Below are 60,948 nucleotides of genomic sequence, written 5' to 3'. Positions count from 1 at the left end.
GTTTTGTGAAAAATAAAAGATTTCTTAGGCCTCCTTTCCACGGACTGTTGAGCTGTGTGCTTAGCAAGCAGTTACCAGGCAGAAGTAAACAGTTATCATGCAGTTACCAGGCAGAAGTAAACAGTTATCATGCAGTTACCAGGCAGCAGTGAGCAGTTGAGAGTTTGAGAGGCATTTCACTGCCTATCAACAGTTTGTGGAAAGGAGGCCTTATGGGAAAGTGGGTATCCGCTACTGATTGGGATGAAGTTTAATTCTTGGTTAGTTTCTCTTTAAAGGGAACCTTAACTGAGAGAGATATGGATGTTTGCTTTTAAACCATTCCAGTTGCCTGGCATCCTTGATGATTTCTTTGGCTGCAGTAGTGGCTGAATCTCACACCTGAAACAAGCATGCAGCTAATCCAGTCAGACTTCAGTCAGAGCACCTGATATGCATGCTTGGTGAGGGGATGTGGTTAAAAGTATTAGACACAGGATCAGCAGGAGAGTCGGGCAACTGGTATTTTTAAAAGAAAAAATTCATATGCTTCTCAGTTTAGGTTCCCTTTAAAGAAAACCTGTGCTGAAAAGGTTCCCTGGGGGGTTACTCACCTCAGTAGTGGGAAGTCTCTGGACCCTATCGAGGCTTCCCCCGTCCTCCTGTGTTCCACGGCGGTCTCGCTGCAGCCCCTGGAATGCACAGGCAACAATTGTTGGGCTGTGCAATATTTACCTTTTCTAGCTCCAGTGGGGGCGCTGTTGCGGCTCTTCCCACAGCGATAGGCGATCTCCATTGGGTCAGCTCTACTGCACAGACGCAGGAGACTTGTGCCTGCGCAGTAGAGCGGCCCGACGGAGAGTGGCTATTTTCGCCTATCTCTGTGCAGAGAGTGGATACTGTGCCTCCGCTGGAGCCAAGAGGTAACTATTTACATCGCTGCCGCCGCCGTGGGACAGAGGAGGTCGGGGGAAGCCTTAATAGGATCCGCAGGCTTCCCCCACCCGAGGTGAGTACCCCCCCCCTAAATATCTGCACCATAAATTGTGATGGGGACATCATTTGAATGGTGTAATAACCGGGATAAATAAAATACATGAGTTTTAATTACAGTAGCATATATTAATTTTAAACTATAATGGCCAAAACTGAGAATTTTTTTTTTTCCATTTCTTTTAATCTTCCTGTTAAAATAGAATTAGAAAAAAATTCTTAGCAAAATGTACCACCCAAGAAAGCCTAATTAGTGGTAGAAAAAACGAGATGTAGATCAATTCATTGTGCTGAAGTTACTGGCGAATCAATAGGAGGTGAACATTGCTCGGATGCATGAGGTTTTCAACACTGGGGCTGAAGTGGTTAAGGGAATTTTGTCACGTTTTAGCTCAGTGTCAACTTTCTGCTTGGAATATCTTGTAAGTTGATGCAAATGTTACTGCAAATCTGTAAAGCTGGAAATGGATCAAATTATTTCATTGTAAGATTTGATCGTTCAATTTACAGTTTAGATTTTCATAATTGGCAAGAGCCTCAGCCCTTGAGGACTACAGCTAAGCATCACTTGGTTCAAGTAATAACCTAAATTATTTATTGATGAAAATATAGTCATGGATCCAACTGGGCTCTGCTGAGAGCTGACAAGCCCCTGTAGTCAGATGAGAATACAGCTATGAGCTCACTAGTATGCCTGTAAGTGCTTCTCCCATCTAACCACTGCCTGGAATCAGCATTTGGTGCAGAGACCAACCAAGGTAAAGGCTGTGACTTGCCATGTTGTAGAACGGCCCTGTTAAAGTGTACCTGAACTCTTGCACAGGACAGAAAGAAAACTGAGAGGAATGCACCCTGTATGTATTTAGAGGGCTTAGCCTGTCTAATCCCCCCCCCCCCCCCCCCCCAAATCTGTGGCTAATCACAAGTTGTACTTTGATGTCAGCTGGCTGCCTCTGCAGAGCATTTGATTTGTAAACTCAGGAAGTTAACGCTTTGTCTGCTTTGTGAAAGCAGGAAGTAGATGCACTGCAGATTTATTGCAGGATTTGTATCAGCTGTAACAGTAATGATTTTTTTTCAGGTTATGTTATCTTTTTAGAGCAGAGAGGAAGTTTGGAGTACAGGGCTGCTTTAATGGTAACAGCCTGCTGTCACTCGCCTGTCCAGGCAGTTGGCACATATGCACATAATGGGCTCTATTCTCAAAGACTTCCCGCATGCGGTAAAGTACATGCGGGAAGTTTGTGACCAAAACACCGTCAAGTTCACATTCTCAAAATGTTCCACATGTTTTTTCCGCATGCGGGATTCATGCAGAAAAAATTCCAGCAAAAGTCGGGATTTTCCGCCATCTCAAAACTGTTCAGGCGCATCATTTCGTTGTTATTTACCGAATATTTGTTTTTTTTTTATCACCTACAAGTAGTAGGTGATATATTCCGAATCCCATTGACTTTAATGAAGTGTGGAGGCTTAAAGAGAACCCGAGGTGGGTTTGAAGAATATTATCTGCATACAGAGGCTGGATCTGCCTATACAGCCCAGCCTCTGTTGCTATCCCAAACCCCCCTAAGGTCCCCCTGCACTCTGCAATCCCTCATAAATCACAGCCACGCTGCTGACAAACAGCTTGTCAGAGCTGGTTGTGTTTATGTCTATAGTGTCAGTCTGCTGCTCTCCCCGCCTCCTGCAGAACTCCAGTCCCCGCCTGCATCCCTTCCCTCCCTGCTGATTGGAGGGAAGGGGCGGGGCAGGGACCGGAGCTATGCAGGAGGCCGGGGAGCAGCAGAGACTGACACTACAGATGTAAACACAGCCTCACAGCACGGCTGTGATTTTACGAGGGATTGCAGAGTGCAGAGGGACCTTAGTGGGGTTTGGGATAGCAACAGAGGCAGGGCTGTATAGACAGATCCAGCCTCTGTATGCAGATAACATTCTTTAAACACACCTCGGGTTCTCTTTAAGGGCTGTGCTTGCTGGACTTTAACTTTTTTATTTTTAAACACTTTTTCATGCGACCTTTTTGCCGCATGATTACCGCATGAATAATGGCTGTTTCCGCATCTTTTTTCCTGCATGCGGAAAATATTAGTGAATGTGGAAAAAATGCGGAGTTTACCGCTGGCGTAAATTTAGAGGTAAAATTTTGCGGAGTTTTTGCCTCTTAGTGAATGTGGGTGCTGAAGTCATGGAAAGGGTAGTGAAATGCCGGGTTCACATATTGGAGGTGCACCGAAAAGCAGGTGGCAAATTACAAGGGTTATAGTAGGATGCAAGCTGTGGTCAAAATGTTGCAAAGAATTCCCCCTTGAATGCAAATATGTATGCAGCTGAGGACTGGACCAATCAAAAGAACTTTCTGCTGCTTTTGATTAACCTTATTTCAAGTTGCATGAAATTTCCATGCATTGGAGAGGTTATGCATAGCTGGGTCTGGGGGGGGGGGGGGGGGGGGGGGGGAAGGAAGGAATAGTAGTACTGGGGATGGGAAGCATTGGTGAGGTTATGCATAGCTAGGTCTTGGGGAGTAAGGAATAGTAGTACTGGGGATGGGAAGCATTGGTGAGGTTATGCATAGCTAGGTCTTGGTGGTGGTATTAGTACTGGGGCTGGGATGTGTTGGAGAGATTCTGCATAGCTGGGTCTTGGTTTGGAGGTGCACTATTAATCCAAGATTTACATTTGGAGGGATACACTAGATGGACACATCCCAGAAGCATGGCAGAATGCTGGGACGAGCGATGGGAGGGGTGACTGAAAGCAGAGGAATGTTGTACAGCTGATAGGTTAGTGAGAGATTACATTGAGGGACCGAGCATGTGCAGAAGAGCCACCTGGCGCGACTGAGCCAGATCACCGGGACTGATTGCAGCTGAACAGAGGCACGTGGGATGACGGCGAGGGACTCGGCGGTGCTTATGGGGCTGGATGAAACCTCGAGTGAGTATCAAATCTTTCTTTCTTCTCAGGTTTATGTTAAAGAGACTCCGTAACAAAAATTGCATCCTGTTTTTTATCATCCTACAAGTTCCAAAAGCTATTCTAATGTGTTCTGGCTTACTGCAGCACTTTGTACTATCACAGTCTCTGTAATAAATCAACTTATCTCTCTCTTGTCAGACTTGTCAGGCCTGTGTCTGGAAGGCTGCCAAGTTCTTCAGTGTTGTGGTTCTGCTATGAACTCACCCTTCCAGGCCCTTCTCTGCACACTGCCTGTGTATTATTTAGATTAGAGCAGCTTCTCTCTTCTCTCTTATCTTTTACAAGCTGGATAAATCGTCCTCTGAGCTGGCTGGGCTTTCACATAGTGAGGAATTACAGACAAGGGAAAAGCTGTTTGCAGGAAGAAAAGAGCAGCCTGAAACTTCAGTGCATGAGAGATGCAGGGGGAAAGAAACACACAAATGATCTCTTGAGATTCAAAAGGAAGTCTGTATACAGCCTGCTTGTGTATGGATGTATTTTCTATGTGTGGACATACTGTACATCAACCTACTTCCTGTTTTGGTGGCCATTTTGTTTGTTTATAAACAAACTTTTTAAAACTGTTTTTAACCACTTTTAATGCGGCGAGGAGCGGTGAAATTGTGACAGAGGGTAATAGGAGATGTCCCCTAACGCACTGGTATGTTTACTTTTGTGTGATTTTAACAATACAGATTCTCTTTAATACTCAAAGTGGAACAAGTGCAGAAAGAATATTTACAAAAGTAAAAATGGCGCGCAAAATATTTGCTGATCAAAATAAAAGGGGATAAAACAGAAATCGAACTTTACCCAGCATAAGGTCTAATTCCTGGTGCGGGAGAATGCAATTCTGGCGATAGATCCGGGTATTGCCTGCCTATTGCAATCTACAGAGAAAATACACTTAGGACAAGGTCACACTTAGCAGAATCGCCTGAGTTTTCCAATATGTTCTATGGGGAAAACTCGTGTGATTTCTGGTAAGTGTGATCCTGGCCTTACTGAATCTGAGAGCTGGTTCTTATCTGAGAGAATGTACCCTGGGGCTACCCAAAGTTCTATCCAATGTCCTCCTTGTCTATAAGAAAGGGTGAGATCTTCCTTGCTGGGTGCCAGACGGAATGTCCAGCACTCTCCAAAGGAAATTAAATACAATGCATACTGTTAAAGATGGTATGATATACACACACCATAAGGCACTGTAGGCACGTGCCTACAGGCGCCTGATGATGGAAAGGCGGCTCACTCCTCTCCCAGAGCGCCTTCCTCGCTTCCTATACAGAGTCCTGATGAGAGTGTAAATGAGGTCACTCACCCAGCTCTCTTCTTTCCACTGAGAGCTTACTTCAGTCAGGGGCACCTCTAGCTACATAATACTGAGGTTATTCTATTTACCTAATACTTGGGGGCACCTCTAGCTACTTAATATTGAGAGTACTTCTGGATACCTAATGCTAAGGGGCATCTGTAACTACCTATGACTGGTAAGGGAGAAGTGACAAATGGGACAACCGGCACAGTGTGGCGAGGTTTGTAGGTACATGGAGGTCAAAGGCTAAGATGCCAGGACATCTGTGCCTATAGGCACATGTGAGGTAAATCCAAGCCTGCACACACACAAAATATGGATAAAATGGATGCCGCATAAGGTTTACTACTAGTTAAGATTGCTACCGTCCTGAATATCCCACACTTACTTCTGGAGGGGGAAGCTGCTGGACCCTAAAGAGATTTCCCTTGCCCTCCCGTTCATCCTTGTTCCTGTGCTGGGACCCACAAACTCTACAGAATCAAACAAGCCTGTGATGTGCCTCATGCAGCCGCACTAGCAGCTTACAGATTGGGCTCTGGCAGAAATAGCCGAGCCTGTTTGGACTGCTCTACTGCATAGGTGCAGATGGCTTGCACAGTAGAGTGGACCTGACTGAGCTCAGATCTTTCCCCCGGCCCGAACGGTAAGCCTGGCTTCAGGAGCCAATGACTACTGCACCTGCGTGTAGACGAGCCCTTGTCGGCATACTTTGTGGGTCCCAGCGTGGGAATTGGCTGAATGGGAGGACGGGGGAAGCTTCTTTAGGATCCAGAGGCTTCCCCCTCCCGAGTTAAAGAGAAACTGTGACCAAGAATTGAACTTCATCCCAATCAGTAGCTGATACCCTCTTTTACATGAGAAATCTATTCCTTTTCACAAATGGATCATCAGGGGGCTCTGTATGGCTGATATGTGGTGAAACCCCTCCCACAAGAAACTCTGAGGACCATGGAACTGGCAGTTTTCTGTCTGTGAACCTTGTTGCATTGTGGGAAATAGCAGTTTACAGCTGTTTCCAACTGCCAAAAAAACAAACAGCAGCTACATCACCTGCCAGCAGTAAAAATGTCACCATGTGATAAATGTCAGAATGTAAATCCGGGAGGAAAGATTTTACAATGGGCAAACGCTGACTAAATCATTTATGCAAAATTATTGTAAAAATGAAGCACTTTTTTTTATTACATTATAATTTTCACTGGAGTTCCTCTTTAAGTACTCCCTACAACTACAGGTTCACTGTAAGCCTCATTTGCGCTTATGCTTTCCAAACAATACTTGGATAATGGGTTGTCGATTGGCCGTTTCCAACAATTTCATCTTTCCGTGTGTATGTAGTTTTAGTCCAGGCACCTGCTGGGACTGGGAACAGTGTTAGTGCTTCCTAAAATGCAAGAGATTTGTGCAGCGGTTTTGGCTGCGATTTTGCGGCAAGATATTCCCCCATTACCAAGTGCTGTACATGGCTTGTGATTTGTGTTCTGTCCTTCAGGTTTTAACTACATGCCAGGTTTGTGCGCCAGCTTCCAGACATTGCATAGCCCCCTTTCACGTAATGTCATTGCTTCTTTGCAAGGGGTGGGGCTGCAGACCGGAAGCCGGCGCATGGACCAGGCATGAAGGTAAAATTTTATTCCAAACACACATGCAACACAAAAGCTGCTCATTCACTTTTGAAAAATGCTTCTATACTTTGTATTGGAGCTCTATCACTCCAAAAATACTACAGGGTCCGTGACTGTGATTTCCCTAATCACAATCGCTCCTGTAGGTTTGCAGTTATTGACTTTAATTAGAATAGCACTTTTGGAATCACTGGCGATATAGGGCTGTGGAGTCGGAGGTTTGGAGTCGGGTAATTTTGGGTGCCTGGAGTCGGAGTCGGGAAAAAATGCACCGACTCCTAATGAATTTGTAACTGTAATTAAAATAGAAAATATGATAAAATGTTCTATTTCTCAGATAATAGTCATTAAAAATAATGTATATATACAGTATCTATACAGTAATAGCTGTGCTTAGTCCACAAAAATGAAATAAACCAATCAAAATTAGTTACTTGTGCTGCTTCAATAAAGCAGTCCCCGTATTTTTAAGGTCAGATATACATATCTGATTGTGACTGTATATATGATGTGTACACAGGAATCTCTTATATATGTTACGGCCAGAACCCGAAATTTGGCCACTTCTAGTTCTGGCTGGCCACTTCGGGTTCTGGCCGGCCAATGTGCGAACTGGCCGCTGCGCTGCGGCCAATGTGAGAAATGGATTTATACCTGTGACATTAATGTATCTTCTGGCCGCAGCGCAGCGGCCAAATGTATAACAACTTCGTTAATTTATTGCAATTCAGCCGGCGGCAATGTAACAATTTAAAGCCGCCGGCTTTTTCTCTGCCTCCTTCTCCCCCCGCCTCTCTCGCTCTCCTATGGGCAGCCGGCGGGGACAGGAGTGTCCCCCCCCCCCAGGAGTCGTCCGTCGCGGCAGGGGAATCCTGCCGTTCTTGCAAAGCGGGTGCTGGCAGAAGCAATGTCTGCAGCCTCCCCGCTCTGCTTTCCTGGTGCGACGAACGACTCTCAGGGACACGCGCCGGCTGCCCATAAGAGGAGAGAGAGGCGCAGAGAAAAAGCCGGCTGAATTGCAATACATGAACGAAGTTGTTATACATTTGGCCGCTGCGCTGCGGCCAGAAGATACATTAATGTCACAGGAATAAATCCATTTCTAACATTGGCCGCAGCGCAGCGGCCACTTCGCACATTGGCCGGCCAGAACCCGAAGTGGCCGGCCAGAACTAGAAGTGGCCAAACTTCGGGTTCTGGCCGTAACATATATATTAAATAACATCTATGCTGTAAGAATAAAGCCTGATGTGTAGCTGTGTCACTAATAGAGATGGTCAACGAGATGGAAATAATTCTGCATTGATTCTGAAATGTATGCACTCCCTTTGCTGATGAAATCAAATAATTTGATATGTTGTTAAAATTTGGTTTGGTGACTACAAATTAAAGGGTAACTGAGATGGATGAAAAGTAAAGTTTTATACATACCTGGGGCTTCCTCCAGCCCCCTTCAGGCTAATCAGTCCCTCGCTGTCCTCCACCACCCGGATCTTCTGCTATGAGTCCTGGTAATTCAGCCAGTCAGCGCTGTCCGGCCGCATGCTGCTCCCACAGCCAGGAACATTCTGCACCTGCGCAATAGTGCTGCACAGGTGTAGTATGCTCCTGGCGGTGGAGTGTGTGCATGCGCACTATGCCCGACTGGCTCAAGTACCTGGACTCAAAGCAGAAGATTCACTTGGAGGAGGAGGACAACGAGGGACTGATTATCCTGAAGGCGGCTGGAGGAAGCCCCAGGTATGTATAAAACTTTAATTTCATCTGTCTCAGGTTTACTTTGTTACACAGTAGTATTATACTCTACATATGCACTCCCCACAGAGCTGCAGGGAATCCACTGAGAATGCTGTGCACATTGAACACAGAGGGCCTGATTCACAAAGCGGTGCTAACAGTTAGCACGCTAGTGAAAAGCCCTTTATCATGCCTAAACTCTGTTTAGGCATGATAAGTTTAGGTGTGATAAGTTTAGGTGTGATAACTTTAGGCATAATAAGTTTAGGTGTGATAAGTTTTTAGGCGTGATAAGTTTAAGCACCAACTGGGTTAGCACCGCAGTGCACAGCTGATCAAAAGTTTTGCGCTAGCAAAGTCTGGTGCACTTTGCATAGAGTTTAATGGCGCTGCTTTGCGTGCGGGACTTTGCGCGCGTTCTAAACTTATCTAAACTTATCATGCCTAAACTCATCATGCCTAAACTTATCATGCCTAAACTGAGTTTAGGCATGATAAAAATGGTTATCACGCCTAAAGTCTTTAACTGGGTTATCACCGCTTTGTGAATCGAGCCCAGAGGTGTTGTCTGTTGACAATCTCCTCATTCCCCTGCAGAGTACCTGCACATCATTCTTACATGTACCCACACTTACATTGCCTAGGGCCTGATAGATGTTCTTTGTTCCGGTTTGTACCTTTTACAAGTACTCTTACCAAGGACTAGTTTTAGTCTAAAGGGAATAAATATGGCAGTCCCCATATCCTTCTCACTTCAGTTGTCTTGTAAAATTCCTAAGCGTTGGCAGGTAAGAGACGAATTTCATGTTACATACTTTTAATCAACAAAATTGTAATATGCAAATTAGAGGAGTCGGAGTCGAGGAGTCTGAGTCGGTGGAATCCTAAACTGAGGAGTCGGAGTCGGTGGATTTTTGGACCGACTCCACAGCCCGCATAGCCCTTTTAACCTTCCAGGCGGTAAGCCGCGCAGGAGGTTTTCTCAGGCCCTGATGAGCCGATCTGCGTAATTTTTTTTTGCTGAACGCAGCTACCACTTTGCTAGCTGCGTCAGCACACCGATCGCCGCCGCCCCGATTCGCCGCTATCCGCGCCGCCGTATAGCCCCCCCCCCCCTTTAGACCCCTGCGCTGCCTGGCCTATCAGCGCCAGGCAGCGCTAAGTAAGGGGTGGATCGGGACTCCCTTAGACGTCACGACGTTCATGACGTCGGTGATGTCATCCCGCTCCGTCTCCATGGCGACGGGGGGAAGCCCTCCAGGAAATCCCGTTCTTTGAACGGGTTTTCCTGATCGCCTATCGCCGGAGGCGATCAGAGGGGCTGGGGGGATGCCGCTGAGCAGCGGCTATCATGTAGCGAGCCCTGGGCTCTCTACATGATTTAAAAATTTTAATAGACCGCCAGGGAGGTTAAAGGACAACTGAATTGAGAAGAATATGGAAGCTGCCATATTTATTTCCTTTTAAACGGTACCAGTTGCCTGGCAGCCCTGTTGATTTATTTGGCTGCAGTAGTGTCTGAATCACACATCTGCAACAAGCATGCAGCTAATCTTGTCAGATACAATACAATAACAATACAATAACATTTGTAAAGCGCTTTTCTCCCATAGGACTCAAAGCGCATAGCTGTGTCTCAGATTAATACAGGGTTTCAGGCTGGGTTGTGTTACAGAGGAGATAGTCAGATGTTCATGAATGCCAGACTGAAAAGGTAGGTTTTCAGTTTAGACTTAAATGCTTCCAGGGATGGGGCTGTCCTGATTGGGTGTGGCAGGGAGTTCCAAAGTGTAGGGGCAGCATGACAAAAGGCTCTGTCTCCAAAGGTTTTGAGGTGGACTCTGGGGGTGACCAAGGTGTTACGTCCTTTTGATCTAAGATTGTGGGGGGTGTGATGTAGTTGCAACAAGTCCTTCAGGTATCCAGGGCCCAGATTGTGCAAGGATTTGAATGTCAGTAAGCCAATCTTAAACAGAATTCTCCATTTTATCGGTAGCCAGTGGAGTGAGCTCAGGGTTGGTGTTATGTGGCAATGGCGGGGTTGGCTCGTTAACAGCCTTGCGGCGGTATTCTGTACTAATTGCAGGCGGCGTAAGTCTTTCTTATGCAGGCCTGTGTAGAGGATGTTGCAGTAGTCTAACCTTGATGTGACGAAGGCATGAACTAAGGTTGGAAGATCCTCTGAAGGAATTAGGTGTTTAATCCTTGCAATATTCCTTAGGTGAAAGAAGGAATGTTTCACAACAGCTGAGATTTGATTCCTGAAGCTTAATTTCCCATCAATCAGTACTCCCAGGCTGCGCACACAGTCTGAGTTGTTCAGGTCTGAGCTCCCTATCCTTAGCGGTGTTGGTTGAGACTGGAGCTGCTTTGCTGTTGAGCCCTGGCCCTCGATAACAAGAACCTCAGTTTTGTCAGCATTAAGTTTTAGCCAATTATTATTCATCCACTCCTGAAGCTCAGCTAAGCATGCGTTTATTTGTGGAGTAGGGTCTGTGACATCAGGTTTGAATGACAAATATAGCTGGGTGCCATCAGCATAGCAATGATATGTCAGGCCATGTTTTTGTATGATTTCTCCAAGTGGCAGCATGTATATGGTGAACAGTAAAGATCTGACACTAATGTCACAAACACCCGATCTGCTGCATGCTTGTTCAGGGTCTAGGGCTTAAGGTGGGTACACACATCAGATAAGTCTTTGGAAAATGAAATTTTACCTCGTTCCATGTAGTATGGCTGTGTAAAACTTAAAGCTAATTCCAACAGAGAAAGAACATGTGTGCATCAACCAAGTGAACCTGACAAATCTGGCTTTGCAAATTTGGCCTATTCGCTAATCACGAGACATTGCTCATGCAAATAAGCATTTGCTTTCACATGCCTAAATATGCAGGGTCAAAAACCAAAAACCGCAAAACAATCGCCCTGCGGGAATTAGTTCATGCTATACAGCACTATCCAGGGGCGCCACGAGGAGGGTGTGGAAGGGAGCAGGGCAGTGGAAGGAGAGTGCAGCGCAGTGGGTAGCGGTGAAGAAGGGGAGACATTCCCCCCCCCCCCCTTTTCCCTCACCTTGGGGCTTTCCATCCTTCGCTCTCCCCTCCAGAACTAAAATTTGCGGTGGCGGGCAGCAGGCGGGACTTACCTCTTCCTCGATCCAAGCGCCGGGTAAGATCTGCGTGCCGCTGCTCTGGTCTAGACCAGACCAGACTGGCGGCAGTGGAGTGCTCCCTCTTGTGATGGAACGAGGAGAAGGTAAGTCCTGCCAGCCGCCCGCACATTTTCGTTCTGGAGGAGAGAGCAAGGGATAGAGAGCCTGAAGGTGAGGGAAGGGGGGGGGGGGACGTCCCCCCTTCTCCACCGCTGCCCACTACTCTCCTTCCACTACGCTGCTCCCCTCCTACTGGGGGGACACCTGACTACCTATTCTGGGGACATATACCTCTGCCTACATATACTGGGCACATATACCCCTGGCTACATATACTAGGCAACTATACCTCTGGTTACATATACTGGGGACAACTATACTCATGGATACTTATACTGGGGACACCTATAGACCTGGCTACCTATGCTGGGGGTACCTATTTTGGGGGAACTGCTGTCAGATTATCTGCATTTTTGTGGAACTGCTGTTAACTAAGTGTGTTTTGGGGAACAGCTGCCAGATTATGTGTATGTTAGGGGAACGGCTGCTGCCAGATTATATGTATTTTGGGTGTTACGTGTATTTTGGGTGATCCGCTATCAGGTTTCACGTATTTTGCGGATTTGTGTTTATGTTGGGGGAACTGCTGTTGCCAGATTGTCTATTTTGGGGGAACCACTGCCATATTATCTGTATTTTGGAGGAACTTCTACCAGATTAAGTGTCTTTTTGGTGAAATTATGTCAGATTTAGAGTGGCCATCCGTTCGGATTTAGGCCGGACAGTCCGGATTTTGGAGTGCTTGTCCTCCATCCGGCGCAAGGCAAGGAAGGACAGCCAGATGTCCTCCTTTTTGGATGCTGGGCTGTGTGGAGGAGGGAGAGAGCGCAGAGAAGAGGAAGCGGTGGGCACAGTGGGAAAGGGGGGACATATCCCCCCCCCTCTCCTCACCTTTGGGCTCCCCCTTCCTCACTCTCCCCTCTAAAACTAAAGTTTTGGGGTGACTGGCAGCGGGCGGGACTTACCTCTGCCTCGCTCCAAGCGCTGCGTAGTGATGTCCGGTTTATGAGTCATTTGATCCTGTTCTTTCCTGTGAGTTTAATGATCCGACTCATCCACCGAACCGAATCAGTTCAGTGGATGAAACAGGAACTGCAGCTAAACACTGTGTGCAGCTGCAGTTCCTGTCTCATCCACTGAACTGATTCAGTTCAGTGGATGAGTCGGATCATTAAGCTCACAGGAAAGAACAGGCTCAAATGACTCATGAGCCGGACATCACTACTGCTTCCCTGTGGAAGGAGGCAGAGGTAAGTCCCGCCCGCTGCCAGCCACCCCAAAACTTTAGTTCTAGAGGGTAGACCGCTCTCCCTTCACTGAGCTCACCCCTCCTGCCGGGGGACACCTGGCTAACTATCCTGGGGACACCTACAGACCTGGCTACATATACTTGGGACACTCATAGACTTGGCTATATATACTGGGGACACTATACACCTGGCTATCTGTACTGGAGACACCTATACACTTGGCTAACTATTCTGGGGGAAGCTAAAGACCTGGCTACATACACTGGGGACACCTATAGACCTGCCTAACTATTCTGGGGACACCTACAAACCTGGCCATCTGTACCGGAGACATCTATAGACTTGGCTAACTACTCTGGGGACACCCAAAGACCTGGCTACCTATTCTGGGGACATTATACACCTGGCTACCTATTCTGGGGACAACTATACTCATGGCTACCTATACTGGGGACACCTATAGACCTGGCTACCTATGCTGGGGGTACCTATTTAGGGGTAACTGCTGTCAGATTATCTGTATTTATGGGGAACCGCTGTTAACAGATTAAGTGTATTTGGGGGAACCGCTGTCAGATTATGTATGTATGTATGTATGTTATGGGCACGGCTGCTGCCAGATTTTGCGTATTTTGGGGAACTGCTGCCAGATTGTGTATGTTTGGGGGACCACTGCTGCCAGATTACATGTATTTTGGGTGTTACGTGTATTTTGGGTGATCCACTACCAGGTTTCGCGTATTTTGGGGAACTGGTTCCAGATTATGTGTATGTTGGGGGGAACTGCTGCTGCCACATTGTCTATTTTGGGGGAACCACTTCCATATTATCTGTATTTTGGAGGAACTTCTACCAGATTACGCGTATTTTTGGTGAAATGCTGTCAGATTACATCTATTTTTGGGGGATACACTACGGCAGAGCTCAAACTTCCTCGGCAGACCATTTACACCACTGCTAAGGTCATGTATATTTGGCCCCACCCATGACTACGCCCACTTTATGCTTGGCCACGCCCACTTTTGGCATGCTCAGTATGATGTCCACCTTTTCAGGGTGCGATGTCCTCCTTTTTGGGGTTCTGCAAGTGGCCACCCTAGTCAGATTACATCTATTTTTGGGGGATACACTACGGCAGAGCTCAAATTTTCCAGGCAGACCTTTTACATCACTGCTAAGGTCAGGCTCGGACTGAGCCACCGATGGTCCCATCGGTGGGCCCCGACTCCTGGGGGCCCCAGAGCTAAGAGGGAGGGGGGCACAGCTTGGAAGGGGGGTAATTGGGCGCAGAGAAGCGTCCCCCCCTCACCTAGGCCCCCCCCTTCCGCGCACCCCCCTCCTTCAGAAGTGCAGCGAGCGGAGAATAGCTTACCGAGCTTCAGATGATGCTAGCTCCGTTCCGCATGCCGCTGCCCTGCTGCTCACTGTCTGCTGTAGTGACGCTGTCCAATCACGCTCTCGCAGTACTTCCTGATTGGACACCGTCACTACAGGAGACAGAGACCAGCAGCCCCCCTTCCAAGCTGGGGGGGACTTGCATTGTGTGGGGGTATCTGCCACCAACATGATTGCATTGTGTGGGGGTATCTGCAGCCAACCTGATTACATTTTGTGGGGGTATCTGCAGCCAACTTGTTTGCATTTTGTGGGGGTATCTGCAGCCAACCTGTTTGCATTTTGTGGGAGGAGAGGGGGGGGGGGGCAGGCTGAAACTTCCTTGGTGGGCCCTTGGTGTCCCAGTCCGACCCTGGCTAAGGTCATGTATATTTGGCCCCACCCATGACCACGCCCATTTTTGGCACCCCGCAGGTGTTTTAAGGGTACGTCCACTCACCTCTTTTCCCAGGACTAGACCCCTGCAAGACCCTAACCAAGCATGCAGATCAGATGTTTTTGACTGAAGTATGACTGGATTAGCTGGATGCTTGTTTCAGGCGAGTTAATCAGACAGTACTACAGTCAGAGAGATCTATAGGATGACAGGCAACTGGTATTGTTTAAAAAGGAAATAAATATGGCAGCCTCCAGTCCATATCCCTCTGACTTGTACAGACGCTTTTCATACGGCCTCACGCTCCAGGCCACCCCTGACAACCAGCCGCGTGTAGCAACCTCAGGGCTTCATTCAGACAAGCATTGTTCGCCCTAACCTCATTGACACGCCCACGCCACCTCCCTCCCCCTCCCTTCCTGAGTGGAGCGATGACGCGGACGATGACGTACTTCCTTTAGCTCAATGGCGTAGGCGGGGTTTCTGGCGCAGTTGTGCGCTGGTTGGTTGACGCCAGTGTCCGACACCGGAAGTTTCGTCGGAGTGGCGGTTTCCGGGCTTAGTGAGCGGCGAACAACGTAGCGAGGTGGAAGTAGCGCTGCTGACCGGCGGATAGCGGGACAATAAGGTGAATGGCGAGCTCCTGTCTGTCCATATAGGGCGGCAGTGCTGGGTAGAGCAGGTGCTGTGGCGGGACGGTGCCTCCCGTGGCTGGTGACGCCTCTTTGCGGTCCCTCCCCCCCCCCTTCCTGCTGCTGCTGGGCCTCGGCTGCCGACCCTGGGGAGGCTTCCCTGCATCCTCTGTGCTGTATACAATGCCTCTGCTGGGACTCATGCAAGAAGCCGCATGGGGGAAGCCAATTACAGTGGTATCTCCTTATAGTAAACTCTGATATAGTAAAGGAATACTGTAGGGGGCTCAGGGGAAAATGAATTGAACTTACCCGGGGCTTCTAATGGTCCCCCGCAGACATCCTGTGCCCGCGCAACCAGTCACCGATGGTCCGGCACCGCCTCTGGTTCACTTATGGAATTTCAGACTTTAAAGTTTGAAAACCAGTGCGCCTGCGTTGCTGTGTCCTCGCTTCCCCTGATGTCACCAGAAGTGTACGGCGCAGGCCCAGTATGGTCTGTGCCTGCATAGTACGCTCCTGGTGACATCAGCGGGAGCGAGGACACAGCAATGCGGCGCGCTGGTTTTCAAGCTTTAAAGTCTGAAATTCCAGAAGTGAACCGGAGGCGCGGGCACCGAATGTCTGCGGGGGACCATTAGAAGCCCTGGGTAAGTTCAACTCATTTTCCCCCGACCCCCTGCAGTATTCCTTAAAGGGAAAGATGAAAAAATAAAGATCTTATACATACCTGGGGCTTCCTCCAGCCCCATAAGCGCTGATGGGTCCCACGCCGCCATCCTCCTTTGCCTGCAGCTATGAGAACCGACTCCCCGCTGGTCCATCAGTCTGAGCCAGTCTAAGCGTAGCAGAGGTGCCCTCTTTGCGTATCTCTGCAGCAATGTATGGAGAGATACGTAGAGGGCACACTTCTCCTGCGTAACTGGCTCCGATAACTTCAGCGATGGGAGCCGGTTCCCGTAGATGCAGACAGCGGAGGACTGCGGCGTGGGATCGATCAGCGCATATGGCGCTGGAGGAAGCCCCAGGTATGTATAACATCTCTGGTTCCCTTTAACTTCTGTCCTCAGGTCCCAGCAAATGCGCCTATATAAATGTACACTGTATGTCCAATGCTGATAGTAAACTACTTTTCCGTTCCTTTGGAGGTTACTATAATACGATTCTACTGTATCTACAATGTTTATATGTGTACCCCACCAAACCACATTGTTCTTATTGTGATGACCTCATGGATCCTACTTTAGAGGCAAATGTCACTTTAGTTGTGAAAGGCTTTGTGCTGTTTTCCACTAAAATGCGGTTGCTGTTTCCTCTATATTCCACAGTGTTATTGTTATTCCACAGTAGAGATGGCCCAAACTTTTTCTATAGCGAACAGCTATGGGGAATGACCTCATTACTGGGGCTGATCGCGGGTGGCCGGCAGACCGCGGGAGGATGGCGACGGCCTTGAATGTATTTGTGGGGTGGGAGAAAGCCTCGGGTTAGTATCGCTTCTGATTAAACGTTGATCTCTGTTTTCCTTTAAAGGACCACTCCAACGAAAAAAGTAAGCAGTTCAAATCTGACAGATGTGATGAGTTTTGGACTAGTACATCTCCTCATGGGGGATTATCAGGGTTTTTTTTGTTTTCAAAAGCATGTACTGAACGGCAGTTGCTAAGTCTAATTGCCAAAATATTGTGCTAGGTTTCAGATAAGTTGTTGTAAACTACTCTTGATGCTATTCAGCCAATTACAACGCTTGCAATAATGGTTGTCCAAAAAGATGTCTTAACATTTTTAGATGGCTGATACACTCCCCCATATGCTATATGGGGGAACGCACCCGCCTGGCCTGGGATTATCGCGGACAGCACAGAAGTGCGGCCCACTTACTGCAACGGACATATCCCGTGGATCCCTTGCAGTGTGACAAGTGGGAAGGGCTTCTATGTATAACCTAAGTGCAGTCTTTTCACGTACATGCGTGCTATTAAGTCTCTGCTGGTCAACATACTCTTCTCAAGTAATGGCAGTAGCTGAAAATAAACTTCAGATACATATCACTAGCATGCCCAGTGTTCTCCCCAGAATTTTTATTCCAGCCGGGTGGCATGAAATAGTAGCCGGGTGGCATGAAAAAGTAGCCCGGTGGGTCGAGATGAAAATGCAGGGCAACTCTGCTTACAGCATAGGAGGAGGTGAAGAGGTGAGCCGATGACAGCCGGGTGGTCACCAAATCTAGCCGGGTGGAGCACCCGGCTAAAAGAGCCTGGGGAGAACACTGATGCCAAATTCAGCTTATGAAATGAAGTACATTCTTACAGTTGATATATATATATTTGGCTGGTGAGCACATGCTGTTTTCATGCAGTGACCACTTGTGTTTATTTGCTAGTGATGTGCAGGCGAGTACTTTTACTTCAGTCTTTGTATATTTGCAGTGGAATTAGGTGTCCAGATCTTGTAAAGCAAAGCTATAATAAATGCGCCCATACATCTAGCAATGTATAGGAAAATCGACCAACAGACGGATCAAATCTGATCAGAGAGAGATCTGTTGGCTTCCAGGCTGCCCATATACCGCGGGCAGATTCCCGATTCAGCATAACACCTTGGTGGGAATCAGCCTTGTGACGCCACCCCCGTCCCCCCAAATGTTGTGTGCCCCCTGGTGTCCATGATTTGAATTGCTTTACCTGTTCGCCAAGTGTCCACTGCAATTCTGCATTGGCACCCCACATGGCTTCCGCCGTTATAGCCCGCAGGTGACATCACAAACTTCCCACCTGCCAGTAGTCACCTGGGGTGGCGTGGTAGATAAAGCATTTTAATTCAAGTACCCTGGGGGCAAGTATAACATTTGAGGCACGAGGGTGGGGGTCGCATTAGTCGCTTGCAATATTGCCTGCCATTACCACTGATCACCGCATTGGCCCAATATTTCCCAGTGTGTCCAATTAATACAGTCAACCAATTTCGGCCCAAAATCAGTTGAATCGGCAATTGGGCATGTTTGTTGCTGCATCCATTTTCATCCGATTCAATAATTATTGAATCGGATGTTCAATCGTTTGTCAAATTGCGAGATTTATGGCCACCTTATGATCCTGCACAACTTGTATTTTATGTTAACCTTTTACAGCTTTTTCCTAATAAAATTGCAACCAGTGTCTTTCTCATTCAGGGCAAACGTTTGAGGGGAACAAACAGCATTTCACACTGACACTGAGGGAGGCAAATACAGAGCACCATTATTCTTATTCCCCAGTAAATTATAAGATCTACAGACCACAAATAAGAAAAGGAATAATTGACCCATTTTGAATCTGCATGCAATTTGCATCTCACTGATTCCCTTATGCTTCATACACACTTGAGATAAAAGTCTTTGGAAAATGGCAGATCACAGACCAATTGTACCCCCTTCCATGTAGTATGAGAGCCATACCTACACAGTCTATTCTATGGAGCTGCACTCCCCATCAGATAAAATATTTGCAAGATGCTGCACACACAGATGCTGTACACATTCAAAATATCATTATCTGCAAAAGATCTGTTCCTGCAAAAGATCCATTCCTGCAAAATGCATTCATAGTCTATATCTGCAGATCCTCATACACACCTAGTTTAACAGACAATCATCTGCAGATCAGATCCACCAGGATGGATTTTCAGATCTGCAGATGATTGCCAGATATGCAGATGAAGTCTGTTAAACAAGGTGTGTATGATTATCTGCAGATCTCATAGATTATGAATGCATTTTGCAGGAATGGATATTTTGCAGGAACAGATCTTTTGGAACTCCTTACCTCAACAGATCAGGACAGCTCCATCCCTGGCCGTGTTTAAATCCACCTGTTCAGTTTGGCATTTGCAGGAATATAACTTTTGTTGTGTGAATACTTCATCCTACTAATTACTGAATCTGAGAGAGCCTAAGCGCTTTGAGTCCTATGGGAGAAAAGCGCTATAGAAATGTTATTGTATTATTGTATTTTGCAGATAATGATCTTTTGAGTGTGTACGGGCATCTTTGTGTGCAGCATCTTGCAAAGATTTTATCTGATGGGAAGTTCAGCTCCATAGAATAGACTGTAGAGTATGGCTCTCATACTACATGTAATGGGGTAAAATTGGTCTGTGATCTTGCCTTTTCCAAAGACTTTTATCTCAAGTGTGTATGAAGCATTAGTCCTCATTCCCACTTACTTCTGCATCATGTGCAGCCGGCGAGAGTGGACAGTATCATGTCCGCACTGATCAGGCTGAATCCCGGGGCAGATACATTCCCCCATAGGCTATATGGCGGAACGCATCCACCTGGCCTGGGATTATCGAGGACAGCACAGTCCACTTACTGCAACGGACATTTCTGTCCGCGGGTCCCTTTCAGTGTGACAAGTGGGAAGGGCTCCTATGTATAACATAAGCACCATTCACTCCGCTTAGCAATGAGCGGAAAACGGACAACAAAATGTCCGTTCTCTGCTCTAGGGAACAGAGCCTAATAATGATCGGTGTATTGAATGGACCTTTGCTCAGAAGGGTAGGATCCACTCTGCCCTCATTTGCATGGCTTTGTCCCACCCATCTCCTCCCAGCATAAGGGTGCGTACACACATTTAATTTTGATTGGCCAATCAATGACCACTTTTACCACCTCCATGTAGTATGGGAGCTTTCTTACACAATCTATTCATAGTCAGGGATGGGCTCACGAGTAATTCTTAATTAAAATGAGCCTTAATTGCCGCAGCTGTGCGGCTGGATGATGAGGGGTTATTTACCCATAATTCCGCTGTCCTGCCTGCGCTCCAAACAGCTTGCACACATCCTATTGGACGCGTTGCAAGCCTCACTACGCGCACGTCCTCCTTCAAGCCAGAAGTGTGCATAGTGAGGCTTGCAAAGCGTCCAATAGGACATGTGCAAGCTGTGTGGAGCGCAGGCAGAACGGTGGAATTATGGGTAAATAACCCCTTCTCATCCAAGGCTCATTTTAATTATGAATTGGAGTCCTTACGGACTCGTGATTACTCGTGAGCCCATCCCTGTTCATAGTATTCAGAATATGTTGCCTCCCATACTACATGGAAGTGGTAAAATTGTCCAATCAAAATTGAGTGTGTCAAAATTGGGATGTGTGTGCACCCCAAGGATGACTGGTAATCACAGCTCTGGTAAGATGATAGACTGGAATTGTTTATTGACATATGTGGGGGAAGGTCATATCTGCCAGAGTGATAACCTAGGAACTAGTTTGCTTTAAAGAAACTCTGAAGCCAAATAAAATCAATGCTTTTAACTTTTATTAGTGTTAAGCACTATAGCTGGTGCTAAAACGCAGCATCTCGTGGCAAAACGAGGGGTTTATACCCCCAAATCCCCTGTGCAATAGCCATGACTTTCTTGGTCATGGATTTTGCTGCCCATGGAGGGAGAGCTTTGAGCTGCAGCTCTTCTCCATTCCTGTCAATCTGCCCGCAGATCTCTGCCTCTCCCCCGCCCCTCTCAGTGAAGGAAGATTGAGAGGGGCGGCGATCAGCGGGGATTGATGCGCGAAGAGGCAGAGCTACAGGCCTAAGCTCTGCCTCAATCAGGGAGCGTTTCTCGCAGCTAGCACATGGGATTTGGGGGGTATAAATCCCTCGTTTTCCCGCGGGGCGCAGCGTTTTAGCACCAGCTATAGTGCTTAACATTAATAAAAGTTAAACGCATTGATTTTTATTTGGCTTCAGAGTCTCTTTAAATGCATACTGTATCAGAATTCTGGTTTTGCTGTAACATAGGAGTCACACGACTGTCAGGTTGAACCATTGTCATTAGCACAGTGTACATACACCAGCAATAGGCAAACTTTGTCTAAAGTCCCGCAATGCATTTGCCTTTATGAATCACGACTGTGGCTGTCAGACTCCTGCAATGCATTGTGGGCCTTGTAGTTTCTTAACAGCTGGAGAGCCAAGTTTGCCTAATGCCTGGTACACACCATGCAATTTCCCATCAGGTAGATGGGTTGATAGATAATTTCCGACAGATCCGATCAGATTTCCGATCGGTTTTCTCATAACGGACCTGTCGGAAATTATCTATCAACCCATCTATCTGATGGGAGATTGCATGGCGTGTACCAGGCTTAACACTGACATACACAGTGATGATGTGTATTCTAGAGTTTCAGACACTGTCACTTACTGTTTCTTATCTGTGCAGATGGCAGAGGAATTGGCAAAGCAGCTGGCCAGCTACAAGGCCCAGCTCCAGCAGGTGGAGACAGCCCTGACCACTGATGCAGATAATGAGGATTTATTAAAGCTAAAGAAGGATTTAACGGTAAGTGCGTCCGAACGGGGGTCCTCTTGGTTTCTGACAATAGTGTCTCCTATAGCAAACAGCGGACCTTCTATTTCTGCTAGAAATGATTGGATGACAAAAGCGAGCATACAGGACTGGTCTGGATTAAAGGAAATCTGAAGTGAGGGGTATGGAGGCTGGCCTATTGATTTCCTTTTAAACAATACCAGTTGCCTGGCAGTCCTGCTGATCTCTTTGGCTGCAGTAATGTCTGAATCACACACCTGAAACAAGCATGGGGCTGATCCAGTCAACCACCTGATCTGCATGCTTGTTCAGGGTCTATGGCTAAAAGTATTGGGGCGTGTTCACTGATCCAATTTCGTTTTGCCATTCGTTCGCCAGTTTTAACACTCCAGTGTATTATGAGGGCTTAACTACACAATCCATTGGCCTCGTAATACACTGAAGTGGTAAAATTGGATTTGTGTAAGCACCCTTAGAGCGGATCCGAGATGAAAAACTAACTAGAACAAGTAATTTGTCTATATAGCTTATCTAACGTTTCGATAGTTTACACAGCAAATCTAGCTGTAAACAGCTTTAATAGAATATGATTATTTCTTCCTGTGATACAATGACAGCAGCCATGTTGTTTGTAAACATTACACAGAGGCAGGCTTATCTGCATCTTGAGCAAAGAAAACCTAATCCCCCTGGTCCCCTCTGACTCTGAAATCTCTGGTTAGTAATACCTCCTCCTGCCCAGACTGAGCTCCCATGAGCCCTTAAGGTGGCCATACACTGGTCGATTTTGCCATCAGATTCGACCAACAGATAGATCCCTCTCTGATCGAATCTGATCAGAGAGGGATCGTATGGCTACCTTTACTGCAAACAGATTGTGAACCGATTTCAGCCTGAAACTGTTCACAATCTGTTGTGGTGGTGCTGCTGCTGCTGCCCCCGCCCTCCCGCATACATTACCTGCTCCGCCAGCGCGACTCCAATCCCCCGGTCACCGCTGCTCTGTCTGCGCTCTGGTCTCCAGGTCCGGCATGCCTCACTTCTTCTAGCCCGGCAGGAAGTTTAAACAGTAGAGGGCGCTCTCTACTGTTTAAACTTCCTGCCGGGCTAGAAGAAGTGAGGCATGCCGGACCTGGAGACCAGAGCGCAGACAGAGCAGCGGTGACCGGGAGACTGGAGTCGCGCCGGCGGAGCAGGTAATGTATGCGGGCTCTATTGCGTCGGTCGTCGGGCACTCGGAACGCCGCTAGCGATGCGCTCTTTACCCGCGGGCGTTCGACGGTTATTTTCCGCACGGCGCGATCGACGGGATCGGACGAAATGGATCGAAATTCGGCGTGTAGCGTGAACGATTGGCAGCAGATTCGATCCCAGTGATCGAATCTGCTGTCGAAACGGGCGCAAATCGGGCCAGTGTATGGCCAGCTTTACTGTCTGAAAGTACCTTGGCTCTCTGAAAACCGATGGGCGTGGCTTGTTTAGTTTATAGGTAGATTTAGAGTATTAAAACAAAAACAAAAAACTATTTGGCTTGAGGAATGCCCTATATATAGGAAAGGAACACAATTATGCAATGAGAAAAAATTCATCTCAGATCCACTTTAAAGTGAACCTAAAGCAAAAAAAAAATCAAAACAGTTTAACTTATCTGGGGCTTCCACTAGCCCCCTGCAGCCGCCCTGTGCCAGTGATTTTACAATGTTCTTACGCAGCCCCCCTCTTTTGGCTAGGCAAATCGACAGCCACTCTGCATGTTCAACCCTGGTCATGCACCTCCTTGAATGCGCTTTTGTGACCAGGTGCATTTTGCGCATGCCCAGTAGAGATTTTTCCATACTGCGCAAAGTGCTCCCGTCTATGGGAGCGCCCATCCGATTGAAAGAGGGGCATTTTGGGCACAGGGCGTGTTTTGCTTTTTTTTTGCTTTAGGTTTTCTGTAAGCCTGATCCACATTTTCAATAATGATTGTCCAACCACTGAACACATTTTTTACCTCCATGCAGTATGAGGGTCCACCGATATTGAATACTAGCAGATTGCATGGGTAAACCATCATACTATATGGATGTGGAAAAATTGCTCAATGATTGGCCAACAAAATTGAAGGTGTGTGTACCAGACTTTAGGGAGGGCTCACACTGGTAAACGCCATGCAATTTCCCATCAGATTGAATGGTCAAATCCATTTCCGTCATGTCTGATCTGCTTCCAATCAAGAATGGGATCGATTTTGTGCAATAATGATCTAAAGATCCCGTTCTTGATGGGGAGCAGATCGGACATGTCGGGGGTTATTGAGGGTTTATCAGTTTGGCATTTGCTACATACCGAAATAAAACCACATGGAGTGGGAAATGTCCAACTCTTTAAAGAACATTTGTACAGGTAGTTCCTGACTTAAGAACGTCTGACTTGCGAACAACCCACCGATACGAACGCCTGCCGATCCTGCCGCGATGATGTCATCGTTGGATGCGTCTCCTCTCTTTGTAAGTCGGACTCCTTGTAAGACGGAGCAGCTGAGAAAAACAAGTGTGCGGAGGAGGACAGAGTGGGGGGGTGACATCTGGAGAGGAGGAGGCGGTCAGATTAGAGGGGGATGTGACATCTGGAGAGGAGGAGGCGGTCAGGTCAGAGGGAGATGTGACATCTGGAGAGGAGGAAGCGGTCAGGTCAGAGGGGGGCGTGACATCTGGAGAGGAGGAGGCGGTCAGGTCACAGGGGGATGTGACATCTGGAGAGGAGGAGGCGGTCAGGTCAGAGGGGGATGTGACATCTGGAGAGGAGGAGGCGGTCAGGTCAGAGGGAGATGTGACATCTGGAGAGGAGGAGGCGGTCAGGTCAGAGGGGGGTGTGACATCTGGAGAGGAGGAGGCGGTCAGGTCAGAGGGGGGTGTGACATCTGAAGAGTAGGAGGCTGTCAGGTCAGAGGGGGATGTGACATCTGGAGAGGAGGAGGCGGTCAGGTCAGAGGGGGATGTGACATCTGGAGAGGAGGAGGCGGTCAGGTCAGAGGGGGATGTGACATCTGGAGAGGAGGAGGCGGTCAGGTCAGAGGGGGATATGATGCACTGGACTAATTATGATCCACGCTTCCTTGTTGAGCAGTTGCTGCTGCCGCTGCTAAGTGTTCGTTTTGACTTATCAGACGGAGGCAATAAGAATATGAAAAAGAATTCTGTCTATCAGACGTGCCTAGACATAAGTTGTACAGGGGTACTGGAGAGCAGGGGTGCTCTCCGAGCTTAATCACGAGTGATTAGTCATGATTCAAATGAGGTGTAATTACAGCAGGTGTGCTGCGGGGAATGCAAGGGTTATTTACCCATAATCCCGCCGTCCACCCTGAGTCCTGAGAGTCCATGCTGTTAGACGGCTCGTGTTCCAACCCTCGCTGCCGTCACTTCCTTCTTCAAGCCGGAAGGAGGAAGTGAGGGGCGAGACTTGGAACACAAGCCATCTAACAGCACAAACTCTCAGGACGCAGGGCGGACGGTGGAATTATGGGTAAATAGCCCTTTCATTCTCCGCCGCACACCTGCTGTAGTTGCACCTCATTTGGATCAGAGAGTAATCACTCATGATTAAGCTCGGAGAACACCCCTGCTGGAGAGTTGTTTAAAGGAGAACTGTAGTGAGAGGGATATGAAGGCTGCCATATTTATTTCCTTTAAACGAAATACCAGTTGCCTGGCAGCCCTGATGGTCTATTTGCCTAAAGAAGTGTCTGAATCACACCAGAAACAAGCATGCAGCTAATCTTGTCATATCTGTCTAAATTTGTCAGGAACACCTGATCTGCTGCATGCTTGTTCAGGGCCTATGGCTGAAAGTATTAGAGGCAGAGGATTAGCTGAATAGCCAGGCAACTGGTATTGCTTAAAAGGAAATAAATATGACAGCCTCCATATACCTCTCACTACAGTTCTCCTTTAAGCATTGTCCTGTGCAGAGCAAAAGGGTAGATAAAAGAGACATGCAGCCAGACAGGACCAGAAGCAGGCACGATGATAGTACGCAGGCTGATCTCTTGGTCTGTTTGCAGATCTGTGTATTATATCTTGTCAATATTACTGTCTGCTCTCTGATATTCAACTGTTTGGCTACCTTCAGTGCCACTGCAGATGCACTGCGTTTGTTAACCGGGGACTACCTATTTTTTTACAGATTGTATTTGTTGCAGAGCTGACTGGACATGTGGGGTGTATGTTTGTTTTCCCTAGAGAAATTCATCTGGAAATCTGATGCTTGTCCGTGTTTGCCTAGGCATTGTAAAGCCGCATGCCTTGTTCTCTGCTTCTCTTCTAGGAAGTCATTGAACTGACTAAAGACCTCCTGGCCTCACAACCCTCAGAAACTGCTGAGAATTCCGATAGCTTCACCTCCACCAGCAGTGGCCATCAGTGGTCGGTGGGGGACCGGTGTATGTCCGTGTGGACAGAAGATGGACAGTAAGTGAACGGCTGCATTGTAATTGCTTTTGCCATGTGACAATCTGAGCTGGTAAGAGATGATGGCAAAGTGTTCACGGGTGAAAAAATGTTTGTTTGCTGTTTCAGTGTGATTGTGTTGTGTCCACTGCATATTCCATAAGAAGGGGTTGGGAGGGAAGGAGCACTGATTAGGAGTTCTATGGACTACAGGAAAGAGAACTTTTTTTAAAGGATACTTTAAAGCATCCCTCAACCGAACGGTTGTGGTAAAATTGATTGCAGTACTGTGTAGGGTGTAATGAGCACATACCGGCCATTCCTCCAGCCCGCCTCTTTCTGCCGCCGTTCTTAGTTTATACATGCCGGTGTCCGGCGACTTTCCTGAACTTTACCCCGGACATACTGCGCCCTGTGTGCGCAGTATGTCCTTCCCCCATTCGCTTCTGGCCGCCGCATAGTGCGAGGCTCAGAAGCACGCTGTCCCCTTTGTGCTGCGTGTGCGCTCCATTACACCGAGCGCCACATGATTAGCATGTGAGGCTCTGTGTAATGGAGCGCACACGCAGCATGCTTCTGAGCCTCGCACTATGCGCCGGCCAGAAGTGAAGGGGGAAGGACATACTGCGCACACAGGGCGCAGTATGTCCGGGGTGAAGTTCAGGAAAGTCGCCGGACACCGGCATGTATAAACTAAGAACGGCGGCAGAAGAAGGGGGGCTGGAGGAACAGCAGGTATGTGCTCATTACACCCTACACAGTGCTGCAATCAATTTTACCACAACCGTTCGGTTGTGGTATCCTCTACAGTGTTCTCCCCAGAACTATTTTCCAGCCGGGTGGCATGAAATTGTAGCCGGGTGGCATGAAATTGTAGCCGGGTGGCATGAAAAAACAGCCGGGTGGGGAGAGATGAAAATGCAGGGCAACTCTGCTTACAGCATAAGAGGCGGTGAGAACGTGAGCCAATGACAGCCGGGTGGTCACCAAATCTAGCCGGGTGGAGCACCCGGCTAAAAGAGCCTGGGGAGAACACTGCCTCTAAGTGCAGAAAACAGCAGTAGCTCCCTGCAGTCCACTTGTGCCCTCGCAGTAATTCCACGATCCTCCAGTCCGCCGCAGTGCCCCTATGTCAGGCGACTCGCCAGCCGCACATGTCTTTCTTTCCACTCTGCGCATTTGCTGCAGAAATTTTTGCGCGTGTGCCGAATGCTCCAGTTCTAAGGATCACTATCAAGAGGCGGCCCGAGGCTGCGCATACAGATGGCGGCGAGGTGCTTTGGTTGACTGGAGGGTCATTGAATGACAGCGAGGGCACGGGACTGCAGGGGGCTGGAAGACGCCTCTGGTACTTTTAAACTGATGGTTTTTTTTTTTGTTTTTTTTTAACTTTAGGTTCCCTGTTAAGCAGACAGGTCTCCATTGTAGTAATTGGAAACTGTTGTCATGCTCTAAGCGAGCACTGTAATCACAGCGCAGGAGATTTGGGCGCACGCTGAGTAACTTCGGCGCCATTAGAAGACGGAGCAGAAGTTACATTTTAAAACACTATAATTCAGCCTATAAAACTGAATTGTATTATTCCCCACCATTCACGTGGACCTAGAGGGGGAATAGTAATTACCGTCGCCGGGACTTGTGCAGCAGCAGGATAAGCCATGCCGGCTGTATCCTGCGTCCAAGTCTCCCGGCGGCGATTACATATGTACGCTGCTCTAAGTAGCGGTATTTGTTTTTATCCATTTAAAGGAGGATTGCAGGATGTTAAGTATTTATCAGCTATCGCCACTATTTTTGAAAGGTCGTTTTTTCTTTTGTTTTTTCTTGTGAAAGCTCTGCACAGTTAATTACTTGAGCATGAATATGGTGATTACAGTAGTTTTGGGGCAGAGTGTACTTTAGAGAGTGCAACTAAATGTACTGATTTCATAGTTGCAAAAATGCTGTTACAGCATTACCTCATTCTTTTTAGATGTGTATCAATTGTCATGTTTTTCTGTTTATTTATTTATTTTTTTTATTTACTGTATTCCATCCAATTTTGTTTTCACTCATATGCGAATTGGATTGCAGCCGGTTGAATTTAATAGGCTGCATTTCCCAGTCGGAAATTGCATGTGAGGAAAACGCAGGGAGTAGCCACTAGACCAGGCATGGGCAAACTTGGCCCTCCAGCGGTTAAGGAACTACAAGTCCCACAATGCATTGCAGAAGTCTGACAGCCCCAGTCATGACTCATAAAGGCAAATGCATTGTGGGACTTGTAGTTCCGTAACAGCTGGAGGGCCAATTTTGCCCATGCATGCACTAGACTAAGGACCATTGTGTGTCCCAATCATGTCGGCAGTCAGGGTCATGTTTTTTTACCTGGTAAAATATTTTTTTCACACCATCAGACATTTGTGCAGGGGCCATCTTCTTTTGCAACCCAAGTCTAATACATGCAAACAATTCTTTGGGGGGGGGGGGGGGGGGGGCTCTGCATAATGGCTGCTTCTCTAACTGAACTAGAGTATAGCCGTATAGACCATGAGCACAGCTAGGCACAGTGCAGTCACGTGACATCTGGGTTCTCTCACATTGCAGCAGTTGGGTTCATGCATTGCAGTGTATCATGTTGGCGTCGTGCTGTGTTGCAGGCCTCTACTCACATGCTTACAGCCCTGATCTCTTTACAGGTTGTACGAGGCTGAGATCGAGGAGATAGACGAGGAGAACGGAACTGCGGCCATCACCTTCTTGGGCTATGGAAATGCCGAAGTGACGTCGCTGCTGAACCTGAAATTTGTGGAGGAAGGGAGGAAATCGAAAGAGGACAGCGGCAGCCTACCCATGTCCAAGTGCGTATCTCGTCCAGCCTGGCACCAAGCTTTATTATAGTTATTACTGGGCATACAGATGATTCTCTGAGTAGACATGAGTACAGAGAATGAGAGTCTCAAGTTATGACTTCCCCTTCCACTAAACTGCTCTCATTGGCCAGTTCTCACCATGTGTAGTCATGTGATATTAGTGACCGCATTGGTGGGCAGTAATCTTCAGTTAGCCTAATATAGCTCTTATAGTGATAGAGAACATTTTGATTTATGAACTGCCAACTTATTCCGTGGCGCTATACTCCGAGTAAGAACAAAACGTGTACATAGTAATATAGACACGATATAGAATTGGTAGACCTAGTAATTACAGTGACAAATGTAGCTTGATGAACAAAATATGTAGCAAATTCCAATACACAAAGGGGTGAGAGAGCCAGGGCTGTGGAGTCGGGGCAATTTTGGGTGCCTGGAGTCGGGGAAAAAATGCACCGACTCCGACTGAATTTAAACTGTAATTAAAATAGAAAATATAAAATGTTCTATTTCTCAGATAATAGTCATCATAAATTTATACATACAGTAATAGATGTGCTTAGTCCACAAAAATGAAATAAACCAATCAAAATGAGTTACTTGTGCTGCTTCAATAAAGCAGTCCCCGTATTTTTAAAGTCAGATATACAGATCTGATTGTGACTGTATATATGATGTGTACACAGGAATCTCATATATACTAAATAACATCTATGCTGTAAGTATAAAGCCTGATGTGTAGCCGTGTCACTAATAGAGATGGTCAATGAGATGGAAATAATTCTGCATTGATGCTGATTTATGCAAATGTACGCACTCTTTGCTCATGAAATCACATAATTTGATAGGTTGTTAAAATTTGGTTTGGTGACTACGAATTAAAGGGTACCTGAGACTAATGAAAATACGTTTTATACATACCTGGGGCTTTCTCCAGCCCCCTTCAGGCTAATCAGTCCTTTGCTGTCCTCCGCCACCACCTGGATCTTCTGCTATGAGTCCCGGTAATTCAGTCAGTCAGCGCAGTCCGGCGCAGGTGTAGTATGCTCCCAGCTGCGGAGTGTGTGCATGCGCACTACACCCGACTGGCTCAAGTACCTGGACCCATAGCAGAAGATCCAGGTGGTGGAGGAGGACATCGAGGGACTGGTTAGCCTGGAGGGGGCTGGAGGAAGCCCCAGGTATGTATAAAACTTTAATTTCATCTGTCTCAGGTTTACTTTGTTACACAGTAGTACTATACTCTACATATGCACTCCCCACAGAGCTGCAGGGAATCCACTGAGAATGTTGTGCACATTGAACACAGAGGTGTTGTCTATCACCCATAAACCTCGTTCAGATTGTGCATGAAGAATGTGTAATAGAGGAAGAATCTCCTTATTCCCCTGCAGAGTACCTGCACATCACTCTTACATGTACCCACAGTTACATTGCCTAGGGCCTGATAGATGTTTTTTGATCCGGTCTGTACCTTTTTCAAGTACTCTTACCAAGGACTAGTCTTAGTCTAAAGGGAATAAATATGGCAGTCTACATAGCCTTCTCACTTCAGTTGTCTTTTAAAATTCCTAAGCGTTGGCAGTTAAGAGATGCATTTTATGTTACATACTTTCAATCAACAAGATTGTAATATGCAAATTGGAGGAGTCTGGGTCGGTGGAATCCTAAACTAAGGAGTCGGTGGATTTTTGTACCGCCCTGGAGAGAGCCCTGCCCTTGTGAGCTTACAATCTAATAGAATAGGGAGGTGGGGTAGTAAACAATATGTAGTATACACTATTTATAGCTAGAGGCAGTGTGTTTTTGATTTATATTTAGTAAGGAGTACAACTTAGACAGAGGTTGAAGGGTAATGACCTAAGTTAGTGCATGCTTGTTTGAAAAAGTGAGTTTTGAGGGAGCACTTAAAGAGTTCAAAGGTTGGAGAGTGACGTGTTTTGGAAGGAAATTCTAGAGGTGGAGTGAAGCGCGTGAGAAATCTTGTATTTGTGATTGTTAGGAGGTGATTCTAGAGGAGGACAGAAGAAGGTTATGTGCAGATCTGAGATTGCGGCTGGGTTGGTATCTGGAAACTAGTGAGATGTACGGGAGGAGCTTTGTAAGTTAGAGTTAAGAGTGAGAAATGGATCCTTTGGTTAATTGGCAGCCAATGAAGAGCTTGACAGAGAGGAGCAGTAAGAAGGATGGAGTTGAGCAGTCGAATTCAGTACAAAGTGAAGGGGTACCAGTCTGTTGGTAGTCTCCAAAGTAGCATATTACAAAAGAGAAACCTTTAACCAGGGGCCTTGTTTGTTAGGATTTACACATTTGCCTGCTAGAAAGCCATTTCACTTGCAAACCAGCACTGGTTTTAGAATGGGCTCAACACTGGCAGCTTTATTATCTCAGCACAGAACTTTGTGAGCGCTCGTTCACACTAGGGGCGTTTTCGGACTTTTTTTAAGAGCAGTTGATTTTTAAAATCGCCCACAAAACGCTTGTGTAATGAATCTCTAAGGTTCATATCAGCGCGGTCTGTGTGCTGTGCGTTCAGCACAGCGGTGCCTGTAGCATTTTTGGGGCGTTTTTGCTATAACGGATGGTATAGGAAAAATGCAAACTCTTACAAAACCGCTTTGTGCAGCGATTGCTTTCGTGTTAAGAATAAATACATTGTATTTATTCTTTTCCGGGTCAAAGAGTTCACTTCCTGATTTGCGTCAGGGAGTGAATTACAAAACCGCTCAGGAAAAGCGCTTAGAAAAAAGCTTTTACCAGAAACGCAGCGTGCAGTTGAGCGCCGGGAGGGGGAATAACTGTCTCCCAAAATTGCAAAATGTTTGCGATTACGATTTTAGATGTGAACGAGGCCTCAAGGTGCTGTCTGGTCAGCTTGTATTGTCTGCTTATTGTTTCCAGTGTGACCTGGCAGAAGTCTAACCTCCTGCACTGTGTTCTCTTCCAGGAAAGAGCTGATCGCAGCGCAGAGGGAATACAAGAAGAAGAAGGCTCTGAAGAAAGCTCAGAGGATAAAGGAGTTGGAGCAGGAACGGGAGGACCAGAAAGTCAAATGGCAGCAGTTTAATAACAAAGCCTATTCCAAGAACAAGAAAGGACAGGTACTCTTCTTTTCCCTCTCGCACTGAAAGATAAACCTATTTTGTACAAGGAAAGAGACTGCAGGAGCTGTAACGGTTCTGACTGAATGCAATAGAAAGGTTAGAGGCAGTCATGGTTTTTATTGCTGGTGAGTTCCCTTTAGGGAGCAGTAGATCTTTCTGAGAACAGGAAGTTAGGAAACTTCCGGAATGGCGCGGACGGCGTCCTCCATGCCTTCAAATATGATGCAGGTATTTAAGTTTTTTTTTTTTTTTTTATTGGCCTCGGAAGTCCTTTAAAGAAAATGAAAAAAAAAAAAAGTAGGCTAATCCGTGGGGCTGAGCGTGTGGGGAGGCGGGGGTGCGGCAGGAGGCGTGGCCAGGGAGAGAGCTGCCCTATGGCAGCTCAGGAAACCCTGCAGAAACACCCCTGGTAGGAGTTTTGAACAGGGAATACCTGGAGGAGAGAGAGGCCACCCACAGCCCCCCATAGAAGGGGACGTCAGCCTGAATAGAAGGGGAGTACGGGGGTCGGGGGCTTATATACCTAGCCAAACATCTGGCTCCCTATATACCTAGCCAAACATCTGGCTCCCTATATACCTAGCCAAACATCTGGCTCCCTATATACCTAGCCAAACATCTGGCTCCCTATATACCTAGCCAAACATCTGGCTCCCTATATACCTAGCCAAACATCTGGCTCCCTATATACCTAGCCAAACATCTGGCGCCCTATACCTGGCTAATACATCTGGCTATACATCTGGGTCTTGTACTCACCATTGGCGTGCTGATCCCTCGTCGCGTACCTCTGATAGCTTCCCCAGTACCTTCTTCCATGTCCCTTGGTGGATTTTGCTTCTCCCTCGGCGATCACATGTCCCCCACCGATCGGCGTTGACACCAGGGTCACACAGCGTCATCAACATCTTGCAGCAAACACTTTTTTTAATTGAATTCAATACAATACCTGTTTTTAATTCAATATAAAAAAAAAAAAGGTTGAAAATGATTGGAAATTAATTGAACCGCTTTTTGCACGGAAATCCTGGGGAAATTGAATGCCAGGATGGTTAAAGGTAACAGCACCTGTATGTGAAAATGTATAAAATGAACTTCCCCATAAGGGAGTCTCATAATGGAGTGGCCATTGGGGTTATCATCGTTACTTACGGGGTCTGTTCCGCTGGCCCCTCCCGGTCTTTATGAGATCCACCATCTTCCCTAAAGGTGCGTACACACACACTACCAGTGGCAACGACGGATCTGCTGGACCCTCCCGCTGGGAGGTCTTTAGCCAACAGTAGTGCGTGCAGATCAGGTGTTTGTGACTGAAGTCTGAGTGGATTTAGCCACAGGTGTGTGTTTCAGGTGTGTGAATCGGACACTACTGCAGCCAAAGTGATCACCAGTGCATCGGCAGTCTAACCTACAAAGGTCAGGTGGAAAATGTGATTTTCTTCTGTGTATCTACTGCCAGGGAACTGGTATTGTTTAACCTCTTCAGGACCATAGGGTTACACCCCCCTAGTGACCAGACAATTTTTACAATTAGGGTTTCTGCCCCTTTAAAAGCTTGCTGCAGAGCCGTACCACGCAGCCCACAAATGAATTTCCCCACCCCCTCCACCTATGGAGCTTTCTCTTGGTGGGCTCTGATCGCTCCCCCAATGTTTTTGTGTATTTTAACCACTTCACCACTGAGGGGTTTTACCCCTTGAGCACCGGAGCAATTTTCACCTTTCAGCGCTCCTTCCATTCATTTGTCTATAACTACATTATTACTTATCGCAATGAAATGAAGTATATCTTGTTTTTTCACCACCAATTAGGCTTTCTTTAGGTGGGACATTATGCCAAGAATTATTTTAATTTAAATGTGTTTTAATGGGAAAATAGGAAAAAAAATTCAGAAAAACATTATTTTTCAGTTTTCGGCCATTATAGTTTTTAAATAATGCATGCTACTGTAATTAAAACCCATGACATTTATTTGCCCATTTGTCCCAGTTACTACACCGTTTAAATTATGTCCCTATCACGACGTTTGTCGCCAATATTTTATTTGGAAATAAAGGTGCATTTTTCAGTTTTGTGTCATCCCTAATTACAAGCCCATAGTTTATAAAGTAACAGCGTTATACCCTCTTGACATAAATATTTAAAGAGTTCAGTCCCTAAGGTAACTATGTATTTTTTTTTTATTGTAATTTCTATTTATTATTATTATTACAAAAAAAATCTAATTTGGGGAGTGTGGGAGGTAATGAGTTAATTTATAATGTAAAACTATGTATTTGTATATGAAAATGCTTTTGGGTGTAGTTTTACTATTTGGCCACAAGATGGCCACAGTAACTTTTTGTGCATGCGACCTGTAAGCGTAGGAAGTACGCTTACAGGAAGTACGAGGCTGTGAAACTATTTTTTTTTTTTTCCCATAATGATCGCGCTGCTTCTCATAGAAGCAGCCGGTCATTGCTGGGGGGCTGAGATCAATGAACAGGAACATTTTTTCCCGTTCATTGATCTCCGGGGGCGAGCGGCCGTCGGCATGCACGAGCGCGGACAGTGGCAGTAGCGGCGGGGGTGCGTATATCTACGCTCCTGGTGGGGAAAGGGTGTTAAAAGGAGCGTAGATATATGCACCTGTGGTGGTAAAGTGGTTAAATAAATTTACCTATTTTTTTTTTTTTTTTTTTTTTTGTAGTTTTTTTCCCCTCCCTCCCCCCGCTAGCCTATCACCACGATCAGCTGTCATAGGCATTAGCCTATGAGAGCCGATCGTTCCTGAGCCTCCCAGGGGCACAGCCTAGTGACACGGCTGTCCCCAGTACAGCGCTGCCATAGATCGCAACGCTGTACAGTGTAAATAAACAATCCAGTATATCGTTACGTCATTAAATAATTCACGCTCTTTATTGAGCCTAATCCACAAAGTTAGCCGCCAATTGTTTCGGGGGCTGCGCAGGGTCCCCCTTTATCAAGTTGTCTGGTTACCATGCTTTACCATTGTTTCCTGCTTTGGGGCATAGCCTATTATTATTATTATTATTATTATTATTATTATTATTTAGTATTTATATAGCGCCGACATATTACGCAGCGCTGTACAGTGTATAGCCTATGCCACAACCTCAAGCACCCGACCTTGTCATACTGGTGTGCCCACTCACAATCTTCTTGATCTGTACAGTGTAAATAGACGGCGGTTTCTGCTAGCGGCGATCGCTGCTGGGAGACTGATGACGGAGCAGAGCTCCATCATTCAAGCAGAGATGCGCACAATCTCCTACAAAACACATCCTGGGGGGAGCCGCCACGTTCACGCCAATTTGTGTGACACAGTCATATAGTGGTTAAAAGGAAATAAATATGGCAGCCCAGTGTTCTCCCTCAGAATTTTTTTTCCAGCTGGGTAGCATGAACAAGTAGCCGGGTGGGTACATTGGGAGAATGCAGGGCCACATAGGTGGAGGATGAGGCGGTGAGCCGATGACAGCTGGGTGCTCAACAAAATTAGCCGGGTGGAGCACCCGACTAAATGAGCCTGGGGAGAACACTGCAGCCGCCATATCTCTCTCCGCTCAGGTTTTCATTAAGTAATCTGGCTTGATAATTATTTTTTTAATATATAAATTGTATGTGTATTTAAAGTATCAATAAGATATAGCCTGATGATTTCTGACTTTCCCCTTTTAGGTGAAAAGAAGCATTTTTGCCTCCCCGGAGAGCGTCACCGGCAAGGTCGGCGTCGGCACCTGCGGCATCGCAGACAAACCAATGACACAGTACCAGGATACTTCCAAATACAACGTCAGGCATTTGATGCCCCAATAGCAGTGGGATGCAGCACAATCACCTTTTTATTCTTCTATTTTTCTAAAACTAAGTTATTTGTTGTCATATAAGGAACAGCATGGCTCTCTGGTCATTCTTTGGTTCGAAAGCGCAAGGACTTGGCCAACTAACCAATAGATGGATTTTGTGTTTGGTGAATAGTGCATTTAAGTAGAATGGCATCGGCGGCTACAGCGAGATATTCTGCCCCTCGCTGACGGAATGCAGTGAACTACACTAAAGTGCAGCTGTTGGGATACAGGCGTCTTGGCAAAGCATGCTGGGAAGTGTAGTCCCCCTACAGCACAGCTGATTCAGTGGAGCTGCGTGGTGGAGAATTCCTTTGTAAATGATCCTGATCTTCTCAGCTATTCATTTCTGCTGACTGAGTGACTTCCAGACTGGGATTTGAAGACCTGTTCCATTCAAAAGATTTGTGTCTACTTGCAAGTTAAAGCCTGTGTTTTGTCTTGGTGGAGTCAGGCTTAGGAGTCTCGCTGCCACTAGGTGGCATGTTCCTGTCTTCTCATGGACTGTCATAATGTAGAATACAATTAAAGCAGGAACCGCACATTTACAGAATTGTGCAAACCATGTTTGATGAAAATTGTATATATCTCCCTGACTTGGCTGGCTGCTGTTATCCAGCATCTCCTTTTCTTGCAGAAAACAGTATGGCCATAGAAGGGCGAGCCTATTCCCCCACTGATGGCTTTGACTCTGCAGGGTGCTCGGGATGGAGGGATATTCTACAGCTTGTGGCTCCACCCTCTAGAGGGGGGTGGGAGGGGGGGAAACCAGGCATTAGAGAGACTGCAGACAGTGCCTGTTAAAGGGACTCCAAGCACCTCTCATGGGTATGCCTAGAGACTCCGACCAGCATTGCAAAGTACTTAAAGACTTACCTTTCTGTAGCTTGTTCTCTCCTGTCATTTGATGCCTGAGTCACCGTTCTACACCAAAAAGTTTTCGTTCAATTTAAAAAAATTGCGGCTGCCATCTTGGCTATGTTATAACTTCCGGGTCACCCCTGTCTTCTCTGTTAGAGGAGTGCATCACTGAATGAAGCAGGAAGAGGAAGTGACACGTATGGCCATCGCAAGAGGCTCCTCCAGAGGGGTCATAGCACGACTTTGTTGTAAGTCGTCTGGCTTAAAGGCATACCCATGAGAGGTGCTCAGAGTTCTTTTAAAGGAGGAGCTGCTGGATGATATCCTCATCTGTGTAGGTCACAAATACAGGTCTAAGCACTTTTTCTGCTGGTTTCTGTACAGTATTATAGGACACCTGAATTGAGAGAGATATGGAGGCTGCCATATATATTTCCTTTTTTAACAATGCCAGTTCTGTGACAGTCCTGATTGTTTGGCTGCAATAATGTCTGAATCACACCAGAATCAAGCATGCAGCAAATCCAATCAGACTTCAGTCAAACATCTGATCTGCATGCTGGTTCAGGGTCTATGGATAAAAGTATTAGAGGCAGAGGATCAGCAGGACAGCCAGGCAATGTGTATTGCTTAAAGATAACCTAAAGTCAAAAAAAAAGAGATGAACTCACCTGTGGCTTCCCTCAGCCCCCTGCAGCCGATCGGTGCCCTCGCAGCTCCGCTCCGATGCCTCTGCACCCGCCGGCGAACACTTCCGGTTTGGCCGTCACCGGCCGACAGGCATGGGAACGCGAGTGATTGTTCACGTTCCCAGCCTGTATATCGCCCCCTATGCTGCTCCTGGCCGCAATAGCAGCATAGGGGGCGATATACAGGCTGGGAACGCGAACAATCACTCGCGTTCCCATGCCTGTCGGCCGGTGACGGCGAAACCGGAAGTCGTCGCCGGCGGGTCCAGAAGCATCGGACCAGAGTTGCGAGGGCACTGATCGGCTGCAGGGGGCTGAGGGAAGCCCCCGGTGAGTTCATCTCATTTTTTTGTTTTGCCTTTAGGTTCACTTTAAAAGGAAATAAAGGGCAGCCTCCATCTTCTCACGTCAGGAGTCGGACCATTGCATTTAATGTACCTCTATGCTGAAATCCAGATCTAGTCATTTGCATGAATGGGCTCATTGGCGGCACCTAGAAGCCTGTGCAAGCAGTTTGTTTGTGCAGAGTGATCCGGGAGCCATGAAGACTGGGCTTGTCATGTATAGGAACGTTTTGGCTTCCTTGGGCAAGTCCTGTTTGGCCCTGCTTTTACAAGCTCCATAGTTGGCCAAGAGATAGGTGTGGCCACCCCAGGTTTCCTTATACGGTAGTGTGCTGCAGGGTCCAGGACTTTGGGGTGATCTGTGAAGAAATGAATACAGTCAGCCTGATAAAGATAAACAGAAGATTGTGGCATTTTCTAACACTTTCCTTGAAGTGGAACTTCAGCCAAAACTTTAACGGAACTTTTTGTATAGTGTGAAGAGCTAGAACCTCTTCCTATTTTTTTTTTGCTGTCTTTGTCTCCTGTTGTAGATCTGTTCTCAGAGACCATTTATCTGGCACAGATGATCAAGACATTCTTCTGAAGGGTGATAGACAGCAGTAAAAACAATCAGATGTTCATTCATACATTTAAAAATCGGTGTGCTCGTATCAGGCAGATTATACCTTCATCCTCTTCTCAGTAGTTTGCCTTAATAAAACAGAAGGTATTTGATTATGTAGGTTGGAGTGAGCATATGAGGTCTCCCACAATGCACCACTGCTGAATATGCAAATCATCTCTTGTCCCTGAAAGCTAAACACACCTCCAGAACCACTGGAATACAATGTGTCAGCTTGTTAATATTACAGAGCCACACTAATCCAACCTGCATACAGACTGTTTTGGATTGGTTGATCCTCATCAGTGAATGGCATGGAATAATATTGTTTTGTAGCAGTTCTGGAGGTGTGTTTAGCTATCGGGCAACAAAAAGATGATTTGGATACTAAGCAGTGGTGCATTGTGGGACACCTCAGAGCTCACTCCAACCTAATTAATTGCAAATACCATTTGTTTTAAAAAGGCAAACTTCTGTTTTTCATATCTTCTTAGTAAGGAGGTATTTTGGTCTCTTTCAGCCCCTTACACACTCCTAGGAGCCATGAGTTTGCTGGGCAATCTGTTTCTCTTCTCAGTGACCCTATCAGTGTAACATTCTCCCCAAAATAGAAACCAGAAATATAAAAAAAAAAAAAAATCCTGGCCTAGGTGGTTGTTGTTACCAGCTATGTTCACAACTAAAGGCAGCAATACACTGGTTGATGTCCACCAGATCGACCAACAGATCCCTCTCTGATCAGAAAGGGATCTAATGGCTGCCCATACACGGCAAACAGATTTTGAATCGATTTCAGCATGAAATCGATTCACAACCTGTGGAACTACCGCTTGCTTGTTGCTCCTGCTCCTCTGGCCAGCCGCAATACCTTACCTGTCCACCGCAGTCTCTCACTTCCGGCGTCTTCTCGCTTTCCATCCTGGTCTGTCACAAGCAGAACGTTCAAACAGTAGAGCGCGCTCTACTGTTTGAACTTCGCTTTCTCACAGGATGGGACAGGAAGTGAGAAGAAAATGCCGGAAGAAGTGAGAGACTGCAGGGGACCCGGGCAGACAGGTGATGTATTGCTGCTGCTATGCAGGGTCAGTCTTCGCCGTGTCTAGCGACGCGCTCCTGACCCACCAGTGATCTAGCAAAGTTTTCCACCTGGGCAGATCAACTGAATAAGATCGATTTCGGATGGAAATTGGTCGATCAGTCCGCTTTTGCGTGATCTATTTCACAGCAGATTCAATCACAGTGATCGAATCTGCTGTCTTATCGGTGGGAAATCGCGTTCGTGTATGGGCACCTTTTAAAGAGGCACTGAAGCGAGAATAAATCTCGCTTCAGTGCTTGTACATAGCAGGGGCATGCGTGCCCCTGCTAAAATGCCGCTATCCTGCGGCTAAACGGGGGTCCCTTACCCCCCGACCCTAGCAAAAACTACGACTAACTTGGTCGTAGATTTTGCTGCTGTTGAGGCAGGGCTAACGGCTGCAGCCCTGCCTCTCAGCGCCGTCTATCAGCGGCGCATCGCCGCCTCTCCCCCGCCCCTCTCAGTGAAGGAAGATTTAGAGGCGGAGATACGCGCTGACAGCGTGAGGCAGGACTGCGGCCTTTAGCCCTGCCTCAATGCGGAAGAGGGGATGCGCTGCACGGAGGGGATTTGTGAGGTAAGGGACCCCCATTTAGCCGCGGGATAGCGGCGGTTTAGCAGGGGCACACATGCCCCTGCTATATATAAGAGCTGAAGCGAGATTTATTCTCGCTTTAGACTCTTTAAGAAGAAAAATGTTGAACCCAGTCCCACAAACGTTTTTGTTTTTCAACATCCTCTGCACGGGACCCTCCGGCCTTCTGACTTGCCAACAGAGCAGCCCTGTGTCCTGTCCCAGCACAGCAGAGATAAATGTCTTTACTGGAGGGTAAACGCGGCGGACATGCACAGGAGCACCCACTGAGTGCATCCTGTATGTGTAGCAATTCTAGGAGACCACCGTGTACAAGTATGTGCATTAAAGCACACCCAAGATGAGAGGGATATGGAGGCGGCCATATTTATTTTCTAATAAACAATGCAGATTGCCTGGCTGTCCTGCTGATCCTCTTCCTCAATACGTTTAGCCATAGACGCCGAAAAAGCATGCTGATCAGATGTTCGACTTACAGCATGCTTGTTTCAGGTGGGTGATTCAGACAAAACTGATGCATGACAGATCAGCAGGATGCCAGCCAACTGTTATTGTTCAAAAGGAAATAAATATGACAGCCGCCATGTCCCTTTAACTTCAGGTGTCATTTAAAGGACATCTGTCATTGAAAGTGCTGCATTTGTTGTGCTGATTAAAGTGCATTAGAGATTGGTACATAGCCAGTGTGTACTTGTTTTGTTAATCAGTGATGGCCTGGAGTAGCAGGACAAGGTAAATCATTTACTTGCAGTACTGGATAACAGTAAGTATATCATTAAACCAACCTTAGAATGAACAAGGCAAGTTCTAATCTCAATCAGGTTGTTGAATGAATATAAACAATACCAGTTTCGTGGGCCAATTGTGGTTGTTACTGAAGCTTGCTTATCCCTCTAAAATCATTCAGTGGGCGAGTCAGTGAGGTATGACCATGTGACACCCAAAGTAAATAGAACTATACATACATGCCACACTGTATTTGTCATCTCTGCATTACTCTAGAAACCATGTCTGCATGAGAAGGTGGGGCCTGGCGTCACAGGAAGTAGTTGATGGATTGAGTAGTTGATAAGACCTCAATCTGAAAAACGGAAGCTAGCTGTAGCGGTGACTATGGATAGGTGGACAGCTGGGTTCTCAGTGTACATGTCCAGTTAAGATAATACTAATAATCTACACTAGTCAGAATGATTGCTTCATTTTAGGGTTTGAGTTGGGCGTTAAAAGAATTTTAGGTAAATATGTTCCACTGTTCTAATGTGGATGTCACAAAAACATTCTTTTATCCCCAGAATTGCTGTGTTTTTTTTTTCTCTTTATTAAACGGCTTGGAGACTGCAGCTTTTCTCAAGGCTGTAATGTGCCTCAAGTCAAGTCATGGACACACCAACTCTGGCATTGGTGCTTAGCATGATGATGTCACTACATGACCCCTCAGGAGATTTCCCGTGCTAGTGGGCTCATTCACTTGGCATTGCAATAATAATTCCTTTTTTTGTATAGCGCTTTTCTCCTGTCGGACTCAAAGCGCTTATGAGGCAGCCACTAGAGCGCACTCGCAATAAGGGCAGCTCACTGCTACAGTGCTTTAGAGGCAGCGGGGGTGAGATTTTCTCTCTCTAAATGGGAATTACTGTATATCACAATTGCCTACAAACCTTGACCTCTGCTTTCACATGAAACTCCAGTTTAGTTGAAGCGAAAAATGGAGGCCCTTTTGTTCAGCTCTATACATGGCACAGATTAATGGCTGACATTTCAGCTTCCTACATTTTTGGTGCATAGAAAACACAGATATTCCAGATAGTGAGCAGCTAATAATTGGGGGGGGGGACCTCTGGCCAGTCCATACTCCAGGGAGAGTACATGCCCTGTGCTTGCAGAGAAATGGAATTTGTAATTGCATTTAATTACAAAGACTTGTCTAAAGACATTTTTTTGTTGACTAAAGTGGATTGTTTTTCTTGTTTTAGACAGTACAGGGAATAGCTAGTGGTACAGAACCTCTGCCAGGATGCCATTGGCCCTGTTACAGAACTTCTCTTTTGGCGACGCTCATTACTGCTGTGACAGAAGCAGAAAAATTGAATCGGAATGCCTATGAACGTAAAGGACAACTTTATTATTAAGGCTGCCATATTTATTTCCTTTTAAACAGTACCAGTTGCCTAGCAGTCCTGCTGATCTGTTTGGCTGCAGTAGTGTCTGAATCACCCCAGAAAGAAACAAGCATGCAGTTAATGTTGTCAGGTCTGACAAAAATGTCAAACGCCTGATCTGCAGCATGCTTGTTCAGGGGCTATGGCTAAAAGTATTAGAGGCAGAGGAGTAGCAGGACAGCCAGGCAAATGGTATTGCTTAAAGAGACACTGAAGCGAGAATAATTCTCGCTTCAGAGCTCGCCCCTGCTAAAACGCCGCTATCCCGCGGCTAAACGGGGGTCCCTTCACCCCCCCGCAAAATCAACGACCAAATTGGTCATAGATTTTGCTGCTTCTAGGGGCAGGGCTAACTGCTGCAGCCATGCCTCTCAGCGCGTCTATCGCATCTCCGCCGCTCCCCCGCCCCTCTCAGTGAAGGAAGACAGAGAGGCGGAGATATGCGCTGACAGACGCGCGTGGGGCAGGGTTGCGGCGGTTAGCCCTGCCTCAATCCGGAAGAGATCCCCTGCTGCTCGGAGGGGATTTCGGGTGGTCAGGGACCCTCGTTTAGCCGCGGGATAGCGGCGTTTTTAGCAGGGGCACACATGCCCCTGCTAACTATGAGCTCTGAAGCGAGATTTATTCTCGCTTCAGAGTCTCTTTAAAAAGAAATAAATATGGCAGCTTCCATACCACTTCAGTTGTCCTTTTAGCATTCATATAAATCTGCATGGATCATTTTTGCTGCGGTTGCTTTGGCGTGGGACTTCGGCATTCTTGATTCTGTAATGGCGATAATTTATGCCAACAAGTAAGTCTTTCAAATGTTGGGGCCGAGTTATGTCTGGGGAGGCGAGGGGAGGCTCTTCAGGGTTAGTTACACCTGGTAAAATGGACGTGCGGTAGTGCCGCTATTGTCCCCCAGCGCCCAACCATTGTATTGGAGGAAGCATGTCACTGGAGAACCGGGCTGCAGCAGCTGTGTACATGGGAGAGAGAGAGAGAGATGTTGCAGAGTACAGCAGCGGAGAGCCTGGAAAAGGTGTCCCAATATGTTCGCTGAAATCCCACAAATTGCACTCCCCAATGCCGCCACAGCTGATTAATACATAAAGGGTTAGTTTATTTTGGAGGCTGCCAGTATATGTAAAAGAGTACTGTATCTTCTCTAATAGTCAATTAAAAAGAGGTAACTTACTACTTCAGATGTTAGACCAAATATTGGAAAGTAAAGCTGTTGACAATGCGTTTCGTGGGTCTTCCTCGCTTCCTCAGGTCAATGACACAGGATAAACCTAAAAGTAGTGACACGATCACTAATCACTGATGAATACATTTTAGGCTATAGCAGCACCCAAATGAACAGGTGCACCGTGCTCCCTTTTTGACTGGTTTATGGTTTTCGGTCAGTACTTTATACCAGGTACTTTTTTTTTTTTTTTTTTTTTAATGTAATAGCTGCCTATTGCTGATGCTCTGTGTCAGAGACCTAGGAGCCAGTTAGCCTGCATACGAATGAAATCGCCACCGAGAGACTTGGGCGCAGGATACAGCCGATATATGGCTTACCCTGCTCCTGCACAAGTCCCGGTAGCGTTAATTACTATTCCACCTCCAGGTCCACGTGGATGGCAGGGAATGATGTAATTCAGCTTCCAGCTATTGCTGGAAGCCGAATTACGGTGTTTTAAAAGTAACTTCAGCTCTGTCTTCTGACGGCGCCAAAGTTACTCTATTACAGTCTGTTGTTGCCGGCTGCGCCCAAATCTCCTGTGCTGTAATCCACGTGTTCGTTTAGTCTCACCAGATCATAAAGTACGCCCAGAGTCCAGTGCAGGACAACTGCAGCATGCAGACAGGAGCAGAGCGAGCTTGGGAGGGGGAGTTACTGCGGGACACCTGCAGCATGCAGACAGGAGCGGAGCGAGCTTGGGAGGGGGAGTTACTGCGGGACAGCTGCAGCATGCAGACAGGAGCAGAGCGAGCTTGGGAGGGGGAGTTACTGCGGGACAGCTGCAGCATGCAGACAGGAGCGGAGCGAGCTTGGGAGGGGGAGTTACTGCGGGACAGCTGCAGCATGCAGACAGGAGCGGAGCGAGCTTGGGAGGGGGAGTTACTGCGGGACAGCTGCAGCATGCAGAGGGGAGCAGAGCGAGCTTGGGAGGGGGAGTTACTGCGGGACAGCTGCAGCATGCAGACAGGAGCAGAGCGCGCTTGGGAGGGGGAGTTACTGCGGGACAGCTGCAGCATGCAGACAGGAGCAGAGCGAGCTTGGGAGGGGGAGTTACTGCGGGACAGCTGCAGCATGCAGACAGGAGCAGAGCGAGCTTGGGAGGGAGTTACTGCGGGACAGCTGCAGCATGCAGACAGGAGCAGAGCGAGCTTGGGAGGGGGAGTTACTGCAGGACAGCTGCAGCATGCAGAGGGGAGCGAGCTTGGGAGGGGGAGTTACTGCGGGACAGCTGCAGCATGCAGACAGGAGCGGAGCGAGCTTGGGAGGGGAGTTACTGCGGGACAGCTGCAGCATGCAGACATCAGCAGAGCGAGCTTGGGAGGGGGAGTTACTGCGGGACAGCTGCAGCATGCAGACAGGAGCAGAGCGAGCTTGGGAGGGGGAGTTGCTGCAGGACAGCTGCAGCATGCAGACAGGAGCAGAGCGAGCTTGGGAGGGGGAGTTACTGCGGGACAGCTGCAGCATGCAGACAGGAGCAGAGCGAGCTTGGGAGGGGGAGTTACTGCGGGACAGCTGCAGCATGCAGAGGGGAGCAGAGCGAGCTTGGGAGGGGGAGTTACTGCGGGACAGCTGCAGCATGCAGAGGGGAGCGGAGCGAGCTTGGGAGGGGGAGTTACTGCGGGACAGCTGCAGCATGCAGACAGGAGCGGAGCGAGCTTGGGAGGGGGAGTTACTGCGGGACAGCTGCAGCATGCAGACAGGAGCGGAGCGAGCTTGGGACGGGGAGTTACTGCAGGACAACTGCAGCATGCAGAGGGGAGCGGAGCGAGCTTGGGAGGGGGAGTTACTGCGGGACAGCTGCAGCATGCAGACAGGAGCGGAGCGAGCTTGGGAGGGGGAGTTACTGCAGGACAGCTGCAGCATGCAGAGGGGAGCGGAGCGAGCTTGGGAGGGGGAGTTACTGCAGGACAGCTGCAGCATGCAGAGGGGAGCGGAGCGAGCTTGGGAGGGGGAGTTACTGCAGGACAGCTGCAGCATGCAGAGGGGAGCGAGCTTGGGAGGGGAGCTGCATGGAGTTGCATCTCACCGCTACTTACATGGAGCTCTCCAATTTATAAAGCTGTAATTCAGGCCAGGCGACCGTCACATGTAACGAGATGCCCTTTAAAATAAAAATAAAATGTTTATTTTTAAATGTAATGTGATCCTACAATAGATTTTATCTCCAACTTTTCCTGATAAATGGCCACATCCTTGCTGTTGTAACAAGACGAGAGTAGTTGGGTGTGTTCTGTAGATAAGTGTATATAAATATGTGTAGTGGATTGTGTGGTGTTCCCGTACAATGGGGGCCCCCGGACTCTGATATATTTTATTTTTGTTGTGTAAATAACACAGTTGCACCCCCATTGTTTCTGATCTCTTGTACAGTCTGAGATGTGATATCTCTGTGCTCTGCATTGTTGTATGGTGTCCACCATCACTCGTTTTGTTTTATGGGAAAGTGAAGGCAGCCGTTCAGTGTACACCTGGAGGGGTAGTTTAAAAACTTTCATTGCTTGCTGGGGACCGTAAAGGTATTTTATGGATGAGGTGTTCAAATCTCTCCAGTGAGAAAAGTTAATTGCATATGGGGTCTGTGGATATTCACTTTTACGCCTAGGTGATATTTCACATCTTATCAGAAAAATGCCCTTTAAGCCACCAAAAGTGAGAAAATATGCCATAATGTTGGCAGTATTTTTCCCCCTACTTTTCAATACTTTTTCTATTGCGGAGTGCAGAGAAGTTATTTTAACCAAAATATGAAAAATAACGTAACTCCTAGGGGAAAAAATACTCAGGCGAAAAGGGGTAATGTGTGGGTATTAGCTTTACTAAGCTGTCGGATGGTATACTAACACCTGTGCTTGGAGGTGGGTCTCAAATAGTTGGTGGTTGGGTTTGGAACCACACATTGCTAAATCCGGACATGCATTCAGCACGGAACTGCAGGTCGGTGTTTCATCTAACTCCATGCGTCTTTCTTCCAGCTTGGAAGTTAAGTGAAATGCACCCCATCCTGCTGTTCTGTGCTGAATGCGTGTGTTGGGGTTTTGAACCACGTGATGCTGAATTCAAAAACCAACACTAGTCTCAAAGTGAGCTTCCATCTATGCGGCTTTTGGGGAAATTTTCCCTAAATTTCTGCTGTGACACGAAAGGCTCTGCTGAGATCCAAACAGTCCTGTTCCTCTTCTCAGCAGTGCACTCTCTTTACATGTGACCGCATTGGCAGCTGCACATCCACCCTCTTTCTGCCTACAGTGAAGTTGACACCTTTTTGACTTCTAATGGAACCTGTCATTGAGATGAAGTGTATAGAACAGTGATCTGCAAACTTGGCTCTCCAGCTGTTAAGGAACTACAAGCCCCACAATGCATTTGCCTTTATGAATCATGACTGTGGCTGTCACTCCTGCAATGCATTGTGGGGCTTGCAGTTCCTTAACAGCTGGAGAGCAAAGAAGGCAGATCACTGGTATAGAATAAAGCTAGGTGGCGGTGCAGAGTGCTGTGTCACACTAGTGTTGTAGATCCAATCTAGAGTCCCCAAATTAGGCATGCAAAATTCTAGACCTGCTCTAGACCTTTGGTACTCTCTTGTCAATCCCATGTGTCGTAATTGGTTGCTGGAGTGCTTGCATTGCATTGTGGGATAGGTAAAGAAGCCATTGCTCTGATAAGCAGATTTGAGATTTTGAGCAAACCCTCCTTTTTCTGTGAGGGCGAAGGATTACAGACAGCCAAATACCCATCGAATAACTGTTAGTTTGCTGTCTGGATGTGAGGAAGGGCTGTTTTGATGGATAAAATCTGTTAGCAATTGGGCTGCCCCGGGCGGACAAATTACATCATTCTGTGCTGGATGCTAACCTTTTTGTATAACAAGTGTGAATTTCAGTTTTGTATGTTACTTTTTATGAAATAAAGTTAAAAAAAACCAAAATGAGTTGTTTTCTGTAAGGACATTGATGGTTTTGCATGTTATTGGCATTTAAAGAGACACTGAAGCAAAAAAAAAGATAAAGTGAATTGGTTGTGTACTATGAATAATTACTAGAAGATTAGCAGCAAAGAAAATGTTCTCGTACTTTTATTTTCATGTATATAGTGTTTTTTCTAACATTGCATCATTCTATAATATGTGCAGATTACACAACACTCAGCATTCAAAATGAGTCTTTCAGAGCAGTCTGTGAAGTAATGACCTCTCCTCTAGCAGAGGAAAAGTAAATAGTCCAGGAACAGTTGAGATAATAAAAGTCAGATAACAGCCCTCTCCACGACTAACTTAAGGGCCCATACACTCAGCCGATTTTCTGGCCGACCGATCGATCAAAATCGATCGATTGCAAATCGGTTGGCCGATCGACGGCCGATTTCGATCGATTTCGATGGATTTCCATCGAACTGGCAGGGTGGAAAATCTAGGTCGATCTGATGAGATTGCTTATCATTTTGCATTGGCCCTAATGGAAATCTGATGGCAAAAAAATGCCATCAGATCGAATTTCAATAGATTTCAAACTGAAATCTATTGGAATTCTATCCTGGTAAAAAATGTTCTAAAAACACATCAGATAGATCATCCGATGCATTTCTTATCTATCTGCTGCTAATCTGACGAGTGTATGGGCACCTTTAGTCGGAGAGCTTAATGGCTTGTTTGCATAGAGATAACTGGAGTTTCTCAACTCTCTTCCTGTACTGGAAACAATTACACTGATGTATCTGATATTAATGTTTTATTTCTTAGCTGTGCTACACATACAAATCATAATATCATTTTTTTTCGCTCCAGTGTCTCTTTAAAGTATGTTGTGTGAAGCAACAGCACAAGATATACAGTATACAAATATATTGAACGGGCAGCCTAAATTGACTCCAGGGAAAATTAAGTTACCTTTTAAAGTGGTGGAGGACCAGCAACCATTGGGATGAGAGTGGGCAGTGAGCATGAGGAGAGGTGAAGGACCAGCAACCATTGGGATGAGAGTGGGTAGTGAGCATGAGGAGAGGTGAAGGACCAGCAACCATTGGGATGAGAGTGGGTAGTGAGCATGAGGAGGGCTGGAGGAACAGCAACCATAGGGAGGAGTGGGTAGTGAGCATGGTGAGAGGTGGTGGACCAGCAACCATTGGGAGGAGTGGGTAGTGGGCATGAGGAGAGGTGGTGGACCAGCAACCATTGGGAGGAGTGAGTAGTGAGCATGAGGAGAGGTGGAGGACAGCAACCATTGGGAGTAGTGAGTAGTGAGCATAAGGAGAGGTGGTGGACCAGCAACCATTGGGAGGAGTGGGTAGTGAGCATAAGGAGAGGTGGTGGACCAGCAACCATTGGGAGGAGTGGGTAGTGAGCATGAGAGGTGGAGGACCAGCAACCATTGGGAGGAGTGAGTAGTGAGCATGAGGAGAGGTGGTGGACCAGCAACCATTGGGAGGAGTGAGTAGTGAGCATGAGGAGAGGTGGAGGACAGCAACCATTGGGAGGAGTGAGTAGTGAGCATAAGGAGAGGTGGTGGACCAGCAACCATTGGGAGGAGTGGGTAGTGAGCATAAGGAGAGGTGGTGGACCAGCAACCATTGGGAGGAGTGAGTAGTGAGCATGAGGAGAGGTGGTGGACCAGCAACCATTGGGAGGAGTGAGTAGTGAGCATGAGGAGAGGTGGAGGACCAGCAACCATTGGGCGGAGTGGGTAGTGAGCATGAGGAGGGGTGGAGGACAGCAACCATTGGGAGGAGGGAGTAGTGAGCATAAGGAGAGGTGGTGGACCTGCAACCATTGGGAGGAGTGGGTAGTGAACAGAAGGAGAGTTGGTGGACCAGCAACCATTGGGAGGAGTGAGTAGTGAGCATGAGGAGAGGTGGAGGACCAGCAACCATTGGGAGGAGTGGGAAGTGAGCATGGGGAGAGGTGGAGGACCAGCAACCATTGGGAGGAGTGAGTAGTGAGCATGAGGAGAGGTGGAGGACCAGCAACCATTGGGAGGAGTGGGAAGTGAGCATGGGGAGAGGTGGAGGACCAGCAACCATTGGGAGGAGTGAGTAGTGAGCATGAGGAGAGGTGGTGGACCAGCAACCATTGGGAGGAGTGAGTAGTGAGCATGAGGAGGGCTGGAGGATCAGCAACCATTGGAAGGAGTGGGTAGAGAGCATGAGAAGTGGAGGACCAGCAACCTTTGGAACAGGTAGTGAGGTGGAGGACCAGCAACTATTGGGAGTTGGTAGTGAACAATGGGGAAAGGTGTCATAGAGGGGACAGGACCACACAGATGAGAAACCAGACCTCATGCAACACAAAACCATAATTGGTTATTTGTAGAGATATCTGGGATCAGAACTTGCCCCCCAGAGTGCAGTTCCAAACTGTGTGCATGTGACTTCATACAATGCAAATATAGAAAGCTGTACACCTCAGGTGGTTGACGCGCTGGAGGTCCATCTCTCAGCCAAGGTTCACTATTCACTACTTCCTAACCATTGGGACTGGCCCAGTTCCAAGCTACATACAAACTTACATGGGATATGCATACAAACTGGAAAATGTAGCATCTAATTGACCATTTCTACCCTTTATCAATGGTTTAGACTAGACTAGAGCCTAGCACTGCCTCTCACAAAACACATACCAAAAGGAATGGGCTACATGCCACTTACAACTACGGTAGTCAGTAGGGATGGTCAGAAATGCTGATTCCATGGAATTCGGAACCTCATCCATAGCGGGCAGCTTCTTCCACATAATTTATCAAGTTTCCAAGGCCTGGCCTATCATGCCTTCACTAGATCGTCTAGGATCCTAGCAATGTCTCTTGAACTCATCACCTAGACTCTACAATAATGAAGTAAGGATTGGAACCCACTAGCAGTACGTTATTTAAGGCTTTGTTCACATCGAAAATCGCAATAGCTGAAGCCAGCATTTTGCAATTTTGTGAGGATTTTTTAGTGCCTCCCGGCGCTTAACTGTGTGCTACAGTTTTTTTTTTTTTTTTGTAAAGCGCTTTTCTAAGCGCTTTTGCAAGCGATTTGTTGGTTCACTTCTTCAGGAAGTGAACTCTTTGACCCGGAAAAGAATAAGTACTTTGTATTCTTAAAAACGCTGTGGAAATCATTATACAAAGTGCTTTTTCAATCATTTTGCGATTTCCCTATACCTTCCATTGAGGCAAATCGCCGCAAAAATGGTACAGGCAGCACTTTGGTGAGCAGATTGGAATCAAACTGCTCAGATGTGAACACTCTCATAGGACAAGTGGTTTTAGGGCGATGTTGAAAATCGCTGGCGCTTAAAAAAAGGCGAAGACGCCCTAGGTGTGAACAAGCCCTAAGCGCTTGTGATTTGAAAAGCTCTAGCTAATGTAATGCTATGGGTATGATTCCACTTGAGCGATGTGATTTTATAAATATCCCCCATAGCATTGCATTAGCAAGAGCTGTTTCAAATATACTAGTCCTTCAAAAAGGCTGCTAGGGCTGGAACCCACTAGAGCGTCTTTTGAGCTTTTAGGGATCGCTTTAAATCGCTAGGGACAGATTCTACTAGAGTGATTACTATGCAAGGAAAAGTGTCCATCTAGACCAATAAGAATAGTCAAAACCGCCAACATCATAATATGATGTAAAATTAGTTCCCATTTATTAAGGACTTATCCCTTTAAGCAATTAAAACAATATAGTTCACAGGCTGACAAGTAGTAACCACAAATAAATGCTTAGACAGGGTTACACTGTAAGTGTGGGTATAATGCAATTGCATATGCCATATATCTCATATAATACACCTTCCATAGTAATGTATCTAATCGCCAAGCATGTCAATAATGAAAACCGTCTTACCCAGACCTGCAAGCTGGTGGTCTACTGTCAGTCTGTGTCCCTCACACGTTCCGTGACAAGCGTCACTTCTCCACGGAACGCGTGAGGGGCACAGACTGAAAGTAGACCACCAGCTTGCAGGTCTGGGTAAGACTTTTTTCACTGACGTGCTTAAAGGGATAAGTCCTTAATACATTTGAACTCATTTTACATCATATTATGGTGTTGGTTGTTTTGACTAATATTATTGGTAGCGTAGATGGACACTTTTTCTTGCATAGTGGTTACTCACAGGTCCATAGCATTGGCCCTAATTATATTGGGCAGTTTTTTCTCTATCATTTGTGTTTGTGTCTACTAGAGTGATTGTGATTAGACTAATCGCAAACGCAGGACATGCAGCATTTTGGAAGCGTTTCCGTTTCCACTCTGTCTAGGAGCAGGGTAATCAATCCCAAAGTCGCTTGCAAAGCGATACCACAAAGTGCTAGCGAATGCAATTTGTAGTGGGTCCCCAACCTCAGATGAAATGGAGGCAAGGTATCGTAGTAGCCTTGGCTAATCCTGATGGTTCTTTTCGGGATCTAATGTGGGAGTTGGTCCCCCTGAAACCCCCACTAGGCCCTAGGTGCTGGCCTACTACGCCTTGCAGATGATCCTGTTCTGTGAGATCTTTAAATGGTCAGCTGTGCGTCAGGACCAGTGTAGAAGTCAGGCAGATGCCAGGGAGGACAGCTTCTATATACTAATACGTTACATATGTTATGAAAGCTAATACATGCAGGGCAGTGCTGTACTCATAGCACTAGCCCTGCTGTCAGTTCTTTTTCATATTTTGCACTAAATAAAATGTCATTTTGGGACAATCTAGTCATATGAGTGATGGTTTCTGGTTTGGAAAAGTAATCAGATGCACAAACATCTTCAGCGGCTGGTCTATTTCGACATACAAGTGAGGTTAGTAAACTCTACAGCGCCCCCTGGAGAGCAGCGGAGATCTATCCCTCCGACCATTTTGCAGCTCGCATTTAGCCTCGCGCTCCATGCCTCCCTGGGCAACCAACAAAGCTTAGCAACCACACGCCTCTGCCCATTGCTTTTTTACAGCCAATCAGCGCTCGCCTCACATCATTTATGGGCTAAGCACTTCCCCTCCCCCTCTCCACGTGTTTAGAGCGCTGTAGAAGCGATGACGCTCTTTTCTTTGCAATCCAATTGGAAGCCAGAGTAGGAGGGACTTCCGGTCCAGGCTCTCAGCCGATTGGTGGAGACTTGTGGCGTATACAGGAAGTGCTTGCGCAGGGTCGTTTCCGGGCACAGTGTGCGGTGATCTGTGCAGCGAGGAGGCGGAGACTACCGAGCGGCGGGAAAAGAAGGTAGATACCGGCTTTATATCGCTATATAGGCCCGTTACTGGCTATGGACGGTGTCCTGTAGGGGGTACCGGGCTATCCGCGCTTCCTGCGACTTGTAATGCCGCTTGTTTCCCTGCAGTGACGCCGCTCTGCTGACTCTCCTCCCCCTGCTGGGCCTCATCTGCCATTACTGGGGAGGGGAGGAGGAGAATCACCTGTGTGACTGGTATACCTGTGTCATGTGTATTCCACTGCCTCAGCTCACAGGAGTAGTACAGCCCAGCATGCTGGGGGAATAGTCATCATTCTGTGTTTATTCAGCTTTAATGGCTTCTGCACTGCTTTACAGGGTCTATAGTTGTGTCAAAAATGGACCCCTAGAGGATAAACTATTAGCTTACCTTTATGTTTGTGGGATGCTTAAATAAGTTAAAGGAGTTCTTTGGGGTTTTTTTTTTCTTTAATAAAACCGGACACTTACCTGAAGCTTCTACCGGCCCCCTGAAGCTGTAATGCCCTACACCGGCTTTATGCTGAAGCTCAATTCCCTGCATTAAGCTTCAGCATAAAGCGGATCCGAGATGAAAAATTAACTATAACAAGTACTTTGTCTATATATCTAACATTTGGATAGTTTACACAGCAAATCTAGCTGCAAACAGCTTTAATAGAAAATTATTATTTCTTCCTGTGATACGACAGCAGCCATGTTGTTTGTGAACATTACACATAGGCAGGCTTATCTGTATCTTGAGCACTCAGCCTGTCAAAAAAACCCTAATCCTCCGCCTCTGAAATCAATGGCTAGTAACACCTCCTCCTGCCCAGACTGAGCTCCCATGAGCCCTTGCTACTGCCAAGGCTCTCTGAAAACCTGTGGGCGTGGTTTATTTAATTTATAGGGAATTAGAGTATTAAAACAAAAAAAGCATTAGGTTTGAGGAACGCCCTATAAACAATAGGAAAGGATCACAATTATGCTATGAGTAAAAGTTCACCTCGGATCCACTTTAACGATCCACCGTTCTCTGCCGCTGGTCTCTGTCTGATTGGCATCTGAGACCCGCAGTCCACGTGTGCACAATCCTGCGTGCGTCATCGGGAGCTTACTGCGCAGGTGCAGTACAAGAAAACTTCGTACTGTGCCTGCATCTAACATTATTCGTATTGTTAGATCAATAGTTTACCGGCAGCGTGGGAACCAAGTATTGGTGGAGGACGGCGTGGAACATTACAGCTTCAGGGGGCTGGTAGAAGCCCCAGGTAAGTGTCTGTTTTTATTAAAAAAAAACAAGAGAACCCCTTTAAGGGGAAAGTGCCCACACGGTTTCAGCTTGCAAGCAACTTTGAAATTTACAAATTGAAAATGATCTACCAGGTAGATTTTACCTACAGATTCAAGCCACAACTGCAGCGCATGCACAGCGCCAGTCCATTAGGGTACATTTCCACTAGTTCTAATTGCGCCATAAACCTGCATTAAAGGACGACTGAAGAGAGAGGTATATGGAGGCTGCCGTGTTTATTTCCTTTTAAGCAATACCAGTTGCCGGGCAGCCCTGTTGACCCTTTGTCTCGAATACTTTCAGCCATAGACCCTGAACAAGCATGCAGCAGATCAGGTGTTTCTGACATCATTGTCAGATTTGACAGATTAGCTGCATGCTTGTTTCTGGTGTTATTCAGATGCTACTGCAGCCAAACAGACAAGCAGGGGTTGCCAGGCAACTGGTATTGTTTAAAAGGAAATAAACATGGCAGCTTCCAGACTTCTCACTTCAGTTGTCCTTTAAGGCTTAGGTTGGGGGTATAACCTTATTATAGGAAACCCGAGATGAAACGCATCTTAGATTTTATACCTATCTGGGGCTTCCTCCAGCTCTCTAGAGGCCAATCGGTCCCTCGTCTCCCCGGGCCACTTCTATACCCCGCAGAATGGCCCAGTACTGTGACGTGGGCTGTCTGTGCATGCTCCCAGCCACTAATGTGTGCAGCCTGGCCGTGCATGCGCCAGGATGACAACACCGCACTCAATGACAACACCGGGCAGTTTTTTAGGGGCAAGAGTGGCCCGGGGAGATGGTGAGGAACCGAGCAGCCTCAAGGGGGCTGGAGGAAGGCCCAGAGTACAATTTTTAAAGAGAACCCGAGGCGGGTATTTGGAATCTTAAGAGACCACAGAGGCATGTCTTGTGCATAATGACATGCCTCTGGGTCTTGCTATCGCTGCCTCTAGTCCTATATTTTTTGCAGCACTGTACAAAGTATATTGTCTTGCCACTTAACTGTCCCTGAGAGGGGCTCACTATCTAATCCCTACATAGTCATGTCTGTGTATGTCGTGTAGTGTATGTATTGAAGTGAAGGCCAATTTTAGGGGGAAGCCAATTAACTTATCTGTATGTTTGTTAGGATGTGGGAAGAAACCAGAGTGTCGGGAGGAAACCCATGGAGAACATACAAACTCCATGCAGATAGTTTCCTGGCTGGAATTCGAACCGGGGGCCAGTACTGCAAGAGAGCCCTAATCACCATGCCACTGTGAAATGACAAACTGCACAACATGTCCGCATTCATGAACAACAAAGTTGTTCAAACGACTTGTACACACGTGGCCCTGCAAGATAGTTATGCAGGTTGATTGCTCGGGTGGATCTGGCATCCGGCAGATCGTCGTCTTGTTTGCCAGCTGTCATCCAACAGACCAAGTTTAGACAATAGTTGGGCAGATTGTTTGGATGTGTGTATGAGCCTTAATGCTGGGCATACACGGTACGGTCTTGCCCGTGTAATCGAGCCGCTGGCTCGATTCCGGCGCGTCGCCCGGATCTATTCTCGCTCGTCCCCGCGGGCGCTTCTTATCATCTTTTCGGTTTTTTTTCTATTGTTCTGCCTGCGGTATCGAGTGCGGAATCGATCTGGTGGGTGATCAGACTTGTCGGAAATTATCAATCGAGCCATCAGCAGCTTGATTAAGCGGTACAAAAACGTACCGTGTATGCCCAGCATTAGGCACAAACAGGATAGCAGCAATGTAATCTAACCAGGCAGCTAGCTTGCTATGTTAACACACTACTGTAGTTGCTCTGTAGGGTGCTCCGGGGCAATATCAGTAATGCATTATTGTCGAGTAGTGCTGATCATGTCTAGGAGAACTCACGGAGAAGCATGTGATTTGTTTGATTTGCTGTGATCACATGCTGATTTAGCACATGATCATGACTAGCATACCAGAAACTTGAATATCTATCACATGCTTCCCCTAGACAGTGTATTATAAGCCAATGTATTCAAATGTGTTCAGTGTTCTGTTGGAGGACTTAAAGTGTACCTGAACTATGCATTTAGAGAGTTTAGCCTGTTTAATGTCCCCTCATCTGTGACTAATTACCACTGTAATTTTTATCTCCCAGCTGTGTCAGCTGCCTGCCCTGGCAGTGCAGCTATTTGGAGACACAGGATGTTAGCAATATGTCTGCTTTCAGGAAAGCAGGAAGTAGACACACTGCAGAATTATTGCAGATTTTTATCAGCTGTAACAAATGTTTTACTTTAAAGGTTATTATGCTTTTGCGTATCTTTTAGCGCAGAGAGGAAGTTCTTAGTTCGTTTCCGCTTTAAAATGGAATATATAAATTGATTTAGCCAACTGAAACTCATGTTTACTTCCTTATTTTCTTTAAGTAAAACAATGGGACGTAGAAAGTCAAAGAGGAAGCCTCCACCTAAGAAGAAGACGACCGGACTTCTGGAAACGCAGTTCACCTGTCCCTTCTGTAACCACGAAAAATCCTGTGATGTTAAAATGTAAGAGAGTTTTTTTTGTCTGTTCCATTGACTGGTGTAAATTATATTTTGGGTCCTTTTAAAGAGGAACTCCAGTGAAAATAATGTAATTTAAAAAATGCTTCATTTTTACAATAATTATGTATAAATGATTTAGTCAGTGTTTGTCCTTTGTAAAATCTTTTAAATCCCTGATATACATTCTGACATTTATCACATGGTGACATTTTTACTGCTGGCAGGTGATGTAGCCGCTGCATGCTTTTTTTGGCAGTTGGAAACAGCTGTAAACAGCTATTTCCCACAATGCAATGAGGTTCACAAACCGGAAACTGCCAGGAGTACCATGGTCCTCAGAGTTTCTTGTGGGAGAGGTTCGCCACAATATCAGCCATACAGCGCCCCCTGATGATCTATTTGTGAAAAGGAATAGATTTCTCATGTAAAAGGGAGTATCAGCTACTGATTGGGATGAAGTTCAATTCTTGGTCACAGATTCTCTTTAAGTTTCAGACTCTTAAACTGTGTATGAGGTGAGGTGATGTGATGAGATAAATCCTTTTTTTTTTTCTTTTTCACCAGTGTAGTTTTTCATGTGTGTGGTAGTGGCTGTTTCTTGGTTCAGTAATGTGTTTTTCTTGTCTCTTCTCTCAGGGATAGAGCGCGGAACACTGGGGTGATATCGTGTACGGTGTGCCTTGAGGAATTTCAGACCCCGATAACATGTAAGCACTTTGTCCCAGGTATTGTTTGTCGGGGAACTGGCTACTGTTACTGGAGTCATTTAGAGTGAAACTCCAATTACTTGGACTCAAAGTTTCACAAACCAGTGATTACTTTGAAGTAATTGCTGCTAAAGACGGTTCCACAAGCTATTTACATAAAAAAAACTATAACCTGCTAAGAATCAGATTATTTTTAATGTGCCAATACATTTTAACCTTTATAACTGAGAGTGTATGTTCCAGCTGCCAAGGGACATTACCTGAACCTCAGTCATGCAGGTGTTATTTATTCCTGCTGATTTCACCTCACAAAAAGAGGCACAGCGGGCACCAGGAAAAATAATGTGGATCCTTACTTACCTGGGGCTTCTTTCAGACTTTAATTGGAATGACAGCAGCAAAATAGAGTGGACTCAATTTTCTTCTCCCTGGTTCAGGTTATTTGACAGGTCCGACGACTTCAGCTTTTGAACACAACTTAAAGCACATCTAAAGTGAGAGGGTTATGAATGCTGCCATATTTCCTTTTGAACAATGCAGATTGCCTGGCACTTCTGCTGATCCGCTGCTTCTAATACTTTTAGCCATAGACCCTGAACAAGCATGTAGATAAGTTGTTTCTAACTGGATTAGCTGCATGCTTGTCTCAGGTGTGTGGTCTAGACACTACTGCAGCCAAAGAGATCAACAGGACTGCCAGGCAACTGGTATTGTTTAAACAGAAATTATGATGGCTTCCATATAACTCTCACTTCAGGTGTCTTTTAAAGAGAACCCGAGGTGGGTTCTAATAATCCTATTAGCACACAGAGGCTGAGTCTGCACATGATGCCCAGCCTCTGTTGCTATACTGTTTCCCCCCAGGCCCCCTACGCTCTGCTGTCCCCCATAAATCACACAGCCGTACTAGCGACATTGCTAGCAGGCTCTTTACATTTGCACTGCCATTCAGCGCCGCCCCCGTCCTCCTCTATGTCGCCGCTCCCCGCCTGCGTCCCTTCCCTCCCCGCTGATTGGAGGGAAGGGACGCAGGCGAGGAGTGGCGATATAAAGGAGGCGGGGGAGCGACGAGGGTAACAGTGCAAATGTAAACAGCCGGCTATCGGCACGCTGCGTGTTGCTAGCACGGGTGTGTGATTTATGGGGGACAGCAGAGTGCGTGGGCTGGGGGGAAACAGTATAGCAACAAAGGCTGGGCATTCTATGCAGAACCAGCCTTTGTGTGCTTTGTGGATAGTGTAATAATGGTTAAGGGCTCTGCCTCTGACACAGGAGACCAGGGTTCGAATCTCGGCTCTGCCTGTTCAGTAAGCCAGCACCTATTCAGCAGGAGACCGTAGGCAAGTCTTTCTAACACTGCTACTGTCTATAGAGAGCGTCCTTGTGGCTGCAGCTCTGGCGCTTTCAGTCCGCCAGGAGAAAAGCGCTATATAAGTGTTTGTCTTTTGTCTTTAATAGGATTATTAAAACCCACCTCGGGTTCTCTTTAAAGTAGAAGAGCAAACTGGAACTTCTTAGAGTTTAAATGGGTTCTGTGGGGGATTCCTACGGATAAAAACTGACACTTACATAGGGCTTCTATCAGCCCCCTGCAGCGGTAATGTCCCACGTTGTCGTCCTCCGATCCGCCGTCGGCACCGGGCTATTATTCGTCTATTACACAGACGAATAATGCGCGCTGCCGCTCTCCCTCTTGTGTCATCTGAAGCTTACTGCGCAGGCGCAGTACAAAGTTTTCTTGTACTGCGCCTGCGCAGTAAACTTCCGATGACGCGGGCGGGTGCGCGGCCACTGCAGCGCAGCCGTAGTTGAATTTCATGCCGCACTAGACCAGGACCGGCGGCAGAGAACGGTGGATCGAAGGAGGACAGCGCGGGACTTTACCGCTGCAGGGGGGCTGATAGAAGCCTCAGGTAAGTGTCCGTTTTTATCCGTAGGAATCCCCCCACAGAACTCTTTTAAAGAGAGCCCGAGGTGGGTTTGAAGAATATTATCTGCATACAGAGGCTGGATCTGCCTATACAGCCCAGCCTCTGTTGCTATCCCAAACCCCCCTAAGGTCCCCCTGCACTCTGCAATCCCTCATAAATCACAGCCACGCTGCTGACAAACAGCTTGTCAGAGCTGGCTGTGTTTATCTCTATAGTGTCAGTCTGCTGCTCTCCCCGCCTCCTGCAGAACTCCAGTCCCCGCCTGCATCCCTTCCCTCCCTGCTGATTGGAGGGAAGGGACGGGGGCAGGGACCGGAGCTATGCAGGAGGCGGGGGAGCAGCTAAGACTGACACTACAGATGTAAACACAGCCTCACAGCATGGCTGTGATTTATGAGGGATTGCAGAGTGCAGGGGGACCTTAGTGGGGTTTGGGATAGCAACAGAGGCTGGGCTGTATAGGCAGATCCAGCCTCTGTATGCAGATAACATTCTTTAAACACACCTCGGGTTCTCTTTAAGAAGATTTTACAATCCTAAGAAATTGCAGTAAATTTAATTCTACAATTCTCAGCTTCAGGTTCTGCTTGATTTTTGTGTTTTTTTTTTTTGTTTTTTTTTTTTTTTTTTTTTCTCTGTCTCCTTCTTACTAGTTTACTATTTGTTTTCCACAGACCTTTCAGAACCAGTGGACGTTTACAGTGATTGGATCGACGCCTGTGAAGCAGCTAACCAATAGCCACCGGCCACTTCCTTTCAGGAAGTGGCCCTACTTATCCACCCCCTTGTCTCCTGTGTGTTACCTTCACCGTTCCCAGCACTGCCAGAGGAAGTCCAGGGCGCCCTCTACTGTGATTAGAGGTAGCGGCGCCCTGGACCAGGCTATTCAGTAACACGGGACCACAGCTGCTTATAGCCAGCTACCTGAGGAGGACACGCTCTTCCAGACGATTGAAATTTTGGTTTTGTTTTTCCATTACAATAATTTTTATTTATATACAAAAATAGCTGTTATGTTAGGCTTTCATTTTAAGATTTAGGGACTTTTTTTATTTTTTTTTTTTAGTTTCCTTTTTAATTAAGGATGTTTTTTCAGTTTATCTTCACTATTAGAATCTGATGTGTCTGCAGACAACCTAGACATTCAGTATTTAACGAGGTTGTGTCTATTTGTGTGTGTATAGTAAGGAAAAGGAAATGCTACAGGATCTATAGGCCCAAAATGTAAATTGTGTTTTGAAAGTGAAACTTTTTTTCTCTATTTAGATTTTCTTTTTGTTTTGAAAATGATTTGCAATGTACCTGTGATGAAATGGCTGAAAAAAAAACATGAAAAACCCCAAAAACAAATAATGGTATGGCGTGTGTTATTTCTGTGCTATGATATATGTATTCCAAGCCTGTGTGTGATTTTTAGCATTGAGGCAAAGCGAGTCGCATATCAGTGTCAGAGGGTTTAGATCTGTACATGACTATAAGATAACAGATGATGAGAGTAAAGCAGGCCATACACTGGCTCGATTCACGGCCGTTTCGACAGCAGATCCGATCCTGGGATCGGATCTGTTGCCAATCGCTTGTGCTAAACGCACCCGCCGATCCGATTCCCTCCCGAAATCGGATCGGTCCGTCGATCGCGCCGTGCGGGAAATTACCCTCGATCGCCCGCCGGTAGGAGCGCGTCGCTTGCGGCGTACGATTCGGGCCCGATCCGAGCATGTATACATTACCTGAAGCTGGCTCCGGGGTCCTCTTCTCCTCGCTGCACCGCAT

General features: G+C 46.8%; 2 protein-coding genes across 2 annotated transcripts; both read left to right on the top strand.

Annotated features, from left to right (window-relative positions):
* Positions 1-15,364: 15,364 nt before the first annotated feature.
* On the top strand, positions 15,365-36,599 carry SMNDC1 (survival motor neuron domain containing 1). The gene is made up of 6 exons (XM_068272183.1): positions 15,365-15,479; positions 21,691-21,810; positions 26,107-26,249; positions 28,907-29,068; positions 32,028-32,181; positions 35,866-36,599. Exons 2-6 carry the CDS (start codon positions 21,691-21,693, stop codon positions 36,001-36,003), a joined length of 717 nt encoding a protein of 238 aa, XP_068128284.1. The 5' UTR covers positions 15,365-15,479; the 3' UTR covers positions 36,004-36,599.
* Positions 36,600-52,645: 16,046 nt separating this feature from the next.
* On the top strand, positions 52,646-60,528 carry ELOF1 (elongation factor 1). Its single transcript, XM_068274283.1, has 4 exons — positions 52,646-52,754; positions 56,418-56,540; positions 57,174-57,244; positions 59,850-60,528. Exons 2-4 carry the CDS (start codon positions 56,425-56,427, stop codon positions 59,912-59,914), a joined length of 252 nt encoding a protein of 83 aa, XP_068130384.1. The 5' UTR covers positions 52,646-52,754; positions 56,418-56,424; the 3' UTR covers positions 59,915-60,528.
* The last annotated feature ends 420 nt before the right edge of the window (positions 60,529-60,948 follow it).

Source organism: Hyperolius riggenbachi, chromosome 3 (assembly GCF_040937935.1).
Source record: "Hyperolius riggenbachi isolate aHypRig1 chromosome 3, aHypRig1.pri, whole genome shotgun sequence".
In the NCBI taxonomy this organism is placed as follows: Eukaryota; Metazoa; Chordata; class Amphibia; order Anura; family Hyperoliidae; genus Hyperolius; species Hyperolius riggenbachi.
This window is presented reverse-complemented; position numbering and strand designations above follow the sequence as displayed.

What these genes read in the sequence shown, in the direction of transcription:
- SMNDC1 (XM_068272183.1), top strand. Translation starts at nt 21,691, where the DNA reads ATGGCAGAGGAATTGGCAAAGCAGCTGGCCAGCTACAAGGCCCAGCTC. An exon ending in GGCAGCCTACCCATGTCCAA is followed by an intron (nt 29,069 to 32,027) that starts GTGCGTATCTCG and finishes GTTCTCTTCCAG; the next exon opens with GAAAGAGCTGATCGCAGCGC. An exon ending in CCAAGAACAAGAAAGGACAG is followed by an intron (nt 32,182 to 35,865) that starts GTACTCTTCTTT and finishes TTCCCCTTTTAG; the next exon opens with GTGAAAAGAAGCATTTTTGC.
- ELOF1 (XM_068274283.1), top strand. Translation starts at nt 56,425, where the DNA reads ATGGGACGTAGAAAGTCAAAGAGGAAGCCTCCACCTAAGAAGAAGACG. An exon ending in AAATCCTGTGATGTTAAAAT is followed by an intron (nt 56,541 to 57,173) that starts GTAAGAGAGTTT and finishes CTCTTCTCTCAG; the next exon opens with GGATAGAGCGCGGAACACTG. An exon ending in ATTTCAGACCCCGATAACAT is followed by an intron (nt 57,245 to 59,849) that starts GTAAGCACTTTG and finishes TGTTTTCCACAG; the next exon opens with ACCTTTCAGAACCAGTGGAC.